This window comes from Podarcis raffonei, chromosome 3, assembly GCF_027172205.1.
Source record: "Podarcis raffonei isolate rPodRaf1 chromosome 3, rPodRaf1.pri, whole genome shotgun sequence".
NCBI lineage: Eukaryota > Metazoa > Chordata > Lepidosauria > Squamata > Lacertidae > Podarcis > Podarcis raffonei.
This window is the reverse complement of record NC_070604.1, coordinates 76471193-76535422: the sequence shown is the minus strand read 5'-3', so window position 1 is coordinate 76535422 and position 64230 is coordinate 76471193. Positions and strand designations below refer to the sequence as shown.

The window sequence follows — 64230 nt, the reverse complement described above, 5'->3', positions numbered from 1 at the left end:
AGCAGGACTGGTCGGCTGACCGGAGCCGGAAAAGAATTGGGGAAAGGGGGGGGGGAGGAATTGCACGCCTTTCTGCACAAACCTGGGACATGACAATCGGCTGGCCCTAATAAGCATCCTGTCACATACCCTTCATCGCAAATAGCATCTGCAAGCACGCTTGTTGCACTCAGCTGTGATGAAGGTCTTCGAGTCGCTTTCATGTCGGAGAAAATTGGAGTGGCACTAATACATCCTAAGAGCGCACTTTAAAGCATCTGGGAAAGACTGCAAAGAGGGGAAGAGTCGCTGCTCATCTGCAGCTCTGGAAGGTCGGAGACCAAAGTATTGGGAAGTCAGACTTGTTTTCGAAATAGCTGAGACATACAATGATCTCGATCATTCCAGCATTGCTTCAGCTCCTGGAAAGGAGAATTTTGGTTCTCTGGACATACCTAGTCCAGTAGCTGACACTTGCTTTGCTGACCTCAGATTTCTAATATTACAAAAGGTGCGTGGGGAAGCCACCCTAGTATGGTCTTGAGATTTGTTTTGTTTAAAAGTATTTGCACAATTACTAATTAAAAAAAATGTTGACAATAATAAAACAGGATAGAATATGAAACCTCCCATAAAACTCACGACATTGATAAAACCAGAAATACTAAAAGCACGTCCGGCCCATAGATAAAACAAACAACTTACTGGAATCTGTTGCAATGTCAGTTTGCCTCCTGGGATTTATAGGCCTCCCAAGACCTGGGTTTGTCATGATGCCACATGTCCACAGCTGCACTATGTGTACACAGGGAAGCCAGTATTTGGGGCCTCTGCACAGTTCACCTCAGGGCAGGGCAGGCTGCTACCTCCCAAGGTCATTTCCCAGAGCAGGGAGGCCCTTATCTGTGAAGTGCAACTCATGGCCTGCCCAGATGCCTCTAGGCACCATCATGTACCACTTAAATATAAAATAAAAGTGCAAGAGCACAAGCTCTGAGTAATGCAGCAAGAAGGAATCACATAGTATCAATTTTGCACAAACTGCACTGGCCATTCATTTGTGACTGTACACAATTCAAGGTGCTGACTTCAATGTAAAGTCAGAAATGACTTAAAGCCCAGCTACCTGACAGAATGCCTCTTCCTAGGTTGGCTCCCCATGTGATCTGCAGGGGAGTCCCGCCTCATGTCCCCATCAATAAGCATAGTTTGCTATGTGTTGAAAAGGGATAAGAACTTCTCTGTGTTGGTCCCCATTTGAGAAATTCTGTACCTATAGAGGTAAAGCTGCCACTCTGATTAGTTTTCCCTTAAAAAAAAAAAAGGCAGTTGAAAACACACACAAGCATTTGGGTATGGCTATTTTTTATGCTACTTATGAACTGGTTTCATTGGTTGAATTAACTGTTTAATGGTTTTGTTATGTGTGTTCCCCACCCTGAAATCCTGGGGCTGAGGAGTGATTTACAAATGTAACACACACACACACACACACACACACACACCTACCTCTACATTTAGAGGTCCAACAGATTCAGAAAAGGTAACTAAAGTATTTCTATTTCCACTTATGCACCAGAAAAATAACCCAATTTTACTGGAATATTTCCAGCTTGAAACCAGTAAAATGCACCCATCCCTAGTGCTGGAATAAATAGGACAATACACTCCTTTTAGTAGAGCAATGGAGTTAGGTGATGAGGGTCTGCAGTTATAGTCACAACCTGCAACTTAAAGGGCAGGTGCATTCAGTGCACACTTACAGCACATGACTTTCCTAAAGAACCCTGGAAACTGTGTTCCCCTCACAGAGATACAATTTCCAGCACCTTTAAACTACAGTTCCCAGCATCTTATGGAAAAGCCACATGCTTTAAATGTGCATGGATGTGCTTAAATGTGTTGCAGATCTGCCCTTTAGCCAACAATCCTTAATGCAGACTACTTACCCCTATAATTAGGGTACTTAGATTTAAGAGATTAACCATGCAATCACATTCATGTCTGCTCAGGAGTAACTCCCATTCAGTTCCATGGAGCTTACATTCAAGTAAATGGGTGTGGGGGTACAGTCTAATTCTGTCCATTCTTTCCATGTTTTTCTTTGTATGGGAGAAAATTATTAATATTCCAATTCAGGTGAAGGGTGCTTCTGAGTGTAGAACATGCCTCTAACATCTGCTCATGTTTACATTCCCTACTCTGGCATGAAGCCTTAATAAGGCTATACAGAATGAGGGGGTGACAACTTAATTCATTTAGGATAGGGTTGTAAGTGTATTGCAGAGTGATGTTCAAATTCGTAAGCAAAATGGTAGTTTAGCTTCAGCTCTCAAGCAAATTATGTGGCTGGATGTTAAAAGAAAGAAAGAAAAGGAAACCTGGTATCTATGAATTTGCAAAGTACATATACAATTTATTGAGCAACATTATTACTGAAGTCAGTACTTGCCTTTAAGTAATCACAGCACTGCAATTCAGCTAAACCTAAATCTGTCTTAATCTAATGGATGATTACATATCACATCCTGCTTTCATGATAATTACTTTACCTATGTTTGGATAGTCAGACAAGAGTTGAAACAGTGAATAGAATATTGTAGCCATGGCAACCTGAAGTAGAGCTTTTAATTTCTCCCAAATATAAAGCTCTTCCCACTTTTATATTCTTCCGTTTTGGGTCAGCAAAGATTCAGGGTGGAGTTCCTTGATCAAATGGCATGTCGGCCCACAATTTCCAATTCCTGCAATAAACAGCCAATGATCTCCCTGTGATATGTTATCAGGTTTTTTAAAATAATAATAAAACCCTCTAAAAGTAAAAACAAAATACATTCTTAAAATTTCTATATCAAAACAAGAAAGAGGAACAGCAGGGACAGGATGTGATTAAACCAGACAGACCACACACATTTTAAGTATCAAGTTAGAACTCAAAATCGTGTTCCAACATCATTCAATGGGATTACACATCATTAACAGAAAGTCTGTTGTCTAAAACAGAGTAGCATTATAGGACTAAAAGGTATAAGAAAATTTCCCAGTTCGAATGCTTCAGTGAGGACCCTCCATTTGTCAGTTCCCTGCAGGGGAAATCAGTCCTGAGTGCTCACTGGAAGGACAGATCCTGAAGCTGAGGCTCCAATACTTTGGCCACCTCATGAGAAGAGAAAACTCCCTGGAAAAGACCCTGATGTTGGGAAAGATGGAGGACACAAGGAGAAGGGGATGACAGAGGACAAGGTGGTTGGACAGTGTTCTCAAAGCTACCAGCATGAGTTTGACCAAACTGCGGGAGGCAGTGGAAGACAGGAGTGCCTAGCGTGCTCTGGGGTCATGAAGAGTCGGACACGACTAAACGACTAAACAACAAATTGGAATCCATCAGCCTCAGCCAACATGACAAATGATTAGGGATAATGGGAGCTGTAGACCCATAACAGCTGAGGTCACAGCCTCCCCACCCTGTAGTAAATCGGTCCTGGTAAGAATGAATTACTATGGTCTGATTCAGACACTTCATTTACATGAAGGAGTGAGCAAGTGCCCCTTCGTACTCCTGCTGCTGATGCTAAATGAATGATGATGATGTTGTTGTATGAGTACTAAAAGGTGCAACACAATATTATTGTGTTTAATGTTGCCAGGTTGTTTTGATACCAAAGGCTCTATTTCCCCCCCCAGTCATTTTTCTAATGGCTTGATTAGGACTGCTTCTGGAGTGAGCTTAAAGTTGCCGCCAAAACCTTACTTTGTGACAACTCATATTTGACATGCTCCTCACTGCTCAGATGTATTTGCTGTTTCAATACAGTATTTGGGATCTTCTTTCTGCTTCACTATGTGATCCCATCTAATCAGGGATCCTGTAATGAACTTAAGGATGCTATGGCATCATGGAGCTAATCAGATTTGGCTATGTGATGTCAGAGAGCAAGGGCAAATCAAGCCAAACACATTGCCCTCACTTTGAAGGGGTATCAATCTGTAAATGTTCCTTGGACTGATATAGGTTTGAGTAATATTATTGGAATAATTGGTTTATTTCCAAGTTCATCTCAAAGAGAACATATACACTTTGTCTATTAAACGTGAACAATTTGATGGGTTCTTGCTTCTATATTCTATTTGTATAGAAACATAGCTATATCAGGTCAGGTCATCTAGCTACCTATGTTGACTGGCAGCAGTTTTATGGCCCAGGGCCTCCTAAGAGGCAGAGGTCTTGGAGATCGGTGCTGAAGATGCCAATGATTCTGTTTGGGACCTTCTGCATGCAAACCATGTCCTCTTCTCTAAGTATACAGTGGTACCTCTGATTATGTACTTAATTCGTTCTGGAGGTCCGTTCTTAACCTGAAACTGTTCTTAACCTGAAGCACCACTTTAGCTAATGGGGCCTCCTTCTGCTGCTGCGCCGCTGTTGCACGATTTCTGTTCTCATCCTGAAGCAAAGTTCTTAACCCGAGGTACTATTTCTGGGTTAGCGGAGTCTGTAACCTGAAGCATATGTAACCCGAGGTACCAGTGTAGTCTATCTGGTTGCAAGGATAAAATGAGGAGAGGGAAGAGCCATGTATAGATTCCTTAGCAGAAGGGCGAGATATAAATGCAACAAGAAATAGGGAAACATAGATCTTGTTTCTTTTGAAAAACAAGGTTTCTATTTACCTGGAACAAAAGTTGGAATTTAAAAAACCCAGAAAAGTCACAAGTAATTAAGGTGCCAGCTACCTTTGCTAAAGCGGGAGCTAAAATTAGGACCGAGACAGGAATACGTTTGCAGCATAAATCATAAAGTGTGCATTTATAATTAATTTTCAAGGTTTTAAATGCAGGTTTGTAGAGAAGTACATCTAAGCCCCAGATGATTCAGAAAGAAACAGAAGTGGAGTCTATTTTAACCATTGTTAAGACTTGGGAAATTGGCCACATGTTTTAGTCGTCTGTTTTTGCTATTGTCCTCATGAGATGTCATGTGCTCATATATGAGTGAATGATTACTTGCCCAATGGTACTTCAGCTGAGATGAAAATAAGCCATTCATTCATGTACAAATGCAGTATTCCAAAAATATTTCAAAGATGTGCACTTTAAAAAAAAGATATGTGTTACTAAATCCACATTTTACAAAGAACAGCATGCTTGGTTCATGACAATCATTTGTGGTGCATAGCTTAAAACAAGCAGTAACGGAGCAATTCATTTTTCATCCAAAGAATCGGTTTGAGAAATGGGTAAATATATAATTCTGCAACATACCAGTCATTCAAGCAGGAGTGGTTAATCCCTGAACTGGGTCCTTGATCTATTCCACCCCAACCCCCAATTGGTGGGTTCCCAAGACTCCACTGATTTTGGTGGTGACAAAAAGTGGGGAAATTAAAGCAGTAATTAATGTTAACGTAGCATGTTAATCTGTGCAGCTGTTAGCCTGCTGTTAAGCATTTTATACAGGAGTGTGCACATTCCCTATGATTCTGTGCATTTTAAAAAAAATCTGATCTGTTTCTGAGATACTGTATGCTCTCTCTTGTTTCAGGTTCTGAGCCAAAGCTCTGTATATTCCCATTCACTATCACAGGGAATCCACAGCTATAACCTTTCGCTTTGGGGATGAAATTTACAGTGGATGAAATTTACAGACACAGAAGCCCCTCCAGAGTGGATTAATTCTCCCAAATTTCGAACATATAGGTACAGGAACATTTTCTAGGAGAATGAAGGAAATCCTCCACATTCCCTTACAGAGGAGTGGGGATTTATCTCTTTCTCACCTTAAAATAATTAAGAGTCGGTCAGGTGGTATCTATTCTTGCTTGTACATTTAAAAAATCAAACTTTGTAGCTTCACAATGACCTTCTTTTTCTCATGGACTGAGTTTTGTTTTTCATCTTCTACAATTTAATGTGCTGGTAATGACTGCTCCCCACATTAAAAGGGGGGAGCCCTTTGCATGGTGTCGCGCAGCCCCCTGTACCCTATGCTGCACCATTAGCACAGGCTTGACTTCACCTCTCCCCAGGTGGAATACCTGGAGGTCTCCGCCTACCCCAGTGAGTTGCCCAATCCCACCTGGATAGGCGTTGCCAAGGTGATCAGGCCAGGTAAGGGGCGGGACTACTTGCCCACACAATAGGGGAAGGATCTTACCTGGGAATGAATCACCAGTTGGCTCCAGAGCTGGTGATGGAAAAGCATTTTCAACTCTCCACTGCTGGATTTAAAAACTCCAACAAAGAAGAGTCCACCACCTTCCAAGGGAGTCTGTTCCACTGTCAAGCTGCTCTTAGAAGAGTTTGGATTTGATATCCCGCTTTATCACTACCCGAAGGAGTCTCAAAGCGGCTTACATTCTCCTTTCCCTTCCTCCCCCACAACAAACACTCTGTGAGGTGAGTGGGGCTGAGAGACTTCAGAGAAGTGTGACTGGCCCAAGGTCACCTAGCAGCTGCATGTGGAGGAGCAGGGAATCGAACCCGGTTCACCAGATTACGAGTCTACCACTCTTAACCACTACACCACACTGGCTCTCTTAACATCAGAAAGTTCCTCCTGATGTTTAGTCAGAATTTCCTTCTTATAACTTGAAGCCATTTGTTTCAGAGTAGGAAAAAACAAGTTTGCTCCAGCTCCATGTGATGGTCCTTTAGATATTTGAAGATGGCTATCCTATCTCCTCTCAGTCTCCTCTTTGCCAGACTAAACATACCCAATTTCCTCAACTCTACTTCATATGGCTTGTTTTCCAGACTCTGGATCATGTTGGTTGCTCTCTTCTGCACACATTCCAGCTTGTCAATAGCCTTCTTAAATTGTGGTGCTCAGAACTGGGCACAGCACTCTAGGTGGGGTCTGACCAAGGCAGAATAGAGTGGTACTATGACTTCCCTTTATCAAGACACTATAGCTTTTTTGTTGTTGCTGCATCACACTGTTGACTCATGTTAAGCTCATGAAGCTTGTGGTCTATTAAGGCACCTAGATCCTTTTCACATCTACTACTGGTGAGCCAGGTGTCCCCCATCTTGTATTTGTGCAGCTGGTTCTTCTTGCCTAAGTGTAAAACCTTAGTTTTGTCCCTGTTGAAATTCATTTTGTTAATCTTGGCCCAGTTCTCCAATCTGTTAAGGTCATCTTGAATCCCAATTCTGCCTTCTGTTGCATCAGGTACCCCTCCCAGTTTGGTATCATCTGCAAATTTGATGAGCATGCCCTCAATGCCTTCATCCAAGTCATGTATAAAGGCACTGAACTGTTACGAAAAAGGAGCAATGCAGAAGCAAGCACCAGGTGGCTGGAATGGTAAACAGGATGTGGGTGTTATTGGATTATACCGTGGGAACCAGAGACAGTTTGTAAAGTGCTCTGAGAGCCGGATGTTACCTCAGAGCAGCACATGACCCTGTACTGGAAGTACATGGGTGGGGTTTTATTCTCTCTCTGCGTTGGGAAGCAGAGTGTGCAGACATGTTTTCTCTGTACTGGTGAACGACAGGAATAAAGACATGTAAATATATTTCTGTCTGTCTCTTTCCCCCTCCCTGGGAGAGGAGTGGGAGGAGTGGTGTGTTCTCCTTCACGTTGAGGAGAATCGCCGATTGGAGACCTCCTTTGATCTTGCCGGGAGACGCAGACAGGAGGTCATAAGGATTCAAGCCAGGCACCTGGAGGGTGGCCAAATTCCTAAGAGCTGGAGGCTCTGCTGGCTTGAATTCCGACAACTGGTAGCAGACCGATGGTTATCTGATCTATGAGAATCTGCATGAGAGGTGAGAGGTCGATGAATCGTTGCCATCCTCTGCACCTAAGAAGATAAAGAAAAGCGTCTGCCTGCAGCCAGAAGCTGAACAGACAAGCTGGACACCGAGAGGAGTGTATGCTCAGAAGGTATGCTGCATTTTGGGCTAGAGAGAAAAGTGAACGCAGAAAGGTTTAATTCTCTGGTTCACAAGAAAGAGCTGCATTTTAAGAAAAACAGCTCTGAAAGAGCAAGCTTGCATACCAGGAATTCCTGTGGTGAGATAAGGAGTTCCGTCCTGAGCAGGTTGCTAGGCAACGTCTGCCAGTTACTGAGTGGCCTAAAAGGAGCCTGGGAAATCGAAAGTGTATCTGCGCAGCTGTGCAAGGGCTTTGAAAAAACAGCCCAAAAGTTTTGCCTGCCAGTGAAGCAGTAAACAAAGACTTTTGGAGTTTACTGGCTTGAAAAGTGAAAGCTGGCTTGAGACTGGGTGTAAAGCTGACCCTTGGATTCAGCATGGATGCCAAGAAGGGGGGAGTGCCCCTGAGTGCCGTGGTTCTAGATGAACACAGCCGGCATGCTGCACTGGAAGTAAAGGACAGGGGGAGGGAGGAACGGAGTTCTAATCCCCCCGCAGATGAAGCGACTGGAGAAAAAGCTCTAGCTTTGAACGCTGTCCGATGTTACAATTGTGGACAGGCTGGGCATCTTCAGCGGAACTGTAAGAAGCCACGTCAGCCAAAGGGAGCGGAGGGCCGCTCAGCAAAGCCTGAGGCGTCAGGCAAAGGTCACACCAAGACTTTGGTGAAACCTGCAAAGGCTTTGATGGCGAAAGGAACCACGCCAGACGTTGGGAACTCGTTTGTTATTGACACGGGAGCCACGGTTCATATGTCCCCACACAGAGGACTCTTTTCAACGTTTAAGAAGCAAAGCTTCACTGTAAAACAGGCCAACGGTCAGGAGCTGGAAGCGGCCGGCGTGGGGACTGTCTATCTTAAGAGTCTAGACTTGACAATAAACAATGTTTACTTGGTTCCTGAATTAAAGTTCAATCTGCTGAGTGTTTCGCAGATTGCAAAAAGAGGACTGAGACTGTCCTACGATGCTGAGAGCTGCGAGATCTACAAAGATGGAGAGTTATTTCTTTCAGCCAAACAGAAGGATGGACTATATTTGTTGACTTTTGAACACAGTGATTACATGGAATGTAATTCATCTGTGTATAACCTAGTTTCTCTTGCAGGTGTGAGCAAGAAGAAGACCGGAGTCAACAGAGCATTTCAGCGGGTGTATGCTGATGTGATTGGTCCTCTAGAACCATCTAGAGGCAATGCAAGATATTATCTTGTGTGTGTGGATCATTTCTCTAACTATGTCTGGGTTTATGTGTTGAAAAAGCCACAGGAAGCCTTGGAGAGGTTTCAGGAGTTTTGTGACAAAGTTAAGAGTATGCATGATGCTAACATTGATTGTCTATTCACAGATGAGAAGCAGATTTTTCTTTTACAGGATTTCCAAAGGTTCCTGAAGAAGAAGGGAATAAGACACAAGGTTTCTGTTTCAGCGGAAGCGTGGAACAGGGGTGTCTGTGTACGGGTGAACAGAGAATTGCAAAAGGGGATGGAAGCGCAATTGCTAAGTTCACATCTGCCACATGAGTACTGGGCCGAGTCTCTAATGTCGTTCTGTTATACGAAAGTGAGAAAGGTTTCAAAAGAGTTGGGAAGTTCTCCTTTTGAGAAACTGTTCCACAGAAAACCTTCTGTTGCCCATTTCAAGGTTTTTGGATCTCATGTGAGAACAGAAGCTCCAGGTGGAGTAAAGAATGCCAGAGGCATTTTTGTGGGGTATGAAAAGGGTCTCTACAGAGTAATTTTGTCTGAATCTGGTCAGGTGATTCTCACAAAATTTCTAGAGAGTGCTCCTGAACAGGAGAGAGTGATAGTACACACATTTCCCACTGAGGACGATTCAGATGATGATGATTTCACTGATTTCAGCTGTACAGAAAGTGATGACACTGATAGCTCGGAGAGCTCAGTTGTCACAGTCATTGAGAGGAAGTCTCACACAATAGATAGGCCTTCACAACTGAAGGATGAACCACTGTTTACCATTGGAACTAGTTCTCCAAAGAGTCCTGAGACTGGACCAGTGAGCAGAGAGGATCAGCACCTCATACGTAGGTCTGAGAGAGTTACAAAGGGTCAACCACCCAAAAGGTACTCAAAAGAGTTTGCTAACTTAGCTGTTGCATGTGTTGCTGTTGTAAACAACCGAGGACAGGTTGGAGCTGTGTCTAAGTCAGAGACAAAGACACAACAGAGAGTTGCTAGCCAAGGTAATGCAGATGCACTCATTCCTTGGAAACCAGACAACCAGAGAGGTACACTGGGGAAACCAGTGGCGGGGAGTTCCAAGGGTGGAACTGAAACAACAGGGGAGTGTTATGTGTATAACAACTGTTTGTTTTCTTCTCTGGATCATGCTTTGCTTGCTGCAACACGCATTGATTCTTTTGGGGGAGGATGTTACGAAAAAGGAGCAATGCAGAAGCAAGCACCAGGTGGCTGGAATGGTAAACAGGATGTGGGTGTTATTGGATTATACCGTGGGAACCAGAGACAGTTTGTAAAGTGCTCTGAGAGCCGGATGTTACCTCAGAGCAGCACATGACCCTGTACTGGAAGTACATGGGTGGGGTTTTATTCTCTCTCTGCGTTGGGAAGCAGAGTGTGCAGACATGTTTTCTCTGTACTGGTGAACGACAGGAATAAAGACATGTAAATATATTTCTGTCTGTCTCTTTCCCCCTCCCTGGGAGAGGAGTGGGAGGAGTGGTGTGTTCTCCTTCACGTTGAGGAGAATCGCCGATTGGAGACCTCCTTTGATCTTGCCGGGAGACGCAGACAGGAGGTCATAAGGATTCAAGCCAGGCACCTGGAGGGTGGCCAAATTCCTAAGAGCTGGAGGCTCTGCTGGCTTGAATTCCGACATGAACAACAAGTCCAGGACAGAATCCCACTTGTCACTTTTTTCCTGGATGATGAGGAACCATTAGTGAATACTCTTTGGGGTCTGTCAATCAACCAGCTACAAATCCACCTTATATTTACCTCATCCAGCCCACATTTTGCCATCTTCTCTACAGGACTATCATGGGGAACTTTGTCAAACATCTTCCTAGATGACCGTATCTGGTATAGATGGATTTCTATACAAATAGAATAGTAGCAAGTGCTTATCAAAATTGTTCAAGTTTAATAGGCAAAGTACCATTAAAAATATCCCATTACTGCGTCATGTGCTCCACTAGCCATATTTGCCAGGTTTTTTAAAAAGTGTTAGGAAGTGGGACAAAAACATATATTTAGCACCACTTATGTACCTTTCCTGTGTCCTGGCCTTTTGCAACAAGAACATCATGCACAGTGTCTGGTTTTTTTCTTTAGTTAAAAAAGTGTGGGTTCCCCCCCCCGAAAAACATAAGCAGTTTCCTGCACACCCATCTTCCAAATAGATTCACACTTGCCTCTATTTAAAGATCGCTGTGCCAATTTCATTTCCATGGAAAAGTTAATGTCCTAGCAAGATAGTAATTAACTACATCAACAGCAAACCAATTTCTTTTCTGCCGATTAATAATTTGATAGCATTGTTCTATAAGGACCGTTTCTTGACTTTTTTGTTATATTTCCAGCCATTTCTGTGCCACCAAATGAGAGACATTTTATCAGAGACATGTTCTAAAGTAAGTCTCAGAACATTTCAACCCAATTTTCTGAACTATTATGATCAGAGAGTGAATAGAGTCCAGATCCTTCTCTGTTGACTGTAATAATGTCCCTTTTTGCCAATTCAGGGATCTCAAATCCCATAAATCTTTCTGATCTTGAAATCCACACAAAGGTAGAGAGAAAGCCAAATGAGGAAACAAATCCTGACTGTTTATCTGTCTCCAAAATGTCTTTCCAGATATATTTCTTGCAGGATTTATGTGGAAAAGCTTCTTAGCCTGTTCTGCCTGGCACAGAGAACCTGACATCTGTGGAGTTTAAATAAAGAGTCATTGATTCCACCGTGGAGAAGAATAGCTAAAGGCAGCAAATAAATTAAAAGACATTGTGCTAGTGCCTATCCGTAAATAAGGATAGCCTGGAAAAAAGTACCTTATATAACTGTTGAACTTAAAAAAAATACCCCAGCCAGATGCTATATCAGGAATGGACTAATATACCACCAATGTCATGGGCAGTACAGGAAGTGCAATATGTAATAGCTCTCTGCCCACAACAAAAACAGAAAAGTCAATAGTGTACCATTAAAGAACTTAAGTGGGTCAGTGTAAGGCCTGTGTGCAAGTTCTTCTCTTTCTTTTCTATTCATGTGTGTGATTTGTGCATGGCACTGCCCTTCTCTGTGCATGGAAGTTTGCACTCTTTAAAAGAAAAAGAACAATTGGGATCTGCAGCAAAATGTTGCAGTGTGCAGTGATCCTGCTTAGTGTTGCTTAGTCAGTCAAGTATGCTGGTCTCCCCAATACTCCATCCTATTCCCTTTCTTCATTGAACTGTTTTTAGAGTTCCTCTTTACATTTCTTCTTCTTCTTCTTCTTCTTCTTCTTCTTCTTCTTCTTCTTCTTCTTCTTCTTCTTCTCCTTCTTCTTCCCCCCTGCTTTTTTCCTTGCAAGAGTCACTGTTTTGGGCTTCTAACAAGGTGCTCAGCTAGCTGGCCAAGCACTCCTTTGTTAGGGAGGTTCCTGGATTGCCCAGAATGATCTTTCATCGATAGGAACTTAGTATTAGGAGATTGAAAATGTTTGCGTATAAATGAGATATTTTATCAGAGCCTGGGGAAGATGATACCCCTGCGCCTCAGTCAGCAGGGCCAATGGCCAGATAGTTGGGATTGTAGTTCAGCAACATCTGAAGGATCAAAGGTTAACCACCCCAATTTTAAATGCATCCTTATGTCTCAGTTGCAAGTAATTGTGCTGTTATTGACATCTGTTTTGCTGACATGTGATTTCACTTGGCTTTCAATAACCAGAGAACTCTGGTTATTGGATGCTCAATTAATTTAACTAAATTATAATACCTCCATATGGGTGTTTATTTTGGGCTAGGTGCTGCTCATGCATGCAGGTTTTTCACAGAGTCCACATATCAGAATGCCAGCCCACATTTCCCCCCATTTAAGCTGGATAAACGTTTTCCAAGAATAATCTTATTTTTTAATTTTAAAAACTCTTGCCAGTGACTCTGAATGGCCAGTAGATCCCATCTACCTTCTGAACCACCCCTGTATATTTTTATGAGTTTTTTTTTCTTTGACAGAATGCTACTACATCTGGGCATTCCAGAGCCACAAAAATGCCCACCAAACTCCCATCTATGAATGAGGTGGCAAATTATTTTGGGGTTGGTGAGTGATGGATTCAGTCAGACTTACTTATTTCCCCAAATCTGGTTAACTGCAGCATTGGGGGTGGCAGTTGATTCCTCTAGAACTCTTCAGAATGCTTCTTCACAGTTAAATTGTGTACGAGGGTGGCCATGTGTCCTACCTTACAGAGGACAGCCCTCTATTTGAAGGTGTTGTCAATTTGAAGGGCTATTTGGTCCAAGTCCAGTTTAAAAATAAAGAACCCTGGGATTGCAATTGAAACCTCTGGCCAGCTGTGTCAGGGCTTAATGAAGCCACTCATGCCATGCCTGTTTGCTTGACTGAACTGGGCCCACTGCCAACATGTGAGAGCACAGACCCAGCTTAGGATCCAGAAGATCTTGTGCTGGCATAACTCCATTCCCCATCCCAAAACACACCTCTTCCAAGAGGTTCCACTGGCTATTGTGACAATGGTGACCATTTTTAGATACTCCTTGAATGGCAGAGCACGCCTGCCATTGGAGTCCAGTGGAGCTGGGCAGAGGGGCACCTCTGCCTCATGCAAACCCCCTCCAGCCTGGTAGATTGGGGGTTTGGATTGCTCTTTCCAAAAGGCAAGGAGGAGGGGCCTTGAAGTTGCCCTTCATCAGTTAGCACATAGGTTGCAGACTGAGCAGACACAGCAGTCACCTGGCCATAGTCTTCCTCATTAGGATGACTCTTACTTTGTTACTTTTTATATTCTAGTAATCATTCCTCATTTTTCATCTACACCTATAAATTTGCCTACGGAAATTTTATGCAGAACTGTGTCCCCTTTTTATAATGAGCCGAGGTTCTGTTTCCGTGACCTGCAAATACTTGTGCACACAAACTGATTGCCGCAACTTCTTCTATCACTGACATATACTTCAGCTTTCCAAAGATGTTTCTTGGAACTGGGTGGAAGAAGAAAAACACCATTCAATTCTAATGTTATGATACTCAAGATCCGTCCTTTCTGCACTGCAGCTTAAAACATGAGCAACACTATTAAACCACATTCATCAACAAGATTAAGATGCTTTCTCCTCTCTGCCTTGTGCATTTGGAATGATACAATCCTCAGTGGCCAAGAGTTATTTAAAGGTCCAAATCTGGTAGAAACTGCTCCCAGACACTCTGGCCATGTGAGACAAATAAAGACGCTGACAGGCAGCCATCTGAAAATTAGCACTTTCCTGAAATGTTCCTATTGCTGAGTACTCACTGTTCTTTTGTAATGAAGCTTTTACCATATGCAATTATACTAACAAATTCTGCTGCACATAGTTTCTTGGCCAAAGGATGCAAAAGTCTTTAATATATATATAATTCTATGTTTCATTTTCTCTCTCTCTCTCCTTTCCTCCCACTCTCTCTTTCTGCAAAAGCACAGCTAGTGAGAGATGCTTCTGTCTTCCCTTTTGCTCTATATGAACAGCTTCATAGATAAGATTAAGGTAAGCCACATATACTCAAGGCCTAAAACTTTTACTTGAAATTCATCCCCGGTGGGACTTACTTCCAAGTAAGGACTTTGCTTACGGTTACACCTTAATCTTTAATAAAGCCGCAGGTTATGTAGGGTATGCTAACCTATCCATGTTGCCCAGCAGATAACATCCGGCATGTAAAGGTATGGTAAAGGACTCCTGGATTGTTAAATCCAGTCAAAAGCAACTATGGGGTTGCAGCGCTCATCTCACTTTCAAGCCGAGGGAGTCGGTGTTTGTCCACAGGCAGCTTTCTGGGTCATGTGGCCAGCATGACTAAACCACTTCTGCCGCAACGGAACACCATGACAGAAACCAGAGTACATGGAAATGCTGTTTACTTTCCACTGCCACAGTACCTATTTATCTACTTGCACTGGCGTGCTCAAACTGCTAGGTTGGCAGGAGCTGGGACAGAGCAACGGGAGCTCACTCATTCACGGGGATTTGAACCGCCAACCTTCTGATCAGCAGGCCCAAGTGGCTCAATGGTTTAGACCACAGCGCCACCTGAGTCCCTGCCTGGCATGTAGGGATAGATGGGTTTGGCTGGATTTGTGGTGATCATACACCAGTGTGAGAGCCAGTGACCCAGTTCAGCTGAAATGCTAAGCCAAACTATGGCTTAGTGCAAGTGAGCAACTGTGCAGGTTCTCACCTGCATGCTAGAATAACACAGACGTGAGTAGTAGCATTCTTAGCAGTAGACCTGTCTGTAATGGTTGTGCATCACTGTGGGTGTTTAATGTACACTTGACGGCTGGCCTACTGGAAAGCCCAAAGTGATGTGAGGTAACACAGAAGATCTCTCCGTAGAACTTAGTTGTCAAATATAAAGTGTATACATGTGTAAAGGTAAAGGACCCCTGGACAGTTAAGTCCGGTCAAAGGCGACTATGGGGTTGTGGTGCTCATCTCCCTTTTGGGCCAATGGAGCCGGCATTTGTCCACAGACAGCTTTCTGGGTCATGTGGCCAGCATGACTAAACTGCTTCTGGTGCAACGGAACACCGTGATGGAAACCAGAGTATACATAAACACCATTTACCTTCCTGCGGTACCTATTTATCTACTTGCGCTGGCATGCTTTCGAACTGCTAGGTTGGCAGGAGCTGGGACAGAGCAATGGGAGCTCACCCCGTCGCGCGGATTCAAACTGCCAACCTTCTGATCGGCAAGCCCAAGAGGCTCAGTGGTTTAGACCATAGCACCACCTGTGTCTACACATGTGTAGGAATAAGCAAACAACTGTGAAGCAGTCCTAAATCTTATTGACTTCAACAGAACTTTCTTTCAGATCAGGGTTGGTTGGTGATGACTGCAGCATCGAGTGATGACTTGCATGGGTCAGTGGGGGCATCACAAACCTTTCCTGTATTCTTTACTCCAACATCTTTTTTCTTTCTTTGCAGATAAATAAAAGCTATTTTTTAAAAAGAGAGAGAAAGGAATCCTTTATTAATGCTGGCTCCTTTGTTCTTCCTCTGTAGCTTCCAAGGCTCCCAAGGCTAAGTTAGACCATTGCTCTGACCTAGCAAGTCTTTGTGGATCTGAAAGCACATATGATCATTGTATGCCCAAAGAATGGAGACAGAGCTGGCAGACTTACACAGCAGCAATGGCATATTTATTTATTTGTTTAATCAAATTCAGTATTAGAAGCAACAACGGTATAAAAGCAAACAAAATAACAGCAGACTGTTATCAAATCGACGCAGCCTAATGTACTATCAGATTAATAAAGCTTTAGAGCAAAATTTTATTGAATCAAGCATAACATGACCTATATTGGAAGCTGAAGGAATTATGGTGATTATATTGAGATTATGGCAGAAAGCAGCTTGGCTGCATTATTAAAACTGGAATGAAGCAGCTTTAGCTACAAAATGCAATACTAAGTAGCCAAGGACAGAAGCAAATTATAAAGAAAAGGGAAGGAGGACTTTACCCCCACTGCATGCTGCCTCTTCTGCCAGCAATCCCCATTTAACCATTGATGAGAGTGGGGGAAAACAGTGAGATGCTCTAGCCCAGGCATCCCCAACCTTCAGCCCTCCAGATGTTTTGAACGACAATGCCCATCACCCCTGACCACTGGTCCTGTTAGCTAGGGATCATGGGAGCTGTAGGTCAGAACGTCTGGAGGGCCGCAGGTTGGGGATGCCTGCTCTAGCCGGTCTTTTTCAGGAACATAGAACCTTATACTGAGCCAGACTCTTGGTCCATCAACTGCGGTACTGTCTACACTGATTGGCAGCTGCACTCCAGGGTTTCAGACAGGAACCTTATCCCACCCTTACCTGGAGATGCCAGGGATTGAACCAAAGACCACCTGGATGCAAAGCACATGCTCTCTTGTGAGATGCGGCCCTTCCCACATACAAGGAATAAATACAAGGCTACTTTGGGGAGAGGGATTTTTTTCCCTGATCTAGTGGAAATTAAATATGTGACAGCAGAAGAAGAATCAATATAGTTATTAAGATGAATGGGATAGAAACCTTCTGGGAGACGACGGTCCATGGCCGTGTCCTGTCCTCTTTTAATCCCTGTAGGAAGCAAACAGAAGTGGGAAGTGTTTGTGCCGTCACCCTCCTTCCTTCAAGCTCATTTCAAGGGGCTGGGCACAAGGTTGGCCCACCTGAGCAGAAGGACGAGGTGGGCACCTTCTCTACTCCAAGTGCAAAAGCCGGCCAGGTATTCTAGATCTATCTAGGACATTTTTGCATTTACCACCCATGTGTCAAGCTAGCTTAACTGCTGCTATTTCTAACAAGACAAACAACCATATCAATAATAATCTTAATAAGTTTGATGTGGAAGCTTCCATCCTCTCACTCCCAAGGCTCTCCAGAGCACCAGGGACTCTCCTGCCTTCAGAAAACACCGGGTGAACTCTTCGGAGACCTGCTTATTTAAGCAGCCTTGCTTCCCTGTTAATTTCTCTGTCATCTGGAGTGCAAGCTGCCTCTTCCTTGCTTCAGTTAACCTTCCCCTACTTGCTACTAGAGTGGTTGGCAACAGAACTGCTGCTTTTTCCTTCCCCAACGTCACTGTGACCAGGTTTTCCCATGGCCTAGCTCTTTACTCGTCTTTTGTTTCTTACTATTTCTCCTTCCTTGGTCCTTCTCTGCCGGCCACCACACCTTTATCCTCTGTTTGGCTAAGTGTCTCCCCTTCTCTAGTGAGGCCACCCTGCCCAGTTTGTTTTGATCACCTGCTGCCCCAGATGCTTCTGACATAGGATTTTATTGTTTTGCTTATTTAATTGCACTCCTTGCTCATATTATGTGCTGTAGCCCACTCTGGCATCTATATACATGAAGGCATAGGTCATAAATGTAAATAGGAAGGAACAAAGGAAGAAAGGAAGATGATAGATGATAGATAGATGATAGATAGATAGATAGATAGATAGATAGATGATAGATAGATAGATAGATAGATGATAGATAGATAGATGATAGATAGATGATAGATAGATGATAGATAGATAGATAGATAGATAGATAGATAGATAGATAGATGATAGATAGATAGATAGATAGATGATAGATAGATAGATAGATAGATAGATAGATAGATAGATAGATGATAGATGATAGATAGATGATAGATGATAGATGATAGATGATAGATGATAGATGATAGATAGATAGATAGATAGATGATAGATAGATAGATAGATAGATAGATAGATAGATAGATAGATATGATAGAGTTTGCTATGGGGCTTAAAGGAAGCCAAGAGAGGCAGGTTATTCAGACCTATTAATCAGACCAGAGACTGTCCAGTTTGTTACTTTTCTTTTATCATCAGTTACCAATAAAGAGTTCAATAAACTGTCCTACCTTCAGCAACTGCCTGTGTGTCTTCCTTGGGGAACTTTGCTCAGCACTGTTACATGCTTCTGCTGTCATGCAAGGTGGAATGGAAAAATCTTCTCTCTTGAGCATGATGCGACTCACAAGCTGATGGAGACAATGGAAACTAAATAATAGGCAATTAACTATAAAGGGGGGCAGGGAACCACACCACACCCAATCCAATTCTCAAGGAAGGTATGTAATAAAAAATAATAATAATAATAATAATAATAATAATAATAATAATAAATTTTTATTTATACCCCACCCTTCCCGGTTCAGAAAACCTGGCTCAGGGTGGCTAACAACAAATTTAAAACACTTAACTGTAATACAACATAGAAGCAGTCACTTGCATCTACCTGCAAGCGGTGAAGCCTTGAATAATATGCCTGCTGTGGGGGCTGCTTCACACATGACCCTTGAAAAATTCCCAGTCATAGTCTACAAATAAATAAAACAATGTGCATTCTTCTACTAATGTGATGTTGCTGCAGATGTGCCATGCGGTAGCTGCTATTATGTGTCATCATCATACACTTAAAACCCAGTTCTTGATTTCTGTCTCTCGGACGCATTCTAGTGTCACCAAGAATTGGAATGTAGAACAGGGCCAGCCCTAACAATAGGCAAGATGAGGTGGCTGCCTCAGACAGCAGGTGCTAGCAGGGAGTAGAGTGGCACAACAACCCTAAGAGGTAGATTAGGTTGAGAGGAAGTGACTGGTCCCAGGTCTTACTCCAACACCGTAACCACTACAACACTCTGGCTCTCAATATTGTACTTGCTACCTGGAAGAACAGGTTTATTGGGGTTGTTAAAAATGCAAGGAAACAATAGGATTTAAATATAAATGTATTGCGGGCTTATAAGTGCTCTGTCTCCAACCAACCACGCCCTTTCTGCTCGGTGGCAGGAAAACATTGTGGCAAATGAAGCATGAGATGAGATATGTCTTCTCACAGTAGGAAAATAATAGCATAAAATTTGCTGCATTGATGGGCTGACTGAATCATTGCCACACCCAGAGGTCAGAGTCAGAGAAAGAGATAAAATATTGTATCCTGATCTGGTGCCAAGCAAGTAAGAATGGTAAGTTGGTTTATATCATAAACATGACAAATTACTTTAGCTTTTATGAGCTGAATAAATTCTTTTGAAGACGTCCTATCCAGCGCCTTGAAGATGCAAAACTGTTCCCTTCCCCTTTATATATTATAACGACAGGCTGGATAGGGACAGTGTTGTAAGCTGTTTTCCTCCAGATAGGACTCAAATCAAATTTTCCTTTGAACATTTTCCTTTGTCAACGCAACAAATCAGTTTTGAAAATCCCTTCAATTTAAAAAGTGGTTTGGTAAGTTTTTGATGTTTTAGGAGCAGGTGACGCTTTTCTATGAATTCGTTCCGGCAGCAGATGGCATGATGGGGCAGTGCTACTTCCCAGTCACGTTGCTGCAGCTGCTTACAGGGAGATCGAAGGAGAGGAGTTAGGTCCTGGTGAGGCTGATGCAGTGCAAATGCACCACTTTAGGGTGTTCCTGGCTGTGCTTTTGCACCGACCAGAGGTCAAGTGAGTACAGGCCCCTCCATAAATAATGATAATAATAATAAGAATAAGAAGAAGAAGAAGAAGAAGAAGAAGAAGAAGAAGAAGAAGAAGAAGAAGAAGAACAACAACAACAACAACAACAACAACAACAACAACAATTTCTTTATTTATACCCCACCCATCTGGCTGGGCTTCCCCAACTACTCTGGGCAGCTTCCAACAAAATATTAAAATACAGTTATTCATCAAACATTAAAAGCTTCCCTAAACAGGGCTGCCTTCAGATGTCTTCTAAAAGTCTGGTAGTTGTTTTTCTCTTTGACATCTGGTGGGAGGGTGCTCCACAGAGCGGGTGCCACTACCAAGAAGGCCCTCTGCCAGGTTCCCTGTAACCTCACTTCTTGCAGTGAGGGAACCGCCAGAAAGCCCTCGGCGCTGGACTTCAGTGTCCGAGTTGAACGATGGGGGTGGAGACGCTCCTTCAGATATACTGGACCGAGGCCGTTTAGGGCTTTAAAGGTCAGCACCAAGACTTTGAATTGTGCTCGGAAACACCATCTGCTACTGGTTCATTCTGTGGCATGGCTGTGTAATGTTTAAAGACCACTAGTGGTACATGTGTCAGGACAGAACTAGAGTGCTCTGTTCCAGCACCAGCTTCACTGCTGCTTACCGAGATGGGACTTGGGAGGAGAGTTGGTGGAACTGCTGGATTGGCACCATGGATGCACCTTGTCCCTGCCCACCCCTGAACAGGTCAGCAGCAGCTACGGCAGGTATATGCCGCACCACACCCACAACAATGTGCGTAAAACCAACTACAGTGGTACCTCTAGATGCGAATGGGATCCATTCTGGAGCCCCGTTCACATCTAGAAGCAAACGTAACCCGTGTCTGTGCATCTGCACGGGTCACGTTTCAGCGCTTCTGCACATGCTCGTGACGTCATCTTGACGCAAGCGGCGAAACTCAGAAGTAACGCACTCCATTACTTCCAGGTTGCCGCGGAGCGCAACTCAAATGCGCTCATCTCGAAGCACATTCAACCCGAGGTATGACTGTACACAAAACGTTAGCATGAAATTGCCAGTGATTTCAGCTGTATCTGGGTGTCTGTGAGGAAGAACTGCAGGTTCACTCCCAGGGACCAAACTCTCCAGCATGTCATTTTCTCATATTTCTGAGACCTCCATGAGATGGAAGCCAAAGTTCTGAAGCAGAGGGACTCTTCCACTCTCAAAGGATCCCCATGCAATATCACACCCTGATCTTTCCCGGGTTCCACACACAGGGAGTCTCCATGAGTTCTAGCTGCTCTCTGCTCCACAAGGTGACCCTCCAACTCATGGAGGGATGAGGATGAAATATGAGAAGATGACACAGTGAAGATGGCAGGAGTTGGCACCACACACACGGCTTTCTTTCACGTCATCACATGCAAAAACCGATTTCCCAAACAGGGCTTTTGCATTAGCCACACTCTGATCATTGCAAGCCTTTCAGTGTTAATTGCTATGCTGTGGGATGCACCACAGCTGAAGTGACCCCCCTGTGGTGGCAGACTTTGGACTCTCAAATTTTAGCAGCACCCTGTGCAATGCTAAAATTTGGCATCCCCTGCAGCATGGATGCCAGTGCCGCCACACCCATTGCACACCCATAAAACCACCTTTGCTCCCATACTATGACATTTTAGAAGATACTTGCATCACTGGGAAGCTCAAAGCCCCCTGGATGTAAATAGCTTTGGATCTGGGCCTATATTTATTTGCAATCTGGAAGAACAGCTGGGCTTTGTTTTGTTCTTACTAGGAAAATAGATTAAGAGAGGACACATGTAAACAATCTGGACTGTTTCTCCCTTGTTGTTTGCCAAATATGTTTGCTCACGTCCCATTTTTTTTCCAAACAATGAGAAATTTCAGTTCAGGCAGGGTCAGCATGAGCTGGGTTGGGTTTCCTTTGGAAGAAAAAACACTGGAGAATGATGGCATTTTTAGAACCGCAGCGCTGTAGCATTGGAAGAGACGCCATGGGTCATCTAGTCCAACTCCCTGCAATGTATCCAAGACGGATGGCTATGAACCTTGAATGAAGGGGAGTCCACACCCTCCCTAGGGAGTCTGTTCTACTGTCAAAACTGCTCTTACCATCAGACAGTTCCTCTTGATGTTTAGTCAGAAGCTCCTTCCTTGCAACTTGAATCCAATTCCATAACATTGTGTAATCCAGTATGAAAAACCATGTTACTGTGTACCCATATTGTACATCGCTACTGAGCATGGGCAGGAGTAGTGTATGCTACGAAGTATTTAAAAAACCTAATAAAATTGTTCCCATTAAGTACGCACCAATGATCTGTCCAATAATGACATGACAGATTTGGAATTGGATCCTGGAGGGGCTCTTTTTAAAACTGATTTTGGATAACCTCCTCCCGTGGGCAGATTTGCACAGCTTTGTGAGTTACTTAGTCACAACCTGTCTCCTTAGCTTCTAAATGTGAAAGGCGTGAGGTGGGGAGTCTAAAATATGGAAATCTCCATCCAGTGAGGTCAAGAGCAAGGGGGAAAAATATGGCGTGGAAGTGTGTGTGTGGGCATGCACATGTAGACAGACAGACAAAAGGTGCGTGTGTCTGTAGGCAGAGGCACAAAAACTATGTGGGGTTTTTCATATTCTTGTGCAAGATAGAAACAGTGGAATTTTTTTAACTAGCTTTGGTGATCAAATCATATATTCTATTCCATGCTGAAATGATGAGCTGATGCTGGTTTCAGAAGAGCTATAAATAAAACTGAAGCACTTTAAATACACAACATCACATGGTTGTGACTGAGGCTGGCTATTATGTGTGTGCATGGAGGGAGGGGAACTGCTGGCATCAACTGAACTTGAGAAATATGAAAGAGGAAATGTGTGCTGTGTCAATGAGAACTATGCTCAAAACTGAAGGGTGACAGAGCTTCCAAATTTCCTCCCACAATATCCACCATTCCCAATTTTTTTTTTTTTTTTTTTTTTGTATGAATAAGAGTGTTGGGCCTGGGAGATCTGGTCCCTAATCTCATTTTAGTCCTAGACATTCTGCTGGATCTTCGCTGCTCTTCCCCTGGGTCCCTGCCAACCCTGGGCTGAAAGAGAGAAAACACACACGTGTGTGCAAGCTGTTTTTCTGTGGGTCTCTAGGTGAAAGTTAAACCCTGTAAAATTAAAATGGCTCTTCTTGAATTTGCATGATTTTACACAGGGCTCCCCCCTCCCAAACCTCCATCAAATTAAAGCTGCACTGGTAGACTGCATAACAGAAATCATAAAGTCAGTGCTTGCTAGAACTTAAAAAAAATGGCGGAAGGCACAGATTCTCATGGATCTTCCTGATTTATTTATTTATTTACATTGGATGACAACAAAACCACAGAATACAAGTGATTCTGGTTTTGAGGGGAACCTTTGTAAAGTTATTAGGACACTTAAAGACTCGTGCTTCAGGTTCATGTTTTTGTGTTGTGGCAATTCTGAAATGAGAGAGAGAGAGAGAGAGAGAGAGAGAGAGAGAGAGAGAGAGAGATTTACAATTAAGGCAAGGAAGACAGATGTGATCTGTGATTTGATGCCAGTTGAGGAGAGCTGGGAAAAGGGGTCTATGGAAAAAATATGCAGTTTTGACAGGACTGATTGGCTGCTACTCATTTACATGTTCTCTCTCTCTTTCTCCCCTTCTTCTGTTGCACCCAACATTCTGTCCTCCCATCTGAGCCTTGAAAAGCAGATAAGGCTAAAAGAGGAAGCTCATCTTCTACCTTATGTGCTTTCTGAGGCTCATATTAGCAGTTCAGGTGCCAAAGGGAGCCTTGAACAGCACCTAAAACTAAAAGGAGAACCGGGAAATGGTCTGCTTTCTCAGCTTCCTCCTTCAGCTCTGTGTACTTCCATACCATCCAACATTTATCCGATTAAAATAGTCTCGTCCCATCCCATAATCATAATTTTACTACAGTGGTACCTCGGGTTAAGTACTTAATTCGTTCCGGAGGTCCGTTCTTGACCTGAAACTGTTCTTAACCTGAAGCACCACTTTAGCTAATGGGGCTTCCTGCTGCCGCTGCGCAGCTAGAGCACGATTTCTGTTCTCATCCTGAAGCAAAGTGCTTAACCTGAAGCACTATTTCTGGGTTAGCGGAGTCTGTAACCTGAAGTGTATGTAACCTGAAGCGTATGTAACCTGAGGTACCACTGTATTTATACCCCACACATCTTACTGGGTTGCCCCAGCCACTCCTGGCAGCTTCCAACATATATAGAACATAATAAAACATTGGACATTTAAAAAAAAAACTTCCCTGTACAGGATTGCCTTCAGACGGTTCAGGGGTTGGATAATTCCATGTCCTCCAACATTTCTCCAATGAAAATAGGGATGTCCTAAGGAAAAGCGGGACATTCCAGGGTCAAAACAGAAACTGGGAAAGATTCTCTAAATCAGGGATGTTCCTCATAAACAGGGACACTTGGAGGGTCTGTACAGTGGTACCTCGAGTTACAGACGCTTCAGGTCACAGACGCTTCAGGTTACAGACTCCGCTAACCCAGAAATAGTACCTCGGGTTAAGAACTTTGCTTCAGGATGAGAACAGAAATCGCGCGGCGGCAGCGGGAGGCCCCATTAGCTAAAGTGTTACCTCAGGTTAAGAGCGGTTTCAGGTTAAGAACGGACCTCTGGAACGAATTAAGTTCTTAACCTGAGGTACCACTGTACTTCCCATGGGGGGAAAGTTAACTTCCTTCATCACCACAGGATGAGGGGGGCAGGGGTAGCTGAGAGGCTTTGTGGGTGACTGAAGAAATCCTCCAGGGTGCCATTGTGCCCATGGGTACCACACGGGCAACCCCAAGCTTAGTCTAATATGATCTCCACATTCTTCTCATATTATTCCTTATCCTTTTGCTGTTATGTTCCTTGACAAATGATCTGAAGGTTGCACAAATTACATTATGCATGATATGTCACTATATGCAAGAATTCTTGTTTTGTGTAGTTTATTCTGGGCTCAAAATTCTGAAGTCTCTTTTTTAAAAAATAAAATAAAAAAGATCAAACTTAGGCTGCAAAAATGTTGTTTTATACTGCTCTTTGTTTTTATGTACTTTTCTTTTATCATCCTCACCCTGAGGCTCAAACTACACGCTAATCACAGTTTGGAGTAACTTTCCTCCAGAGATTTACACAAAATAATCTCACTCAGCTGGGAGTAGAGCTAGAGTGTGGAGAGATAAATAGTAGGTTTTTTTAAAAAAACTATTACTACTAATGCTACTGTGATTATTTATTTATTCTTAAAATGCCTTATACCAAGACAAACCTCAAGGTAACTTACAGAAAATAAGCATACTGAATTCGAAACATGAACAATGCAACATTAAAAAGCATCTAACCCCACAAATACTTATATCTCAAGACAACAGCTCATCTTGGTCTCAGCCCAGTATACCTGAAGGAGCATCTTCACCCTCATCATTCAGCCCAGACACTGAGGTCCAGCTCTGAGGGCCTTCTGGCAGTTCTCGCCCCACGAGAAGTGAGGTTCCAGAAAACCATGCAGAGGTAGTGGCGCCCGGCCTGTGGAATGTCCACCCATCAGATGTCAAGGAAATAAACAACTATCTGACTTTTAGAATAATAATTATTATTTTAGAAGACATCTGAAGGCAGCTCTGTTTAGGGAAGTTTTTAATGTTTGAAATTTTATTGTTTTTAATGTTCTGTCAAAATCCACCCAGAGTGGCTGGGGAAACCCAGCCAGATGGGTGGGGTAGAAATAAATTATTATTATTATTATTATTATTATTATTATTATTATTATTATTATTACAATGTTCAACAGAAAAAGTAATTTTAAAAACCCAACAGCTACCATCAAATACTGTGAAATGCCTGGGAGTATGAAAAGATGTTAAGGTTGGTGCAAGACAGACTTGAAGGAAAAGAGAATTCTATAAACCACCGCCCAGGAGCCACTACCAAAAAGGCCCTTTCTTTTGTCACCACCTTCCAATCATCTCTTGAGGGAGCATTCAGCTGCTTCACCCTTTCTTCTTTTCTACTTCAAAATCACCTTCTCCTTGATGCAGCTTTTCATATGATACGCAAAACCAATTTTACCCTGTTCAGGAATCAGTGGTTGTGCGAGTTCCTCCCGCCCTGTCTGAAGCATAGTCCAGATCCATATTTAATACTTCACAAAGTACGAGGCCTTTAATGCTTAGGTTCACTAGTTGCTCAGAGTGTATTGAAACAAACAGAAGGGTTTCCTTTGGAAGCAGCAAGGGGAAAAGGTGAACTGGCTTTTATATTTAATACGAACACGGTTGTGCTTTTCTGTTCTCTTTATAAAATTTCTTTCATGTTACTTGAGCTCTTGCTTCTGAAGCTGTTCATATCAGAGAAGGAAGTGTTTTGCAAAAATCAATGTGCCACCCTCATTTTTTTTTGAAAAAAGAAATTTGAAAGGGGGGGGAAGCAATGGTTTTGCTATGGTAAAATTAATCACTTGTCAGGAAACCCAAAGTTGCCATGCGAAGCTGGCTTCCCTTGACTTCCCATAATCATTCCTACAATAATTGGCTTCCCTTTTGGGCTTTGAAGGATAGCTTTTCAATGCAACACTACATCACCGATGATTTATGCTTGCCTTTAATGTAAGGACACTGTAGGGGCAAATAATAGTTAAGCTTCTGTGGAGATAAAAATAGATACCACTTAATTGCGAGAACTTTTCTCAGCCACTTTATGAAAAATTAAGGAGCGAGGAGACAATACTGAATCATTTTAATCAGTCACGCTTAAGGCGCTCATGTGCCAAACTGCCATGGCAACTCACAATAAATAGGTATGTGCATTAGCCCCTGGGTAACTGTAAACTACCCTAGATTTTAAAAAGAAAGAAAAAGAACATTCTGGTAGAAATGTCAGTGATGTGCAGCAGCAGTCTGGGGTTTTGTCAGCCATGGGCACATTGGCAGAGACATGCTGGAGCTAAGCATGCTTTTGCTAAGCAGACAGGACATCTTTTCGACTTCTCCAATGCCAGGCCCCAAGGCATCAGAGTCCTGGCTTTTTCAGTGCATCGTTGCACATGCACACACTTCTTGCACCAGGATGAGGCATGACATAAGATGCACCCGCTCTCTGGATAGACTTACGTAAAATCTGCTGCTGTTGCTGCTGCATGGATGGATGGATGGAAGGGATGGGATGTCTGAATCATCCACATACCTGATGGGGCTCAGGCTCAGGGGGGGAGATAAAATGATGTACCACTGTTATGCCAAGCAAATAAAAATGTTATAAGTGAGTTTCTATCAAAAGCAGGAGAAACCACTTTAGCTTTTATGAGCTGAAAAATTCTACTGAAGTGCTTTGATCCAGTTCCGTGAAGAAGCATGTTGTGTATTTTTTCCTGTGCATCTTAACTAGTCTCTGGGAGAGGAGCTAATGCGAGGATTCAACCAGGTTTCTTTGCCCATACACTTGCCAGTTTCCGTCTTGACGGTCAGCACCACTGTTTGAAGACGCATGTCAGGTTCAGACAACTGTGTCATATGAAATGAATGCCATACCAAATGAAGCCATTTTGGTAGCTCCACTCAGGAGAGTTCAGGAAAGCTGGCTTCTCTGGAGTGTTGCTGTTTCATTGCTTGGTAACGATGCGGTTTTAATTTTTAAAAGAAATAGAATATTTTAATTAATCAATGTAATAAATATCCTTTGGTCGTTTGAACACTGTCAGCTTGCATCTCCCCTGGAGATTCATGCTGCTGTCTGCAGGTTCCGGCATGGATTTCACACTCTCTATTCTTGGGCATTCAATTCCCACAATAAATAATCAATCGCACAGAGTAGGGAAAGCACATCTGCTCCCACACTGTCTATGTGTCCAGGAAGTCTCTGTCTGAAACGGGGAGCCTTTTCCATGCACCCTGTGATTTAGAACCTTGTGCAATTAGAGCACTAGAGGGGAGTCTCTACACACAAAGAGAGCACCTGTTTTAGAGGTTGTGCCCAGACGATGGAGGAAAATATCACCTTTGCGCAGTAGGCTAGTTCCTGCACCCTCACACACCCTTCTCTACCCTCCATCTAGGCAAGCAAAGGTCACAATCAGAGTTCAAATATACATCCCAACCTGGCAGGAACACTCAAAAAGGGTGCGAAGCAAGGTTGGTGTGGGCTGTGGCCTCTGGAGAGTGTCGGGCACCAGACAGAGACGCCTGGAGGACCACATTTGGCCCTCAGTCCTGAGGGTTCCCATCCATGGGCCAAAGGAACAAGAGTCGCCAGTTGCTATTCAGCTGACAACACTGCCCTTTTAAAAAAACTGATCTCCCCTCTTCTTTGTAAGCCTGATGAGCAGGAGACTCTTAATCTCAGGGTTGTGGGTTCAAGCCCCACATTGGGTCAAAGATTCCTTCATTGCAGGGGGTTGGACTAGATGACCCTCGTGGTCCCTTCCAACGCTACGGTTCTATGAAGTTCTATGAAAGATAGTAAATAAATAAATGCTGCTTGGTAGCTTTCGAAGCTGTAGTTACAGAGAGGCAAAAGGCACCAAAGCCTGAGACCACTTCCTTAACGGGTAAAAATTCATCCAAGTTCCCAAAAGAAATTACAAGGATTAAAAAAAAAAATTTAATTCAAAATCAGTTTCTTAACTTCCCAATATACACTGTCACACATATTCCTGCATTTGTTTTAGTGTCATATCATTTAAGCTACTGGAAAGGCCAGCACAACTAGGTCAAAGCTCTCAAAAGTCAGGCTGTATATACATTTCCTTTTATGCCAGAATAAAAGATTCTGAAATAAATGTCTGGAATAAGGGGGGGAGAGAGAGAGAAAGAGAGAGAGGAAGAGAGATTATTATTAAAGTAATGATGGAATGGCCCTCTGCTTGGCCTTAGCGCAAGAAAAGCTAATCACATCTCTTAGGAGCTAAAGTATCTAGCATTCCTCAAAAGAGTAAATAAGAGAAGCTGGGGGAAACCAATTACAGCTAGCAAATTATTTTACAACTTCCATTCCACAATGGTTTTGAAGCGTCAAACTAGGACTTATTTTAAATGGGAGATTGACAGATTTTGCTGTTAGAATTGGTGGGGTGATTTAGGCTGCCTGACCCAAATCTACATTTCTTATTGCAGGGTCCAAATAAAAAGTTGACCCAAAAGCTTCATGTTTTCTTCAGAATGAGGAACAGCAGAGACTGTGGTGTCATTATGATATATGGTTTATTTACACACACATACAACCTGAGCCTGCAGTGGAGGGGTTCACAACATTAATACCCCAAGAGGGTCTTGCTTCTCCCATAGCCACAGCCTTGGATTCCAACAGAAATGAAGCATAGCTCTGGATTTCTGCCCAGGCTGCAGCCTGCCTTTCAGCTTTTAACCATTATCTTTCTACCAGGGAGTTCTGGGAAGGTCCACCCATTTGTTACCTAGCATGGAGCCACTTCCTTTGTTATGTTAATGGCTCATACTTAGAGGTTGCTTGGGAAATAGGAAAGCTCTTCTGTTCATAAAGCTGTAATTTCAAATTGTTTCAGGTTTTGCTTACTAGGAATCTGTAGCCTCCATAATCTTGTTCCTACACTTGACTACCTTGGGGGGGGGATCCTGTGTGTTGGTACTCACCAATATCCTATGTATGCTCGTGTTTTCCTGTGCAAGGATAAATATTAACGATAGGATGAACTCCCACGTCGTGGTGAGAGGTGACAATCTCTCAGGCCCCTCCAGGGCTTGGGCTTCCCTGCTCTTCTGATCAGGTATGGCTCCTGCAAGGATGACTAGTCATATCCCAGTATGCTAAAAAATGTCCCTGACACAAAGTAATTCCTATTTTACATCATGAACAAGTACGTTTTTTTAAAGAGGCTTTGATAGAAAACCAAACCGTCTTATGGTCCTCTAAGATGAGGGCTTAATATTGTTAATGTGCTGTACAAAAATTGCAAATGAGTCATTGGCCGTAGGGACTCCCGCCCCCCTTTTTTAAACTTATCGGGTTTCTCCCAGAAAGGGTAAATCTGAATAAAATGGGTGGGGCGGGGGGAGAGAACTGACTGGCATTTTGATGCCAACAACACTGTGTGGATGCTGCAAAACATCTGACAATACGTGTCTATCTGGAAGCACCTTCATAGCAGCAGCTGTCATTCATGTTGATTGACATTGCCAACATTCGGAATGGAATTGTGAGGCGTGAATTAATTTTCAGATTTCCATATTGACTGTTACACATTTACTGGAGTGCATATTCATCTTTCTTTAATTATAACAGTAAAAAAGGGACTTGGGAGCTCTTCCAGTAAACAGGACCTTGATCCCTACTGGTTATAGCAACCCACTGTGAAAGCTCTCTGCCGATGTTGTTCACAGCCCTTCTGCTACTACGACGGATGGTGGCAAAGCAGCTTGCCTGGCTTAATATATCAATTTCTCCAGCTCACAAGACTGAGCTGTATAGGAAATCAAACATAACACACACATTTTTAAAACCCAAGATAGGGCACCAACGCCAGTATGGCTCAGAATGTTAAGCAAATTTTTGTGCTTGTGCAAGCAGCGCTCGGCCGGCCAGGTACCTAAAACCAGAAGCTTTGTAGACTTTGTGTGAAGTTGTTCTTTAACATTTTCCTTTATCTCAGTGATGTTCTCGCTAACTGCCATATGAAATATACAACTATGCAACAAGGTGGGGAGTACTGTAAGTAGGCAGCAGCCAAATCCTTAAAAAAAAAAGCAGCACACATGAGAGGAGAAAAATCTTCTTACTGCCCTCTTCAGCAAGCCAAAGGACAATCACCAGGCTCAATTTAGGCACTAGTGTTTACTAGACATCTGGCTTTGTGCACAGATGCAAGTGTATATTCATTTATCTAATCAGCCCAGCTGAATTTCGTCAGAAACCTGAGCTCATTTTGCCTTACGGATCTGACCTACTTTTGCACGAGCCGATTGTGACAGTGTAGTTGCAATAAAGGTAGCTGCAGGTATCATATTGCTGCCTCTATTCCTTTTTCATCAACAGAGATACCAGCAAAACTGATTTGTTATAAAGGCATTAGGTAGTGCTCAATGCTAGTCGTACTCAGAGTAGACTCACTAAAGTTAGGATTCATTCATTCATTTCAATGGATCTACTCTGACTACTCTGACTTAGTTGACTACAACCCACTCTTTTTCTCCTATACTTTATCAGTGAGAAGAGTCTATTCTTGACAAAAACTCCATGGGCTATCCCAGTTTAAAGGTAACACTAGACAAAATGCCCTGATCTAATTGGTTGAAAGTGATGTTTTCCATCCCATTGTTTCCAAAGTCATTCAATTAAACCCAGTTGTCACCTGGATTCGAACATATTTGTTCATGATGTTTCCACTTTGGAGTTAAAGATAACCCTAAATCTCTTCCACCTTTCTATGAATTTAAATTTGATACTATGGGGTTTGCAGGGTGTGTGTGTGTGCGCTGGCTGTGTGCTTATTTAGAGAGGTCGGACCTCAGTAATCCATGCCCAAGTCAGATCCAGGTTAAACTACTGTAAAATGTGGTTTTGTAGGGCTGCCTTTGAAGACAGTTTGGAAACTGGTGCATAATGTTTCTGGTCATGTTATTGGGGCATTCTGTACCAATTTAATCATTAAAGTCCTAAATGATTTGGGACTGAGTTATTTGAAGCACCACCTGCATATATATGAGCCTGGTTGTCTGGACACTGAGATGTGCTTTAGAAGCCTCGCTCATGAGACCTCCAGTTGGTTTACTTTAGCTGATGACCACTAGAAACATGTGCATCATCCTAACACCAAAACTGACAAACACATACTTTCATAAATAAATAAGTGGGCCAGGCATACTTAATGACAAGCAAGAATGCTGGTCTCAATTTCCATTGAAAAGCAATGTCACTGAAATTAATGTGAATTACTGCCATGTCATGGTAGCTAGCTATCCAGTAAGTTCTTACAGTACAGAAAGCAATAAATTTAATGACAAGGCTTTTCAGTATGTTCTGAATTTGTACATAGGAGTGAGCAGCATACCTACCTACAAGCAAGAAAGGAATAAAAGTGAGATAAAAGATTTGCAACTGTTGAAAATCAAGTCAAAATCTGGAATTTCAACTAAAAATATTTTTGACCAAGACATCCTACATTTCAGAAACTGCATTTCAACTATTTACCTGTTTTGTAGGTAACTGGCAGTTCAACTGAAAATAATGAATAGAGGGGAAATCAGTCTCAAAATACATATTTTTTAAAAAACCAAAAAACACCAGCAGTAGAGCTAACTGCAGGAACCATAACATTTATGAGATGCTTATATGTATCAGCGCAATCATGTGGAGTTTTCACACTAGTGGGTACATGGCATGTTTCAACTTTTATTGGCTTAAGCTGTCGTTTTTTAGTCATGATAATAGCTATGACTTTGAATGCTCCAGTTGGTGTATTTTTGGTGTGCTGCTAAATTCAAAACATTTTCTTTAGGGAGAAAAATATGTCAGGGGAAACTTTGTGAGGCCAGAGGCAAAAGATAGTTCTTTGCAGTCTGATTTAACTAATGTCTTTGGACTCAGAGCTTTTCCAAGATAGGGAATTAGTCACAGGGAGCCTTCAAGAGAAGGGCAACTTTATCACATGAAGGTGGTTCTAAGAACAATTTCGGTCTTTAAAAACTAGTATTCTGCAGATTGTTTATCAATCTCTCCTCATTTTCACACTAATTTGGTAATGGTTCCACAACCAGAAAATCATTTCTAATGACTTTCAGATCTTCCACCTGTGGCCTTCCCAAGGGCTTGCAGAAGGACAGGTATCTATGAATCCGGTGTCAACCAAGGACTGCAGATTAAGCACTTGGAAGGTCCCCTAAGAGGTAATTAAAAACACAATTTTCCCACAGTTTGAAGGGATTGTGTGAAAGAGATCTCTCCACAGAGTGCAGCTGAGCCAGCAGAAGACAGAATAAACAACTGTAATGCTCAGGGCATACAGGACTTGCCTGTAACGGAAAATCAGAAATAAATGTGATTGGAAAAAATTATCAGTCCAGAGTATAAAATTAGTGAAAGAAGTATCTAATTCATTGTGTGGGACTAGATGCAAACACACCAAGTAACAAGGGGGCATAAAAGAATGGATATAGATTAGGTAGATACAGATTGGATATCCCATCTGCCAACCTTCCTGCGACACAACAAATGTGGCTGAAAGTTAATTGTGACAACACAGAACTAGGAGACAGAGTACCTGGGGCAATTCCTCATGGTTGGCAACCTTCAACTTTTGGGAAAAATTTAATTCAACCATTAACTACTAGCATTGCTTGGCTCAGTTCTGTTGGCCCTTCAAACCATGGGAATGTGCCACAGACTCACATCATCTTCTCCGCTCTTGCACACTGATTGGCTCCTCCATTTTCTGGTTGATTTAACCATAGTTTGCTGTGATGTTTGAATCAGGCAGTTGGTTAGCTCTAATCTCCAAGCCACAGTCTTATAATCCTGATTTGGAGGTCAGTTTGTCCAATTTGGATGTATGTCAGGGACTGGCAGGATGCTGACAAGTGTGCACTGGGGGAAGGGGGCTGGAGTCTGACTCAGCAGAGGGGGAAAGTGATTTGTGGGAACTGTACCGGACAGGAGGCAAGAGCCAGAGGCAGGGGAAGCTACAAAGCTGGAGGGTGGAGCACAAGATGGGCTGGAAGAAGAGGAGGAAGAGGCAGGTCAGGCAAGTGAAGGAGCTGGGTGCTTCCCCACCCTCTCCTGCACCACTGTTTCCCAGAACCAGGAGGGGACTGAAGAGGGATGAGCAGAGAAAGCTTCCATGCAGATGTAGTCTCCAGCTGTGAGTGCAGCCTGTTGTGGGGAGGTACATAAACTGGTGGAGGAGTGGCTCCCTGTTACTACTCCTTAAGAGTGTGGACCTGGGAACAGCTGCCTAGATGCTAGACTGGTGTGCATGGGTATTCGGAGCCATAGAAACTACTGTGTTATCTTTGACAATAAAGAGTTATCTGCCATGTGCATTCCTTTGGCTGGGGAGCATCCTTGACTATGTACCACAAACTATGTTTAGAGGGAAACAAGAAATGCCAGTAAACAGCACACTGTCCAGAGGGAATGAATGCACTTCAAATGTGCTTTAAAGGTATTGTGTGTACCTTTACTCGGTACATCACTCACAGTGTGATTCTATGCATCTTTACACAATAGCAAGCCATACTGTTTCCAGTATGTTTCCTGCTTCCTCTGGACTTCAGTCAGAGTTCCAAGTGATACTGTTATGAATTTGGGGGACGAGCTTGTAGGCTGTATGACAAAACCCTTCTAACCCCAGCAAGTGTTGAAATATAAGCCAGGCTAGCTTCCTGCTTTGGGGCGATTGCCTGGTGATGGGCCATTAAGGGAAACAAAGGAAAGGGGCTCTGTGCAAGGTGGCAAATGGGTGGGATAGTTCAAAAGACAGAGGCAGAGTTGAGGGTAGAGTTTACGGTGATGTGAGCTAGAAGCAAAGGGTCAGAGCAACACACTTCCCCATGGTCATGAAAATATATCTGAAATAATTGCAATTTTCTGCCTTTTAATTAGCATGCTGCAATCTGCTACCTGAACTGCGTAACCTTACCTGGCCTACTTTGATCCTACATGTTCTTTCAGGCAGCATCTCTTCACAGGCCCAGCAGAAATCCATCTACAAAGATGCTCACTATAAATCCCCACCCACCCACTTCTAGCAGCAATGATAATGATGACAGTACTTTTAATTGCTTGTCCCTCCATTTATAGCCATATGGAATTTAGGGCTGTACTGTACTAGATTTACATTGTGAAGCAGTAATCTTGTCATGTTCCTTATTAAAACGACCCAACACTACCACACACACATATCCAAAATCTGCAAACTTTGACAAACATGGTACCCTGCACGAGTGTAGCCAAAAATTATTGAAAAGCATTACTCAATTAATTGAGTTTTGCTCCCCACCCCCCAACAAAAGCCTGCCCCTATTGAAGTGGTGATTTTTACTCACGATCTCCCAACAACTTTTGGGGAGGGCCCCTAACAAAAATCCTGGCTACGCTCATGGTACTCTATATTCTTTTTCTCTTATTCCCTGGCGGCTGAGGGCTGTTTCCCTAGTTTAGGACGTTCCGGGCACCCATGGCCATACTTAATTTTTAATCCTTGCGTATTTTTGTATACTAAAGCAAGTGGCTTTGCGTAAGGAAACTGTGAGGCAGGAAAGTCTTCCTGCGCAGCACCTGCCCCGCCTGCTTTCCCACCCTAGTCTGCAGCCATGCGGCCCCGATGTTCTTCCAAGACTCCCCTTCCACATAGGCTGGCGTGTATCTTGGGCCTGGAAAATAAATTCCGGGGGAAAAAGACCCTTTTCCTCCCGGTATTCACTTCCCAGGGCGAGAATCAGAAGACGGGACCCCCCCCCCCGGAGGCCTCGTGCGCGCCTGCAGTGAGGCCGTAGGCCGCTGGAGGCCGCCCTCCCGAGCGCAGGAGGCGGCCGGCGATGCCCGGTCTCGGCGCCGCGGTGCTGGCGGAAGTGTGGCGCGCGCGCGTACATTTTGTGTCGACTGCGAAGCCGAAGCCGAGCGGAGATCCGGGAAAGAGACGTGGCGGCCCCGGGTCGCCGGGAGGGAGCGGAGCCCAGCCAGCCAGCCATGGAGACGTGGAATATGAACCTACCCCGGGGACCCGAAAACCTGTGCTTCGACAAGGACGAGTTTATGAAGGTGAGGAGGCGGAGGCCCCTGGACAGGAGGGCGCCGGGCTGGGCCGAAGCCGGGGCTGAAGGGAGAGGAGGGGCAACTTGGGAGGTGTGGGGAGATGGTAGGGGGAGATGCGTGTCTGTGGGAGACTCTGGCTGGGCTGGAGTGACTCGCAGGCCTCGCCACCCCAGGGAAGCTCTAGTCCTGCCCCCCCCCCTCAAATTTTTCACCTAGTAGGGTTGTCAGAGGAGATTTATAGGTTGTTTTTCTCCATGTGGGGGAGATAGGGATATGTGCACCTCTTTTTAATAATGAATATATACACTTCCTTTGCTGGCCCCGTTCGCACATTATTCAATTCCCACAAGGAAGTCCATGCTGCCTGTGCATGGCATGCATCTTGTGTAGGTATTTTATGTTTCGTGTATGTTGCACGCACACATTTTTCAGTCTGAACCCGTTTAAAATATAGATGCCCCAGCCAGGACGTTTCCTATGGAGAACTCACGCCCCTGTTGGATTTGGGTCCTCTGATCCTGTGAGGCATCCCTGTGTTGCGGCCTGCCAGGCAGCTCTTTGTATTTCACCTGTCATAGTCCTACTACTGTCCATCATACACGGAGACTGGCTCTTTCAGAATGTGCTGCTCCATTGGTTAGAGCATGGTGCTGATAAGATTATGGGTTCAATAGCTGCCTATTCCTGCATTGCAGGAATTTGGGTTCAATGATCCAAGGTCCTTTCCAACTCTACAATTCAGTGATTCTAATCACATAACTGTCTTCTTGAAAAACTGTTGTTCAGAATATCTAAAAAAATAAAATAAAGGGGATTCCTGGATGTAAGCAATTATACAACTTTAAAACATTCTTTGTTATTGCACTCATGTCCTACGTTTAGGTTTCACATAGAGATCTTGTCGGGCACAGTGTGAACAGGATGTTGGACTAGATGGGCCTTTGGTCTAATTCACAAGGGCTCTTCTTATGGTCTTATGCTGTCAGACCCATTATTATTATTAACCCGGCAGAAGGCCTTATCGGTAGTGGTGCCCACCCTGTGGATCGCCCTCCCATCAGATGCCAAAGAGATAAACAATTATATGACCTTCCATAGACATCTGAAGGCAGCGTTGTATCAGGAAGCTTTAAATGTCTGGTGTATCATGTGTTCTTTTATACTCTATTATAAGGTGCCCAGAGTGGCTGGGGCAACCCAGTCAGATGGGTGGTAGAAGTAATAAATTACTATTATTATTATCATTATTAATATTATTTTGAATAGTACCAATTAGTTAGGCTTTACAGACAGAAAGCACTTTAACAAACCAATAAGACTGTGTTTACACATCTTATATTTTAGTGTTTCATTTAGAACAAAAACTTTTCCTAGTCCATTGGCCTCATTTTTATCCCTTCACTTCAAGCATGCTTGGAAGTTAGATAAACACAAATTGCTTTTACAAGGAATTGCATTTTCTGTTATGAGCCATTTTTTAAATCATGATTATTATTATTTACCTGTTTCATATATAGCCGGATTTTGATGTCGATCACTTTGTGTCGGAGTGCAGGAAACGTGTTCAGTTGGAAGAGCTTCGGGATGATCTTGAGCTCTACTACAAACTTCTTAAAACTGCCATGATAGAGCTCATAAACAAGGATTATGCAGACTTTGTTAATCTTTCCACCAATCTAGTAAGTTTCAAATTGGATGTTTTATATGTACTAATCTTAGTGTTTAAGTATACTAATAATATGTATTTGAAGATGCTAATATTCAACAGACTTCCAAAAGCAGGGTCCTGTGGCTCTATATACGTTGTGGGATTGCATCTCCTGTCAGCCCCAGTCACCATGCCAATGGTCAGTGATGATGGGAGTTGTAGTCCAGCAACATTTGGAGGGTCTTACATTTTAAGGAGGTACTGGGAGCTTCTAGACAAGGGTTTGGTATGTGAATAGGCTGTTTGAGGTGGGTGTGCAGGATGTCATAGGATACTTCAATATACAGAAGGAAGACAACTGGTAAATAAAAAACACCTTTGGATTAAAATCTCTTAGCTGTAATATGAAAAAGTGTGTGCAATTGCAATTGCATGCTAGAAAAGAGATGTTAAATAGTCCAGAGGTAAATATATATATAAAAAGCTCTTTCTCACATCATATTTGCATCCCACTTTTCCTTCAAGGAGTATGAATGGATAGATAAGATTTTGTTTTTTATAGCATTTGATACTTTTGAAAATAGATAGAATATGCAATTCTTGAAAAGTCTTCTAATGTGCATTAGGATGACTTGTTCCATACCACTAAATGAGTTTCCTGGCTGAGTGTAGATTTGAAATGGGTCCCTTTGGTCCAGATCCTTGTTCTGTCTTCTTAGTTGACATGGGGTGCTGATAACGGCGCTAAAGATAAGGTACCTATTGAACGCTCTGCACATATAGAGTATGTGGACACACAGTCTTCCATTTTTGTCCAGTTTATGTTGTTTTGATTTCAGCAGTCATTCACAGATAATTCTGTGCAGGATTGGAGCCAGCTTGCCAGAGATTGCAAGTTAGCAATGTACAAGTGCCATTTCTGTTGTTGTACCAATGACAGCCAGCCATTAGGAAAATATAATAGTCAGGATTACTTGCTAGTTGGGATGTCTTCTGAAGTACTGATTGTAAACATTTTTTACATTTGTTTTCAATAGAAATGTAATTTGTTACAAAATATATATCTTCACATACACAGTTTCAACTGCTCATTAATCGTAATATGTAATATGTTTGGACAATTTATTTAGGTTGGCATGGACAAAGCCCTTAATCAGCTTTCAGTGCCTTTAGGACAACTGCGAGAGGAAGTTATGGTATGTTCTGTAATAACTTCTCATATCATTTGTCTGATTTTGAAAATATTGAGAAACCAAATAAATTCTGTATGGGGCTGACATAGGGGATTTCATGAAGCAGCAAAATGCATTTTGTCTGAACATTTAGAAACCATTTTAGGAGCCCTAACTGTGTGGTAAGAACAGAGACAAGAACACCACAGGCATACATTTATGTTAACCTATGCATAAAGTAAATGGCATTTCCATGTACTTCTCTGGTTCACCAGAAGCAGCTTAGTCATGCTGGCCACATGACCTGGAAGCTGTCTGCGCTCCCTTGGCCAGTAAAGCGAGATGAGCACCACAACCCCAGAGTCGTACGCGAGTGGGCTTAACGGTCAGGGGTCCCTTTACCTTTACTATGCATAAAGTATATTTAGCCAAACAATCCCCGCCCCCCGCCCAGAACAGCAAACACTTGTTTCTAAAAAACAAATTATTTCATTCACCTCTTTTTCCCCCTAAAAGTTAAATGTATTGTGTGTTGGAAAGGAAAGTAGGGCTGTGTTGATTAAATATGCAGATGGCATTAAAATAGGAAATAATATTAATAACCAGCAACACATGCAAGATTAGCTAGGTGACCTCATGAACTGAAATAATAGAAACGGGATGGAATGTCTCTGAACCACTTGATTGAAAAGATAACTAGAATAATTTCTAGATACTGAGACATTTCTTTTTCTACAGGACCGCAGTTAGATTAAATTGAAAGCAAGACATAAAGTGTTGCTTCTGTTTGGGCTGAATTTCCTCATATTTAATTTCCCTGAGCTCTTTTACCACCACTCCTCACTCTCCATAACCGTTTCATTACTAATCTACCTAATGAACCAGGAGCTACACTCCTTTTGTCTTGTCACTGCCTGGAAACTCATGATTATAAGTGGCTCTACTGAAATCTAATAAGGCTCTGAAAATGAAATTTGTAAAGGGTTATGTTCTTCGGAAATGATGCTCCCACACAGAAAGCAGTAGGGGAGCTGCCATCCAGAACTTGTAAGGTACACTTTACCTTAGATCAGGGAAGGATGTTTACTTCTTATTCTGACATAGGAATGATGAAAGCCCCAGGTACATGGGAGACTACGTCACTATTGACTAAGCTTCCAAGATGAACAGCATTGCGTTGCCTGTTACCTCAGACATCCCATTTTACTGAAGTAGCACTGGAAAAATACAGCGTTGGCTCCCATGCTGCTAAGATAATATTGGAAAGGGACCTTAGGAATTATCAGAAACAAACAGAAGTTATATCAACAGTGGGATGGTGCCAGTTGGATTGCAATGTGTCCCTGATCATGCTCAATTGGAAATTGCCTATGGCCAACAAGCCCTGCAGTCTCCTGTCATGTCCACCTTTCTTTTCAAATGCAGCTCAGCATAGGAAAATCTTGTTGCAAAAGATAGATGGGTTTGCAATCACTATAGCACAGGCTGGAATAAGTGATATTTCTCCAGGGAAAGGAGCTCCAGCTGAGCACATAATAGGAGGTGTCCAGCACCTGAGATTTGGCTTTGAATCAATATTTTGGCCTCGTTCATAACTTATGCATTTTAGAAAGGCACAAAAGACGTGATTAATCTGTGTGAGAGATGTTAACTCATATGTGCACAGAACTGCTTGTTTTAATTGGAGGAAATATGGAGTGTGTGTGTATATGTTTCTTCTTTCCAGAGTCTTAAGTCATGTGTCAGTGAAGGAATTCGAGCAATTGATGAACGTGTGTCTAAACAAGAAGATATCAGGGCGAAAAAGGTACAACAGGCAGATCCATTTATTGCATTTTTATGGCAAAAGGGCAAAATGAACATATATACCACAATATGGAAATTTAATTATTAGTTTGAGAGCACTTCATGCAATCTTCTGACATGGCAAAATGAAAAGGAACTAGTAGACGCAGATTTGCCTTACTAGAAGATCAGAGCCTTACTTTTTCTAACACACTTTTCTCAAGGCATGACCTATGTCCTTTTGAAGAGTGTTCTCGGAATTATAGGATAGAATACACTTTTGCCTTTGGCTGTAGAAAGGGAGATCCTTCATTGGAGGCTACCTTGTTGTGGCTGTAAGAACCTTTGTGGACAACCTCCCTGTCCTATCAGTGCTCAAATGAAAGTGAGAAAAAAGAGGTGTGCAGGATGAATTGAAGGAGGCCTTGAATCTAAAGTGCTCTCATGCCTCTAGTACGTTACCAAGCTAAGGAGAAAACTGCACAAGACCAAGAGCAGGAAGCACAGAAACCTATAGGAGGGAAACTGATGGACAGGACCTCAGAGCTAATGGCAAGGGAGGAAAAACAAGTTTACCCTCTCTACATGAGCCTGACAGAGCTTTGGATTTCGTAGTTTCTCTGCCTTTGATTCTTTCTCCCTTCCTCTTTTGAATTGCTCTGCCAACTGCAGTCCTATACACACCTACCTGGGAGTGAGTCCCATTGAACTCAGTGGAGCTTATTTCTGAATAGCCATGTGTAGGATTGCACTGTTTAAACTGTTTCCCACTTGCACTGAACAGTCAAATCATTTCCCCAAAATACCTGCAAATTTGTTGGGGAAAAAATATCTCCGATTCAATATGAGAAGTTTTTCTTTTCTTTGTCTCCCCTCACCAACCAGATGTGTGTCTTGAGACTTATTCAAGTTATTAAAGCAGTTGAGAAAATTGAGAAAATTCTGCACTCCCAAAATTCTAAAGAAATGTCATCACTAGAAGGAAGCAGGTATGGGATCAGCAAGTTGCTTTTGCTTAGTTCTGTCTGTCTTTGAAATCTATATACCAGCATCTTGAAACTCCAAAGTGGGAGGAAGCAACTATTTAAAGAAGTTAGTTCGTGATACACCAATTGCTCCTGTCATAATAACATGCCAAAATAGCAAATGCCGTTTTACAGTTAGCAGAGCACCTGCCCTGCCACCTGTGTACCCTTTTGTGGAGCGGTCTATTGACTTTCATAGGCTGTTCTGGAGTAAATTAGTTGTAGATTTTCCCTATGGCTCTATGGTTGTTGTTGTTTATCTTGTGCCAGCAACAAAAGGGAGCTATGGTCATGTTTTCCCTGCTTAAATCTTGTTTCTATGTATGGAAGGTGTGTGCACACAAACCTGTGCAAGACACAGTGCCTGTTTCATGACCTGTATATGTGACAGAAACCTATGATTGATCCCTTGCTTAGTGAAACAGTCATGTATGCATTCTTCATGTATGATGAACAGAGCATGCACTGTACTTACGTGTTGTGATACCACCATAAGAAAAATATCACATATGAAGACATAACACTGGGACATTTTCATAGCCTCTGAAATCTTCTTGGTCTTTGCATTCAGTACATCTTTTTAAAATGCAAATGCCCATTTGTCTTGCCTGTTTTCACAAATCTCCTAGCATATCTCTAGGCTTTGCAAGGGTTCACTAGCTGGTCTCTGAAGATAGGAGATCCACCTGGGATTCTGAAAACTCCTTGGAATTGACAGAGGAGACAGGGCCTGGCACAGCTTCCTATGTTCTGGCATTTTTCAGTTGCTTTGAAGCTGGTTTGAGTAGACATGTTGCATTATCCCATGTGGCCTCTATTGTGTTGGAGGTACTGGGTATGGTTTGCCCAGGTATAAGACAAGAAGGGGCTGCACCAAGGGACGCAGAATTACCTGTCCCTTGCCCTGAGGCCTCTGAAAGCTTCTGCCATTAAGAGTCAAGCCTGTTCCTAACTGCATAGCCCTGTTGCGGCATCTTCTTGTTCATGCTAAATGCAAAGGGATTGTTGGGAGCTGGGAGGAAATCACATGAACTTGCATATATACAGATAAAGGAAGAGACTGTGTTTGTGTGAGGGGGGGGAGGGATTATGATTATCTGCTGCCATTTATCAAAATCATATCGTGATGTGTGCCAATTCCTTTGCAAGTCCACTTCTGACCGGACAGATTTTAGAAAGAATTGCCACAGAATTCAACCAGTTACAGTTTCATGCAGTACAGAGCAAAGGAATGCCACTCCTAGACAAGCTGAAACCAGTAAGTATGTTGCCTTGTTTTACAAAAAAAAGTTGTCACAATTAAATCATAATAATATTGTGGACTTTCAGTGGTGCCATCATTATGAAAGTTCATGCATTTATCTTGGACTGTAGTTGTGATGAACAAGAAGAATGCAAAAATTGTATCTGTTCCCAAACAGTTAGTCAGCCAATGTGTTCTCTTCTCCTTAAAGTCCCTAAAATCTTGTTTGTTGGAGACTGAAATGCTTGCGTTTCTGTTTGCCTTCTGGCAGCTGAATCACCGATTATCTCAGCTAAAGAGAGTCAGTGTGGTGTAGTGGTTAAGAGCGATAGACTCGTAATCTGGTGAAGCGGGTTCGCGTCTCCGCTCCTCCGCATGCAGCTGCTGGATGACCTTGGGCTAGTCATACTTCTCTGAAGTCTCTCAGCCCCACTCACCTCACAGAGTGTTTGTTGTGGGGGAGGAAGGGAAAGGAGAATGTTAGCCGCTTTGAGACTCCCTAGGGTAGTGATAAAGCGGGATATCAAATCCAAACTCTTCTTCTTCTTCTTCTAAAGCTTTAAAAAATATATTTATAAAAATAAGCAAATCATGCCTATCAATTAAAACTGTATGTATAGCAGTACATTGTTCTGATATTTACTGCTCCAGTATGTAAAGAACATGTCATCCTTTCAACAAATTGTTTTATATTTTTACACTTTTAACCCACATGCTCAGCAGTGTTTACCATCCAGAACTCTAACAAATACAGTATGTCAGTTTTGTTGTGAGTACAATGATCAGCACTCTTCAATAATTACAACTTTGTAGGAGTAGTAGTTTTCCTACTGTTAGTAGCAAACGCACGTAATAAATGTAATATTAACTCAAATTATACCTCAACCAATGTTATTATTCCCAAATATTCAAGCATGTTGTTTAAAACAATTTAATTTTAAACAGCCATTCAATATTAATCTATAAAAATCATTAAGGGTTGGATTTCTGGTAAACTTCAGATTAGAATTTTAACCTACTGTATTTTTTCGTGTATAAGGCTTCCCCATGTATAAGACAACCCCTATTTTTTTTTACCCAAAATTAAGAAATTAAGTTGTTTAGCTTTTTTGGGGGGTAGGGGAGGTCACTGCCACCAATCGCTCACCTGCCTGCCTGCCACTGCCGATCGCACACCTCGCCACAGCCGCCAATTGTCTGCCCGCTCCCCACCACCAACAGCCCACCCGCCTACTTGCTGCAGCCACCAATCGCCTGCCCGTCTCGCCACAGCCGCCAATCGCCTGCCCAGTTGCCACAGCCAATCGGCAGCAGGCCTTGCCGCAGCCACCAATCACCCGCCCAATCGCCGCTGCCAATCTCCTGCTTGCTGCTGCCATTAATCGCACGTCCCCCTTCTGCATTCACTATCTGTGTATAAGATGACTCCCAATTTTTGCCTGATTTTTTTTTTTAGCAAAAAGCATCGTCTTGGAAAAATACAGTATATTAGTGATTAGTGGTTTTTGAGGCTATAATGCAGTTCTTAAATGACTAAATAAAACTAGTGGATATTTCTAATTTTTCTGGCACAGCAATAACAATTCTTTTCATTCTTTTTTTGAAAATCATAGCGAATAGTTGGGATAACAGCAATGCTGCAGCAGTCCCTGGAAGGGCTGCTTTTAGAAGGTCTTCAAACTTCCAACATTGACATAATCCGTCATTGCTTGAGAACCTATGCAACAATAGACAAAACACGGGATGCTGAAGCATTAGTTGGTGAAGTGCTTGTGAAACCATATGTAGATGAGGTAAGTGAAGCTGGAGGCAACTGACTCAGGAGAATACATTGTGTTTTGTATATATGTCTAGTACTTCTGGGGCTCTTCCTGACTTATGAAAAAGAACTCAGCAGAAAGAAAGTTAGAGCAGAAAGCAGGTTATTTGAACATTTGTATTTTTATCTTGCATTTTTATGTTGTGAACTGCCCTAAGATCTACAAATTTAATAAATAATATTTGCCACTAGACCTTGAATATGTTCAGGTGCTAAAAAAAATATGGTGTCAGTGTGTTACAACATCGGGAGGCTGTTGCATGTAGGAACTGAAAGCTAAATTAACTGTTTTATATCTCCTATTAAACAGCATTTTGAGCATTACTATGATAATGCAGTAATTATTGACTTTGGGCTGTAGATGGAAGATATTTTAATCTTTTTTGCACTGGAATTCTTGTCTGGCATCTTTAATTTGATACTAAATGTTTTAAACAGGTGATTGTGGAGCAGTTTGTTCAATCTCGTCCTAATGGCCTCCAGACCATGTACAACAAATTGCTGGAATTTGTTCCTCTCCATTGCCGGCTCTTGCGTGAAGTAACAGGGGGAGGTATTTCAAGGTAACACAAACCTTTTTTTGTTAAATGGCGTGAGCAATTGTTGTTTCGGTTTCACTTATAACTATGGACAATACAATAATACCTCTGCGAACGTCCACCTCATCTAGCGTCCGCTTCGGCTGGCTAGCAGCCGGGGCTCCGGAACGGATCCCGGTCGCAAAACAAGTAGACCTTCTGAAGTCAGTGGACTTGAGTTAGTTGTAACTAAGGTGCATCAGTTTCAGTGGGGCTACTCTTGAGTGTGATTTAGTCTGATTTTAAATGATGCAAGCAGAATTCTTGATCCTCATCTGCAGAAAATCAGTATCTTACAGTAGAGAATAGAGATGCTGTAACCTGCTGAGAATATTATTGAAAATGCAACTGTTTTCCACAAAGAAAAAAAGATTAAAAGCCTAAATATTCTTTTCATACTCAGTAAAGCGTTATCAGAACCACATTCCTGTCTGTGGTCTCCGGGGGGGCGGGGCGGGGTGTTCAATAGAATAACCTCAACTCATTCTGAAAGTGTCTGATTTTATTGTCACTTCATTAATGAAATATTTTTCCTTTCATTGCCAGGACCTTTAATTTCTTAATCCAGGCTAGCACATCTGGTATATTCAGGTGTTTCCAAATATGTGCTAGACATGATTTCAACAGCTAATTTCAAATCACCTGCATGTATTTTGTTTGGATTTGATGTTTGTAGTGGTTTGGGGAACTAGAAAACTGTTATAACTCAAGCCTTTACAGAATTGATGTCCACCATTCAGCAAAAAGAATCACAAGCAACAGGAAGCTGTGGGCTGGAGTGTAAAGTCTATGAGCTTGACCGTGGTGCAGAATTAGGGTTACAGTCAGTAGATTCAGGGCAATACTCCATTAAGACATAGGGTGTTGTGTATCTACTGTAGTAACTCTACTGTTGGTCTATGTTCTGGAATGTGTGTGTACTAGGTTGGTGGTATCTCATATAATGGGTCATTGTGTTACAGCATGTAACAGCTAATTGTTGGAAAATGTAGTTTGCTAATTTGTCTATATAAAATTAAAAAAGAAAAAGAGATTGTAAATCTGACTAGTGGAACTACATGACTGAGCACTTTGCCTATTATTTCGGATTGCTATCTCCTTAAATAAGTGCCTAATTCATATTGCAATTAAATTCAGGCCACCTAAATTGAATCCATTTATTTTGTTCCAGTTAACACAGTAGCCTGCAATTATTGGTGCTTAGGATTTAGCTCTCGAGACTGCAGAAATACTTTCCTAATTATCCAGGCATTGTGGTACTCTTCCTATGACTTAACATTTTGCTAACATTTCAATTCTCTTAATCCCTGAATAGGTTTAATCTTCTTTCATAAGAGAAAATCATTAATATTTTGTTTGTGATGGACGAGAACTATAAAACATTTAATTCCCTCACTCTGCCTCCCAAGTTTCCGAACTATCAAATGGGGTATAAATCCTAATCTGTATGTGATGCTGGTTACATTTAGAAATTGGAACTCAGGGAAGAAGAAAACAAAGTTTATTCTTTCTCCCTGGGGCAGCCACAATAATGTTCAAGTGTGTTTCCCGTTCATGTCTATATTATTATGTGTTCTTGAGGGAAACTGAGTCCTGCTTCATTTTCAACGTTACCTCCTTACCTCTTTTCACATAGTTAAGCTCCAGAATGAGCTGGACTAGAATAAAAATGCTACGGTCAACAGACCACAGGGAGGGTTCAGTTCCTTTGAAACACATGACCTTTTGATGTTAAAATCAGACACATACATGGCCCACTATATGGATGAACACCAAATGTGTCCAGCCCATATCACGTCTATGCACAGGCTCAGGATGTACTTAACTATCTATCAGTAGCTGTTGAGGAAGTAAGCCATGTTTGTTGCCTTTTAGTGTTTTCTTCACTGATACATGCATTTGCTGGAGTGTCCAATAGTGTAAATATCAAGTGCACAATAGGGCTTTCTGCATACCCAGTTCCTTGTCCTGAGCTTAGGTTTCTTTCAAATGAGGTATTTACACTGAAATTGCTACTCCACACAAAGTTGTTACATCATGGACTTCCTAGTATGTTTCTTCCATGATGCTTCCATGTATTCTTATGCCTCAGAAAATACAACTTCAAAAACTTCGAACGCGTAGCACAAGCCTCACAACTATTGACAGCTTTAGAAAGACTCACCCGCCTTTTGAAAGAGCTGTGGTTTTGATATTTGCAGAACCCATTTCCCTAACCTTTAATGCCCAGCACCTCATGTTTAGCTTTGTTCAAGAGACTTGGGAGAAAAGAATGATTCTCCTTATCTTTGCCTGCCCTCTTTATTGCAAGATTCTACCCTGAATCAACCACACCCATTTGAACAACATCTTTGTGCTATAGAGTCAGAAATGAATTAAGTCCTCGAGAGTGCCGATCTGGATATCTGTTTAGGGAAGAGTGGAAATCTGAAGAGTGGAGATCTGGAGATCTGTTTAGGGAAGTTTTTTAATGACTGATGTTTTAATAAATTTCTAATCTCCTGTTGGAAGCCGCCCAGAGTGGCTGGGGAAACCCAGCCAGATGGGCGGGGTATAAGTAATAATAATAATAATTAATAATAATGGAGAGATGTTACAAGCATGCAGTGCAACATGTTCTGAGTGATGTGGAAAGTTGGCTGCAGTTTCATGTGTAGCTTGTAGCAGAAGAGCAACAACTGGCTAGGATATGCCCATTTGGAAGCACCCTTAAACTCAATTCTGGGTAGCGATATTCACCTACCAGTTGTGCAGGTTCATGGGCACTATTGGCTAGCTCTCTTGCTGACTGCTTGAGTTATTGGGAACAAGTCACTGACTAACACATTCTCCTGTATTTGCATTAAGTATGAACTAGCTGCTGCTGTGCTATAATTTTTCTTCCTAAATGCCCTCTGCCCAGAATACCAACTCTGTGCTGAGCAGAACTTTTTATATCTATAAAGTTTTCCCAGACTGAGTATATCCCCACAGATTTGTATAAGCAGATTTATATGTTTCATAGAAGTATCTGTTAATTAATTTGGATTTGATTGTAGTATCAAAAATACAAGATGTTAAAATGATAAGAAACCAAGAATATGTTGACATTAAGCTAGTAGAAATATTCAAATGATTTGCTACAAACCTACTAATGTACATTTTCGTATAATTATTGATAATGCTTATATTTTAAGTATTTCTAAGAAAAATGTTTATTTAATTTTGCAGCGAAAAGGGGAATGTTGTTCCTGGATATGATTTTTTGGTAAATTCTGTGTGGCCAGAAATAGTTCGTGGTTTAGAAGTTAAGCTGCCATCACTGTTTAATCCTGGGAACCCAGATGCATTTCATGAGGTAATTTAAAATATGCATATTAACCTTCTCTTTAACACAATGAACCAAGGAATGTGGGCCTTTAGTTTAATATGAAAACTAGAAAATGATTTTTGAAATACAGAATGCTCAAATTCGACAACTAAGAGCAGTGTCATGTATTGAATTTTCTATACAGAGATTAACAATAATATTGATGTAAAGAATGTCAACATGAAGTATCATTTGATACAAGCAAGCATCATTTGATGTGCCTTAGTACTAGGCCTTTTAACCTGCTCAATTGACTAAAAATCTCAATTCTGATTAATTGGAAGTTGTGTTATCTCTGCTCATCATGCTCATCAAAAGATACCCTCAAGGAGCTGCAACAAAACAAAACAAAACAAAATATACCGAATAAAAATTAGTTAGTTTTCCAGTTCTGTTGCTAATTATATATCTGGTATTCTGGATTTCAGAGAGCTTGATAAATAGCACTATGTTATTTCAATATTTGTATGTTAAAGATATACCTTAAATATTCCTTCTTCAGAAATACACTATAAGCATGGATTTTGTGAGAAAATTTGAACGGCAGTGTGGCTCACAAGCCAGCGTTAAAAGACTACGGTCACATCCTTCCTACCACAGCTTTAATGATAAATGGAATTTGCCTGTTTATTTCCAAATAAGGTTGGTATTTGAGTTTTATTTTTAGGGGACATGAAATTACTTCATTTAGATAAAAATATTTTTCATGTTTTGAAAGACACAGTCCCTTGCTGCCTGCTGAAACCTACAAAGGCAAAAATGTTGAAAAGTGGAATAAATGTCCTTTGGTCTCATAACATGCTGTTTGTCAGAACAGCATCCAAATATATCTCCATTTTTTGTGCAACAAGTACTGAAATAGAACAGTTTTTCAAATCTTACACATTATCTGTGGTTTGCAGCTGTCTATTCTGTCAGCTTTCCTACTATGAGGTAGAATGTGGATTGAACAGGAACAGTTTCTCCTATTAGGTGTTTGGAAATTTAACAATTACATTCCGTCTGATTTTACCTTTTTGTGATGTCATACGTTTTCAAATAGAAGATAATGTAACCTACAACAGGAATCCATCATCTACAAATTATGCTTCATATTTCAGAATTACTATTTTTACTCATATGCAAATTCAGTTGATTGACTAAAACTCATGTGGTTAATAAACTAAGTTTTTTTTATTGTAACAGCTTGATTTAAAAGTGAAGTGAAGTGAAACAAAGCTGTACCTAAAAGAATTAGACTTGTTTATTGAATAAATAATTAAATGTTAGCAGCAAACCCAGAGTAAGGTAACCAAACCTTCCTGCTTAATTGGACTGAAACATTTGACTTGGCTGTGGTGTTCCCTGGACCCTTTGCACTCTGTGGCGTTCCTCCAGATAGACTGAGCGCAATTGCCACATGTTCTTTTGAAACACAGATAAGCTTACAAGCTGCTTCTGTTTATATTTCTGAAAACTTGGTTGTGATGGTACTTTTCTTTTTTTAAAACAAAAATGTTAAGGGTATCAGAAAGAACTATTGATTTCCATCCCCTAGAACTGTTTGCAGAACCTTGTGGCAGTGTCCATTAGCAAATAAAAGGCAGGCGTCGGTGCCACGGTCATAAGGCCTGGCCAGCCAGAGGTCATCAGAAGCAACTCTAAGAACTAAGGCACATCCCTGCTCCCCTTCCCCCTCCCTCTTTCAATGTAAAACTTTCCCCTTTAAGCTTCTTAACCAATCTGCACTTCCCTCTAGCCGCAGTGGTTCTCAACCTGTGGGTCCCCAGATGTTGTTGGACTACAACTCCCATCATCCCTGAGCTCTGGCCTTGCTAGCTAGGGGTGATGGGAGTTGTAGTTCAACAACGTCAGGGGACCCACCAGTTGAGAAAGGCTAGTGCAACATTAAATTTGGTCCCAGCTTGCAAAACTCACAAGTTTTTGTTTTAAAGAGAAGCTAAAATAGTGGTGATAATTAGAGGCTGGGGAAACCTTTAGGGGCCTCGCAAGGTCCAGCATTTCTCTACCAGCCCTATCCATTTGGGGGTGGCCTTTATTCCTGAAATTTACCAGCTTTTTTTCTCATCATAACAGCAAGAACTAACATAGGAAACTACAGTGCACAACCAAGGGTTGAATTGAATGAATGTGTATTGGCCACTATGGGAGCAGTTATAGCTGTTGTGTTATAGAGATTCTTATGGTATTTGGGTTTGAAATACATTTGGGGGAATTGGACTACAGCGTGCGGCAGTAAGCTGCCAAATATTAATTTTAATTAGGATTTATTTCTTTTTTTAGGTTTAGAGAAATAGCGGGGGCCTTAGAAACAGCCTTTTCTGAGGACTTAGAAGAAGCTCCAGGTAAAGATCTTCACTATAATTAGCATGTGCAATGAGGATTTGAGAATGAATGACAAATAATCATTTTTCACTACCGTAAAGCCCTTCACAATTATATCTGTCATGTTTGTACTGATGGGAACTTCAGCTATGCTTTAAGAAAAATAGTATAGTGTCTAAGGTGGAACTCAAAGAAATAATTCTCAAGAATGATTTCTGCTTTTAGCCAATAACATCAACTGTGGCAGAAATTTTGTCAGCTGCACTGCCTAGAAGTTGGGTAGCAGTGATGGCTAGACATAGTGGCTCGGAATGAAGAATGAATTGCACTGGAAAGAAGACAAAAGTTCTTTCACTTACAGCCTTAAATGTTGTGTCATTTAATGGTGTATGACTGGAGGGACAGTTGACAAACAGGTAGTTCTACAACCTCTGTGTAGCACTGAAATAAAATGTGCACCATCACAGCATAGCATTACAGTGGTACCTCGGGTTACATATGCTTCAGGTTACATAGGCTTCAGGTTACAGACTCCGCTAACCCAGAAATAGTGCTTCAGGTTAAGAACTTTGCTTCAGGATAAGAACAGAAATCGGGCTCCAGCGGCGCAGTGGCAGCAGGAGGCCTCATTAGCTAAAGTCGTGCTTCAGGTTAAGAACGGACCTCCGGAACGAATTAAGTGCTTAACCCGAGGTATCACTATTTTGCTTTTGTATCTCCATCCATAGTTCTGTAATGAGAGGTAACCCTCCTTAAAAAAGCTAATAGGTTATTAAAGAAACAGTAGCAGCCTTCCTTTCCCCTTCCTGAGCAGCTATGGCTTTGCTGCCCAGAATTCATAAGATATGCCTGCCTCTGACCTCCAGCTATCATGTTTTTAGTAGTCTGTTGGGAGCCACCCAGAGTGACTGGGGCAACCCAGTCAGATGGGTGGAATACAAATCATCATCATCATCATGGGTTGCTGTTAGTTGCTTTTCCTCAGAATTAAGTGAGGGGTGGGGGTGGGCCTTAAATTAGCTAAATATTTGTCTCAGGATTATTTATTGTCACTTTGGCTTATCTATCTTAACACAAGATGTGTTAGTGATTCCCCAAACATTGGTGCTGTACAGAAGTTACGGGGCGGGTATGGGTACAGGATTGGAAATAAGATAATAAAAGCAAAAATGTATTCATAAACGTTCATAATATAGCTGGTCTAATTGGGATAATTTTTAAAATCGCATAGGGCTACAGTTCTGGATTGGGACTGATAATTTAACTATTCCTGTGTTTTCTTTTCAGCTCAAAGTTCGTACAGCCTCTTGGCAACACATGTTGCATGTGCAAGTCTGCAGAAGTGTTGGTCGGATCAGATATTTCTGCCATTGCTCACACATCGCCTTTGGAAGCTTTCACTGCAGATTGTAGCACGCTATTCATTTTTTATTAGCGAGGTGAGGAAAACCACAGGCTTCTCTCAAAGTTCTATGGTTCTCCTTTCAAGTCTTAAAATTGTTATTTTTAGGAGGTTGTCTAAACCCTGTATGACAAGCCAAAATGCTGTTTCACTGTAGCTTTATCAAATTAGGGTATTATGTTGATAGCCTGAGGCTACAGTCTTCTGTACACTTCCTAGGGAGCAATTCCCATTGAAATCAGTGGAACTGACTTATGAATGGACATTGTGCTGAGATGTGTATTGTTTGGTTTATAGTATGTCTGCAATAACCTCTTTGCCATTTTCATTTTTCGTATCGCAGCTTTTACTCAGGCCCATCTCTAACGAAAGTACAAAGGATAAAAAATCATTGGCAAGCAGTAGCAAGGAGTGCCCACTGAACCCAAGCACTGTTGAAGACCAAGGAAACGACTCTTGTCCAGAGTCTCAGCCTTTAACTTCCATCTCCACCACTCAGCTGGTGCTTGTTGCTTCAGATCTGGATAAGCTTCAGGAATGGGTTAGTATACTTCATTGGTTTGCATGTCAAGTATCAAATCAGGCCTAAGGTTCTCTGAGCCCGGCTGACTCTGATACTGAACTTTCTTCTTAATGTTTCTTATTGTCATTTTTTTTAAAAGCAAATTTAACAAAGAAGGGAAAAAGAAAAAGCAGGGAAAGGAAATTATACTTCAAGCCTAGAAGGATAAACACCTGCCATCTACAGTCATACCTTTGGTTCTCAAATGGAATCCATTCCGGAAGTCCATTTGACTTCCAGAAATGTTCGAAAACCAGAGCGCGGCTTCCACTTGGCTGCAGGAGCTTCCTGCACTCACTCGGAAGCTGCGTCGGATGTTCGGCTTCCAAAAAACATTTGCAGACTGGAACACTCACTTCCGAATTTGCAGCGTTCGGGAGCCAAAACGTTCAAGTCACAAGGCGTTTGAAGTTCAAGGTATGACTGTATTATGCAGTGGTCCAAGAACCTCACTGCCCTGGCTGCATTTGAACATATTTTTAAAAGTGTCAATCTTGTGTTGATACTTATTTGGACATCTGGAGGGCTTATATTAACTAATGTGTTTAATTAAGTTGAGTGTACTTATGGTTACTGTATCCTCAATTTGAGCTAATGGTTGTTGCTTACACACACACATATAATTTCTGTCTCTTAGGCACCGTAAGGGTTCACAAAGTCCACTTTTGTTGTCCTGCCATTAACCCCACCCTGACACCGAACTTTTGAAATATTTAAATGGCAGGCTTCAGTTCAGTAATAACTATAATTTCCAGAACCTTAAGCATTAGAATGGATGCTCACATAAAGGGTGCTGATACTATCTCTGTGACTGTTGTATGAATAATGGTTGCAGATGCAGAAAATATTCCTTAATCTTTGTGCCTTTGGTTCCATGGAGTTTAGATATATCAAGGTTTATCTGTTTACTTTAAAGTATGTCTCTCTGCAGGGAAGATATAATGCAGTACATTATGTCATAAAGAGAATTATTTCATCTCCTGCAGCCTAACTTGCCATCAATTTGCAACATTCATGGCTGCTGCTGCTTCAGTTTTTCACAACTCTCTATAGAAAGCAGCTCTGTGGTTTTGTGTATCTTTGGGATGTGAGCCATGTGCTTATTTTTGCAGTGTAAATTTTCATTGATTAGCCTCTCAACCTTCTGCAAGATTTAACTGTCAAGCTCTCATTTTGCAACACAAGCCTTGTAGCTCACTGGGGTGCTGTGAAGTCTGTTTGAGTGTTGACTTTTTGATCACTTTTTCTGTTCAAGATTAATTAAATGCTTCAAGGAGCAAATCTGATATTTTGAATAAAACTGTTTCATGAATTCTAGATGCTTTGCCTTGAGGCTTTCATAGTGCGCTGCCTTGAATTCAGAATCTCTTGCTGTTGCGTCTGGCATTTGCATAGCTGATTTTCAAAATGTTATGTTTTGTGATGTTGGAGTAAAATTTATATACTGTAGTTGCACACAAGAAACACTTCTGTGCATGGGGAATTTGAATATATCGAGAAAACATATTCAAATGTAGCTGTAATTGTGTGAATATTACTTTTCTTTCAGTTTCCTGAATTGTTGGAAATTATCAAACCAAAACTTGAAACCACTGGTTTCAAGAACATAGCCTGCATCTCAGGTAAATGTGAGTTCAGGTATCTGCTTATATTTTTTGTTACATATTCATGATATAATATAATGAACATACTCTGCTGGGAAGTATATCGGCAAATGCCTAATGGAGATAAATTGCTTAATGAGAGAGACTATTTTTGATTCAAGAAGATTCACCATAATTTGAGGAAATTTCTAAATTGCACAGTATTTTATACATGCAACACCCTACCCTTATTTGGCAGGCTATGGTTAGGAAATTGCCTGTGGCTTGCTTGGTCCTCTCTCTCCTTCTTCTTGCTTGTTCAGAAATCTTCTTTGCCTTCATTTTTGGAGTGAGCTATCAAGTGGCATTACAACAGCGCTGATATTTTTCACTATCGCAGTTTGCAAATTTAGTTTTTACTGTGATTGCAACTGTGATTTAGATCTAACTGTGGTAGCAAAAATGCCAGTGCAAGTATAATACATATTTTACTTCTGGTGGTTCCCTTACTGCAAGAAGTGAGGTTACAGGGAACCAGGCAGAGGGCCTTCTTGGTAGTGGCGTCCGCCCTGTGGAACACCCTCCCACCAGACGTCAAGGAAATAAGCAACTATCTTACTTTTAAAAGACATCTGAAGGCAGACCTGTTTAGGGAAGTTTTTAATGCTTGAAGTTTTATTCTGTTTTTAGTGTTCTTTTGGGAGTTGCCCATGTGGGTGGGGTACAAATAAAATTATTATTATTATTATTATTATTATTATTGATTAGCTTTACAAATGAAAGGGAAAGGAGAAGATGTTTGCATATGAAGAAGGAACATAGAATAGTCATGAACCCACAGGACTTGCTTGATGGCCTAACTTTAATCAGGCAGTGTTTTAGCAACTGCCCCCAAGCCTTTTGTATGTGTATGAATGAGATATATTGGAATATTAATGCATCCGGGCAGAAAGATCCTCAAGCACAGATTCGCTGAGTAGAGGGGGATAGGAAGAACCAGTGGTGTCTTATCTACCAGCGGAAAAGAGCCTGGCAGAGTGGGACGTCCACTGTGGAGGCCCTTGATATGTCTGTGGATAGCCCTGTGAACATTGAGTTACTGCTAGTTTTTTGTTACTTAATGTTAGACCCCTTGAAAGGCTGCTCCAGTTGTGGGGCAGGGGAGGAGGAGACAGCCTTGGATTTGTTAGATTCCAGGTGCTTTGTTCATCTGAGAGGCCACAGGATTGGCCTAATTAATCCCCCGTCTAGAACCAATGGTGGTAGTGGAGGATGATAAAGAAAAAAAAGATCCACACAGGAAGGAAGAGGGGCAACCCTTCCATGCCTCTTGTTCTGGCTGGAGCAAGCTAGCAGGGCTTTGGGTGTGGCAGACAACCAGTCATTTCACGCCCATCCAAACCTCATGGAAGACCGTGCTGTGAATTGTCAGTGTAACGCAGCATAATAAATAGTATCTGTCTTCTTTATTTGATTACATTTTGCGGGGGGCGGCAGATAAGGGAGTTGAAAAAGACTGTTGCAATAGCCCTGGAATTTCTAATGAAGGGCAGTATACACGTTTTAAGAAATACTCCAAAAGTGTGTGTTCATCTCAGGGGAGCTCAGATTTTACCACAGTTTGTTTTTTTCTTAACAGGAGCCCTGGAAGACTCAAAGGACTCTCTACTGGGTTGCTGGCCAACCTTGAACAGTAAGCTTATTCAGGAGTTAAGTGACTCTTGCTTCGGTTGCCTGAAAAGTGCTGTTGAGATTCCAAGGCTATATAGAAGAACCAATAAGGTAACACATCCTTCATATTTAAACAATAAAGGCTTGTGTCAGCAGCATAGAATGTTTTGACCACTTACCGCAGCTGATAGCCCCCAACCCCATGAAGCACAGTAGCTTTGGCATATAATTTCTTACCTGAGATATCATCAATTAGCTATATGAGATGGAAGAGCACAGTGTTATGCTGATTAATGATGATCTGTGTTACATGCAGTTTTCAACTTCTCCTAGTTTAATTTACACTTTATGGATCTCAATTGAGCCTGCCATGCCCACCTAAGCCAAGGTAGTAGGAATACTGTATGTTTGAATCCTAGTGTATAGCATTACTGCAGACTGGCATCAGCAGACTTCCTCAAACCAAAACCTTCCCCCACTTTATATGTGATGGGAACAGACCTGCTCTTTACACAAACTTTGAGATCTCTAGTTTCCCATTTTCCCCCAGGACCTTTGATAACAGGTCCATTGCTTTTTGTCATATTCATTTAATTCAGACAAACTACTACTTAACACACTTCAACACTATCAGGCAAGCAGTTTCTTACCCCAACCCTTTCTGTGCATGTTTATGTCTGGTATCATGGGAATCCAATGAAAATACATTTTTTCCCCTGAAAAAGTCAAATGTGTAGGCTCAAAAAGGAACCTAATTGAGGTTTAGGTGATATGTATATGTATTAAAAAACCATTTGATTAACTACCTAGTATTGAATTCTCATGTACTGCTTATGTATGAGCATGTTGAGCTTTGCTTGTTTTGAACTCTAAAATAACGAGCTTTTTACTCGTTTTCTTGTCAATTTGTGTAACATTAACCAGGAGGTGCCAACCAAAGCATTGCCCTATGTTGACACTGCTCTTAAACCTTTCCACCAACTGAAGAATGACTACAAAGATACACTAAAACCAGCTGTAATTGAGCAGTGGCTTGAAGGAGCCCTTGGCAAAAGCACACAAAAGTAAGTGAAAATTTACTGCAACTTCACAAGGGTATTTCAGCATTAAAAACTCAACTTTTCTCAAGCCACTGTGGGTTAAGACAATCACATCTTGGGCTAGATAAAATAAGATGTGAGTGAGCACTTTGGCTGCGCGCATAACCCCTTTGCTCCTCCCTTCGTAGTAGAAGCCAGCAGTGGTATAGTGGTTAAGAGCAGTGGACTCGTAATCTGGTGAACCAGGTTCACTTCCCCGCTCCTCCACATGCAGCTGCTGGGTGACCTTGGGCTAGTCACACTTCTCTGAAGTCTCTCAGCCTCACTCACCTCACAGAGTGTTTGTTGTGGGGGAGGAAGGAAAAGGAGATTGTTAGCCGCTTTGAGACTCCTTAAGGGGAGTGAAAGGCGGGATATCAAATCCAAACTCTTCTTCTTCTCTTCAAACAAACCAGGTTGTCTTCAGTTAACTATAGTTCCCAGGAAACTTTGGTGTGGAGTTGTTGTTTTTTTAGAATCTTACTGTTTTGTATGCAAAGGCATTTACAGACAATAAACCCACTGGACATGCTTGATTGCCTAACTCCTATTGTTGTCATCATGCAGCCCTTCTGCATCAGCCAAGCCTTCTGCAGTGATGGAATGCATTTCCCTTCCTCCATTCATGAGGCCTGTACCAATTGCTGCACTAATTCCAGCAGTGCACTTGGGCAAGCAAGCCTACTCCTCCTTCCTTGACCCTTTTCCTCCATAGTTTTGGCCAGCCACACTGATGCTACTCTGGTTTGTCTTCTGGCCTGTATCAGTCTCCGATTTCCCTGTTGCTGCTGCTTCCCTTCTCCTTCTACGCAGCCCAGCTCTGCAGTGATGGGATGCAGCAACAGGACTGGCAACAGCATGTGACTGGGTGTTGCAGAGCCCACTGCCTTTATATTGCCCAGAGCCTATAGAAACTTGGGGTTGGCCCTGCAGAAACTGCTACCCATGTCCCACATGGCATTTTTGGTCCCGACTGCTAACTATGCATTTATAATAGTTGATTTTGGGGGTCTGATATCGTATACACAACTTACTGGTAAGGTAAAGGAAGAATCTAAGTATTAACAGGTATATGGCATGTTCCAGCCAAACTTTTAAGTCCTGTTGAGTTTAGTGAGAGTGACAAACACACATTTTGTTTGTTTCTATCTGGCTGTGCCCTCTGGGCTCAAAGCAGATTAGAGTTGTTTTTCTGAATGCTAATCACTCTGTCCGTAAGGGGCTCACAGTCTAATGCATTAATGAATCTCTTTATTCAGGTACTTTGAGACAATATCAGATATTCTGAATTCTGTAAAGAAAATGGAAGAGAGTTTGAAAAGGCTGAAGCAGGCAAGAAAAACCGTGACGGCAAATAGCACCGCTCCAAATGGAGGCATGAGTGATGATAACAAAATCCGCCTGCAGCTGGCCTTGGATGTGGAGCACTTTGGAATTCAGGTAAGTTGGATGCAGACACAAATGTATGTGTGGCTTTGTGGGATAACAATTTTCTTTATCTGGGTTCTATAAATCTGCCTCCTTCCAAAGCTTGTAAACCACTGAAAACCGCCTTTTGTATAGCAACATAGAAAGGTGGTATACAAATTAAAAGTGAAATAAAATGAGAGGGGAGCGGTTCAGGGTGATGTGTAATTCACCATAAAAACATCAGCAGAATAGCAATAAAAGCACAATACCATGAGAAAAATACCAACAGTTCATTGAAACACTTATTCAGGTATTGTTGCTGAGGTTAAAAGTCACCATACAACAAAAGCCTGAGTAAATACAGACGGACCAGAAATAACTGGAAGCAGATATTTCATGCCTTTGAAAGGGAAGTAAGCATTTATTTCAGGCTGTTTTGTTGTCTTAGCGCATGACCCAAATAACTGCAAGAGGGCCTCCTCCACTGTTAGCAAACTCAGTCTTTATAACTGGCACTCAAGTGGGTAGGACTCTGCTTGTTGTCCCTACTAAAAAATTTTTGGGGGGGAAATAAGTGGAAGGGCTTTCTCCTTTGCAGACCCCTGTCCCTCAAATGGTCTCCTCTTAGAGGTACATCTTTCACCTTTAGTGTTGGCCTTCAGGTGTCAGCTGAAGGCATTCTGTGAACAATCAAAATGGAATAGATTTCCATATTTGAGCCATTGTGTTCCCGTCTCTTTACTGCTCTTTTGGTGGGAGTAGCTATTTTGTATTACGCTACACCCCAGGCAGCAAAACTGAGATCCGTTAGCAAGTATTCAAGTTGTGCACTTCATCAGGTACCAACAGCAGTTGCCCACACACATGCAATTTCATGCTTGGCAAACATCAAAACGTCCCAACCAGCAAAAGTAACTGGAATGTTAGCCAAGTCAAATGATACTTATTCCAGCTGCCTAAAAATAACTTTGTCAAATGCATGCTAAATAAAAGAGGTGGCTGTCAACACAAGACAAGTTTCTATGTGCGTGTCTTATAGAGCTTCTGATCATGCAATGATTAAGTAAGAAATTTCTGCTTTTGCCTGCAAAAATAATAAATGAACTGTAATATTTTGTTTTAGATACAGAAGATGGGATTGCAGCTGAGCAGCATCAAAAGCTTCTCAGCTCTTTCAGAGCTTGTTCAATCTGCCAAGGATCAGATAGCAGCAGAACAAACATGATTTTCAGCTGAGAAGAGAGAGCAGGCCTGGCTTCTGAAAAGAAGAGGGTTTCTTTTTATTTTCTCTCGTCAAGTACTATGTAGCAAGGAAGTGCTTCCTAATTCAGCTTCAGCAGCAAGTTAAGTGTGTCTCAAGAGACATAAAAACTTGTTTCACCAAAAAGGAGAGAACCTTATAGAAGAGCATTTACTCTCAATTTTCCATTGTATGGAAGAAAGTTTATATATTTCTAAGCAATCTACTACAAAGCTATGAAAGGTTATTATTATTTTTATTATTTTTATTATTATTGTAAATCTTATCATGCAGGAAAACTGATTTAACATGATTAAAATAAACAAGAAAAGCATTGTCTTCCTTTGTAACATTTTATCACTGGAGAGGAGATGTATTAAATATGTAAGTTCAAGTGGCTTTGTAGTATTAATCTTCACACAATGTAAGAATAGTAATTTACTGACCTCTAAGCATACCCTCTCCTGCCAACCTAGCAGTTCGAAAGCACGAAGTGCAAATAGAGAAATAGGTACCACTCCAGCGGGAAGGTAAACAGTGTTTCCGTGCGCTATTCTGGTTCGCCAGAAGCGGCTTAGTCATGCTGGCCACATGACCTGGAAGCTGTACGCCTGCTCCCTCGGCCAATAAAGCGAGATGAGCGCCGCAACCCCAGAGTCGGCCACGACTGGACCTAATGGTCAGGGGTCCCTTTACCTTTACCTTTAAGCATACATTTTACGTTAGAACATTGGGTTGTGTAGAAGAGATTAAAATAAGCATTGCTATTCTTTAATTTTAAAACAAACAAGAAAGCATTCTCCTGAGCTTTGTCTTCAAAGAGGTCACACTTACCGTATTTTTCGCACCATAGGGCTCACCGGACCATAGGGCGCACCCAGTTTTTTTGGGGGGAAATAAAGGGGGAAAATTATTTTTCCCCCAGGCGTGGGGCTGGGGCGGGGGAAGCTCGAGCTTCCCCCGACCCCAGCCCCCAAACAGGCAGCTCTCTGCAAGCCATGGGAGCGCTCCCACTGCTTGCGGAGAGGTCCGCGAAGACTGGCCGCGCTGATCTCAGCGCGCGCAGGGTTCGGCATGCTGGCAACTCTCCGCAAGCAGCGGGACCGCTCCCGCTGTTTGCGGAGAGGTCCGCGAAGCCTGGGCGCGCTGATCTCAGCGCGCGCAGGCTTCGGCATGCTGGCAACTCTCCGCAAGCAGCGGGACCGCTCCCGCTGTTTGCGGAGAGGTCCGCGAAGCCTGGGCGCGCTGATCTCAGCGCGCGCAGGCTTCGGCATGCTGGCAACTCTCCGCAAGCAGCGGGACCGCTCCCGCTGTTTGCGGAGAGGTCCGCGAAGCCTGGACGCGCTGAGCTCAGCGCGCGCAGGCTTCGGCATGCAGGCAAGTCTCCGCAAGCAGCGGGAGTGCTCCCGCTGCTTGCGGAGAGATCCACGAAGCCTGGACGCGCTGAGCTCAGCGCGCGCAGGCCTGAGCATGCAGGCAACTCTCCGCAAGCAGCGGGAGCCCAGCACTGGGCTCCCGCTGCTTGCAGAGAGGTGTGCGAAGCCTGGAGAGCGTGAGGGGTCGGTGCGCACCGACCCCTCTCACTCTCCAGGCTTCAGCGAAAGCCTGCATTCGCACCATAGGACGCACACACATTTCCCCTTCATTTTTGGAGGGGGAAAAGTGCGTCCTATGGTGCGAAAAATACAGTACTTTTTTTTTTTTAAGAAGAAAATGAAGCATTTGTTGAGGTGCTTGTCTTGAGTCTTGGAAGGGTCTTAAATCACCTAAAAGTCAGTCTGTCTGTTTCATGAAAAACTCAGGATTACTTTTGGGTTTGGGGTTTTCATTTGCACTTCTTTAAGACCATCATAAGTTACATGCAAACTCCTTAAAACACACTACCTGTTCCTGTTGCTGCTAACATCCACATTCAGAAAAAGATCATAAGATAGTCAACTGACCTTATGCATTCCTTTAAGGAAGTATATACTTCTCTGAGGTCATTTGAAATCTAATGTACATGGTTTGGCATATTTGTTTTACACCATCCAAGGCGTTCCTGGTTTAAAAACCTGTCTGGTTTCAAAGCTTGATGTAGTCTGACTTACCTACATTTATTACATGGCTAAGCAAAAATGTATTGTTAACTTCTGAGCTTTTTGAATACGGTGGGATATAGAATTATTTAAATACTTTAAAGAGTTATAAAGATTTTTATTTCCAACTATTTTCACAAAATGGTAGATTGTCATGTCTGCTTGTTGGAGGAATACAAGGATTTTTTTATTGTTGTTGTTTTCAAATGGCACAGCATGCCTGTTTGCCCTGTGATTTTTCCTTTGGGGCCCATCATAAAGAAGGAACCAAATAAATGTGAATTTGGAAAGAAAGCACCCTGCTTATTCATGGTATGTTAGAGTAACATCAAGCCTTTGCAATTTTGTCCACTTCTTTTGTTTGGGGAATCGGTATAGCTAGTATTTAAATACTTCTGGTGAGACTGGGGATGATTGACTGGAGGTTTGCTGATATCATAATATTGAAGCCACCTCCTTGGGATCAAGATACGACTTCCCCAATCATGCTAAATGTTGGGTGTGTTTTCTGCTCTTATTTGCATTTCCTTCAGTATTGATGCACTATTAATAAGAAGCCTCTTGGGCTTGCCAATTGGAAGGTCGGAAGTTTGAATCCGTACAACGGGGTGAGCTCCCGTTGCTCTGTCCCAGCTTCTGCCAACCTAGCAGTTTGAAAGCATGCCAGTGCAAACAGATAAATAGGTACTGCTGCAGCAGAAAGGTAAATGGTGTTTCTGTGTGCTCTGGTTTCTGTCACCGTATTCTGTTGCGCCAGAAGCGGTTTAGTCATGCTGGCCACATAACCAGAAAGCTGTCTGTGGATAAACGCCGGCTCCCTTAGCCTGAAAGCAAGATGAGCGCCGCAATCCCAATGTCGCCTTTGACTGGGCTTAACCTCCAGGGGTCCTTTACGTTTAACCTTTTAGCATTTATGAAGTCCTTTCTGAGTATTCAGTGAGATTATTATCTCAGTAACCTGTACAACAGCACCTTAAAGGTAGGATAATATAATATTAGGCATTTCCATAATTTTGGGTATCTCTTTTATATAGCTCTAGCGGTTAATCTGAAAAACCTAATTGGCGACAGGATGTGGCTCAGTGCTTGGATGAGAACACACTGGGAGCCCTATTCAAGGCAGGTCCTACAATTACCCAAAGGAAAGAGTCTAATTTGGAAGTATCATTAAAGGACAGATAATTGCCAAGTTATATATATATAACATGGTTTTTTTTCCCCCGTAATCCAAACACTGATGATACGGTACCTCCATTAGTTATCTTCTGGAGTGCTCTATTCATAGTGCAAGTTGTAACCTTTAATATCTTAAATGACCCCAGACCACAGTACCTTAAGAAACACCTTGTCCCAAACCTATTAAGATTGATGTTGGGTGGCTCTTCGTATTGCCATTTGAGGTTTGACAAACAGCCACAAGAAGCAGAGCCACTTGTGGGACATTCTCCCAAGGGGCTAGGCTACATATTTAATTTCTTTTCAGTTGGTCTGTTTATTTCAACAGGCTTCTCATTGCTTCATTTAAACTGATTATCACATTGATGTTTTGAGGTTTAATGATTTTAAATTTAAATGAGTGCTGCCGCTTTGAGTATTTTATATTAAAATAGGGCCATAAATATATTAACAGAAATAAAATGACTCAGTCTGTCTCTTGCCCTGTTTCACCCAAATAGAAGGCTAATAACTGTTGTAGATAGTAAGAGCTGAGGTTGCAGGTGCTTTTGAGGGATGGATGACGTCAGGTGCAAAAATTAGTAGTAGTAGTAGTAGTATAGCGTCCTTCATCCAAAGATCCCAGAGCAGTTTACAACAGAAAAAGAAAAAATGAGAATACAAAAGACATAGTAAAACAAAAAAACAAACCAATAAATCCCCCCAAACATATTTTTAAAACCGTAGAATGCTAACCAGCTGAACGCTTGGTTGAAGAGAAACATGCCTAAAGCTATACAATGAAGGCACCAGGTGAGCCTCCCTGGGGAGAGCGTTCCACAAGCGGGGAGCCACCACAGAAAATGCTTGTTCCCGTGTTGCCACCCTCCGGACTTCTCCTTGGAGGGGGCACACAAAGAAGGGCCTCAGGAACTGCCCACTAGCAGTGCCTCAGCCTTTTCTGGATTGAGCTTCCATTTGTTGGCTCTCATCCGCCCATTACTGAGGCAAGACAATGTTTCAACACATCCACTGCCACACCTGCAGCTGTAAAGGAGAAGTAGAGCTGTGTGTCAGCAGCATATTGCTGACGACGTACACCAGAACCCCGAATGGCCCCACTCAGATGTTTCATGTAGATGTTAAATAGCACAGGGGATAAAATTGAGGAACTCCCCACTGAATGTTCCACGAGACCGAAAAACACTCCCCAGGCATCACCTTCGGAAAACTAACATTAAAATTTGAC

At 42.2% G+C, this 64230-nt stretch overlaps 1 protein-coding gene across 2 annotated transcripts; it reads left to right on the top strand.

Moving 5' to 3' along the window:
- The first annotated feature begins 35652 nt into the window (after positions 1-35652).
- Positions 35653-60142, top strand: COG2 (component of oligomeric golgi complex 2). 2 transcript variants are annotated; one of them, XM_053382479.1, is made up of 18 exons: positions 35654-35863; positions 37375-37536; positions 38636-38701; positions 40404-40484; positions 41348-41451; positions 42637-42745; positions 44344-44523; positions 44988-45112; positions 48338-48464; positions 48979-49118; positions 50760-50821; positions 52089-52240; positions 52547-52744; positions 54315-54387; positions 55988-56130; positions 56944-57083; positions 58358-58538; positions 59632-60142. In XM_053382479.1, exons 1-18 carry the CDS (start codon positions 35792-35794, stop codon positions 59731-59733), a joined length of 2217 nt encoding a protein of 738 aa, XP_053238454.1. In that variant the 5' UTR covers positions 35654-35791; the 3' UTR covers positions 59734-60142. The 2 variants fall into 2 exon arrangements, with proteins under 2 accessions (XP_053238456.1, XP_053238454.1); XM_053382481.1 differs by lacking the exon at positions 38636-38701 and having other exon boundaries at positions 35653-35863.
- Positions 60143-64230: the final 4088 nt, after the last annotated feature.

Bases quoted from the DNA above. Each gene is read 5' to 3' on its own strand.
- COG2 (XM_053382479.1), top strand. From the start codon at position 35,792: ATGGAGACGTGGAATATGAACCTACCCCGGGGACCCGAAAACCTGTGC. The intron at 49,119-50,759 runs GTTGGTATTTGA...TTCTTTTTTTAG, and splicing joins CCTGTTTATTTCCAAATAAG to GTTTAGAGAAATAGCGGGGG. The intron at 52,241-52,546 runs GTGAGGAAAACC...TTCGTATCGCAG, and splicing joins ATTCATTTTTTATTAGCGAG to CTTTTACTCAGGCCCATCTC.